This window comes from Aegilops tauschii, chromosome 4 (assembly GCF_002575655.3).
Source record: "Aegilops tauschii subsp. strangulata cultivar AL8/78 chromosome 4, Aet v6.0, whole genome shotgun sequence".
Taxonomy (NCBI): domain Eukaryota; kingdom Viridiplantae; phylum Streptophyta; class Magnoliopsida; order Poales; family Poaceae; genus Aegilops; species Aegilops tauschii.
In genome coordinates this window covers 449,580,731-449,651,802 of record NC_053038.3, presented here as the reverse complement: position 1 = coordinate 449,651,802, position 71,072 = coordinate 449,580,731, and the positions used below count along the sequence as shown (strand labels likewise).

Here is a 71,072-nt window from a genome sequence, read left to right as displayed (position 1 = left end):
ACTAATTGGAGCTGCAACCTTTATAATCTTTATTCACGCTCAATTTACACTCATATTTTTTTCTTAAATACCGAGAGCTGTATTCCTCGCTAAAGATACATTCTGTGATCCATTTGAGTATGTATATGCTTCACGTTTGAGCCAGGGTTTCTTGTACATGAGCCGGACCACGATGCCGCTGTTCACTAGCTTCGATATATGAACCACTGGCATCTCTTCAACGACCGAGACCAAATAACCGGGCCAGCTAACATAGCTATATTTCTGTGCTGGCAACATTGAGCAGACCCGTCATCCAACCGATACAGTCACTATCCCACAACACAACACTGTCCCCTTCACAGGAGGCGAGGCGGACCAGGGATGATGTTGGTGGGAGGCAGAGAAACCCTAGTTTTGGGGTGGCGGCCACTGTAGGGAATCATTTTCTCGTAATTCATCATCAGTAATTATAAATCATTGGTTGTGTGCATCATTCGATGTAGAGGCACAATTATCGCATGGGAAGTTGTTTTGCATAGAAGCACAGTTTCAAACAAAATAGGATTCTTTATTGTGTGCGCGAGTCTTAAAAAAAAGACGGCGTCTGCTGCTGTGGCGGCATAGCAGCGAAGCGGGCACCCTCCTCCTCCTCCTCCTCAAGCCGCAGAGCCTCCTCGTCAGGGCGCAGCATTTACTCACAGCGCATCTGCCGCTCGCCGTCGGCCCCCTCCTTGGCGAGTCAATGCGCCTTCCAGCGCTCATGGTGGGCCGCCTCTTCTTCCGGCGTGGCGTCGAAGTAGCAGGGAGGCGCTCTCACCCACTCGTGGACCTCGCTGTAGGAGATATGCCCTAGAGGCAATAATAAATGATATTATTTATCTCCGAGTTCATATTATGTTTATGTTCCATGCTATAACTGTTGTGGTTCCCGAGCCCGTATATCCATAAAGGCTCTGGGGAGAACCCATATGCACGTGTGGAATAATAAACGATAAATTGTATTCCTAGTCGTGCCTCTAAGACTAGCTCAAGTGTTGCATGATGATTATGTTTTCCCAATCATGGGCATGTCTATGCCAAGCAACTTTGAGGGCACAATGTCAGGAAGGACATTTGTGTTGAATCGACCCGAATTGATGTTATGCTATGAGATACATTCGTCACAAGTTAATGGTTTATAACACAGAGATAGTTAATGTTTGCATAATTCCTTAGACCATGAGAGTATCGAGTTTCTTCATGCTTGCTTCATGAACTTTGGGGTTTGTTAAACGTCATCCGTAACTGGATGGCTATTACGGCGGCTTACGGGTTCATGGGAAAGTGTTAAGTAACTTGATAGCTCGAGATTGGGATTTGCTCCTCCGACGATGGAGAGATATACTCGGGCCCTCTCGGTGTTACGGTATCCATCATCGTCTGGCCAGACACTTTGTGATTTGATCACGGGGATGCCGGAACACAATAACGAGAAAAGAGAACAATACCGGTAACGAGGTAACTAGCATAGTGGACAAGTTGTTGATCCACGGGAATGCCAACATGTCTCACCTCGGGTATTTGTAACATATCGCGAAGCAACAGGAATAGCTCACTGCAATTGGAGGTTCACTCGAATATTCATTCGTGTGGGTATAGGGGTCAATATGGGTGTCCACGGCTCCGATGTTGATCATTGATCGGAAGGGGTTCCGGGTCATGTCTATACTTCACCGAACATATAGGGTCACACGCTTAAGGGTCATCTATCTGCTGAATACTAGACAAGGAGTCTGAGAGAAAATCACCGAAAAAGTTTCGGACAGCGGAAAAGTTCCGCAGAGAGAGGTCACCGGATGAGTTTCAGTGAAACCGAAAAAGTTGTTTCGGGGTATGCCATTAAGTCAAAATGGTTTCGGCACATGCCTGATAATTCTTGGAGGGTGCCAGAATCATTCTGGAAACTTTTTGGAATTTTCAGAAATAAAAACCGAAAATGTTTCGGAGCTGCCGGTACCGCTTTGGCTGTTTTTCGCAGATGAAATTCACTAATCTGAAATTGTTTTAGAACGAATCCAAAATCATTTTAGTGGGCACTGGAATTATTCTAAGACCCACAGAAATATTTCCGGATTTAGTGGACGCGAAAAATTGTCTTCATGAATAGTGAAAACGCATTCTTGTTTGCTTTTCGCAGATGAAAATCACTAAACCGAAATTGTTTCGGAACGCGTTGAAAATTGTTTTAGTGGGTACTGGAAATGTTCTGAGCCCACATAAATATTTTCAGTTCGAACGGACGCTGAAAAATGTCGTCATGAGTAGTGAAAGTGCTTTTTGCTTGGCTTCTTGGAGAAGCCACCTTGAGGGCCTTTTTGGTATTTCCCCCCTTGGCTTCTTGGAGAAGCCACCCCTGGGCTTGGCCTATAAATAGGGGTGGAGGGGGCTGCCTAAAGGATCATCCCTTCTCACATACAAGTGCCATGCATGATCTGGCTTCTCTCTCCCTCCCAGCGAAATAGTTTCGTAGAGCCGAAAGGCTGTCTGGGTTCCGGCGGGAACTAGTTCTAGACGGCGAAGCCCTGCCGGATAGATGACACCGTATGTGTGCAACTCTGTAGAGAGATCGTAGTTTCGGTCTTAGTTCGTGAGTGCCTCCCGAAGGGCTGTCTGTGTGACCGTCCGAGTTTCGAAGGTCCTCCCGAAGGGTTGTCCGAGTGACCGTTCGAGTTTCGAAGGTCCTCCCGAAGGGCTGTCCGCGACACCGTCCGGGGGACTGTTCGACCGCCTCCCGGAGGGCTGTCTGAGGAGCAGATGAGGGTATACATCCTCGCGGTTGGGAGGTTGTAAATCCTAGCTGCGGGGATCTGCACAGCCGATCGTCATCGACTCTACTTCCCGCTGCGCTACGAGTCGGTAACGAAAAAGATCAAACCTTGTATGCAGTCTCCATAGTGGTCCTGGGCTGGTGCGTAGGTCAGAAAATTTTTGTTTTCTGCTGCGTTACCCTACACTCGTCGGTCCACGAGTAGGTCTCCTCCGTCCAAGAGGGGGGCGGTGGTGACCACTCGCACGTGGGAGTTGGATCGCGCTCCGGCTCCGGCTCGGCCTTGAGCTCGACGAAGGGCGGCACCGACGGCTGTGGCAACACGAACAAGGACGCTTGGACGGAGTCCCCCACCGCGGACAAAAGGGCTTGCTCCAGCCCATCCCAATGGGCGTCCTCCTCGAGTCGGCTCGCCTCTAGCGCGTGCTGCAGGGCCTCCTCGAGGGCGGCTTGGTACTCCGCCTCCTCTTCCTCCGGCTCTACCCTAAGGGGCGGCGGTGGAAACTGGGGGGTTGATGTGGACGCCTTGCCACAGTTTCTCCTCGTGTTCGAGGGCAAACCAGGCCTCCCAGTTGGGAGAGTCGGCGGTGTACTCGGGCATCCGCCGCTGCGCCGGCGTGAGCTGCGCCCGGCGCCTGCACACCTCCTCGTTGTGCGCCAGCTGTGACCGCGGAACCGCCGGCATCGGGATCTGCTACAGATCGAGGTGCCAGTGGTGTGACAGCGTCACGTCAGGGTAAGGCAGCGGCTGCCTATACTCCTAGTGCCACCGCGTTTGGTGCACTGGGATGTGCAGACGCGGGAACGCGCCGGCGGTGGAGGAGAAGGAGGGGGAGGAGGAGCACGGGAGGATGAGGCGCCGGGGGCGCCATTGCCCTTGTCGCTGCCGGAGCTGCTGCCGAAGAGGCCCATTGCTAGGGTTTGGGTTGTCGCCGGCGAGGAAGCACGAAGGGGGTGGTGGGGGCCAGATGTGGATGAGGCCGCCCCCCTCCCCCGCACGCGTGGGTTAAAAAACGATGCTTCCACTGGCTGACTAGTGGGCCCGGTGTCGGTGGTCGTCATAAATTAGATGACGGGCGGTAGTTGCGTGGCCGCCAAGTGGGACCGCGACAGACACCGAGGGGACGCGCGGCGCGTCCGCGTCGCGCCCGTGTCGATGCATTTGAGGCGCAATTTTGGGTCGGAAACGAGTCCACGCGGACGCAAAGCGGACGGTTTTTCGGAATGGGTCGGTGCGTTGGGCCGGTGATTTTGTCCGCGACGGCCCAAACGGACGTGGCAGTACAAAATGGTTTGCCCCGTTAGAGTTGCTCTTAGGCCCACAAAAAGTATTATATTAGTATTAAGTAGGAGTACGTATTTCGTTTAGGTATACCGATCTGTGATCGGTTGAAGTGTTCTCGTGCCGTGCGCGACCGCGAGACTATAAGTTGTGCAGCTCTATTTGGATCAACTGCTGCCTTCTAAGAGCATCTCCAACACGCGTCGAACGCGCCGCGCGTAAAAAATTGCTTTGTCGCGCGCCCATCGCCTGGTTTGGCGTGGCGCGCAGCGCTGGCTCCAGCAGCCGCGCAAAAATGCAGCGCGCGCGCCGCTCCAGCAGCGCGCAAAAAATGCAGCGCGCGTGACTCACCGGGGCATTGCATATATGGCATTTTGAACACAAAATGAAGTTGAAACATTCAAAATGCAATGAACATGACATATAAAATTTCACACAAACAAGTTGATGAAGAAAAGTTCATGCCCACAAGTTTAAAATCATGCCCACAAGTTCATCCGACCAAGTTCAAAATGCAAATCAAGTTCAATACACAAATGAAAGACACATCATTCCTCGTCGCCCGCCGGCTCAACGAGTGAGCTCGCCGGCGCTTCGGTAGCCGCCGCGCCCGTGCACGCCCTGCAAGCTTCTTCCTCCTCGCCTTCGAGGTGCCGGAGCCGTCCGCCGCCTTGTTTTTCTTCGCCGATGTCTTGCCCTTCTTTGGCCGCGCCGCATTGGGGAGCTTTGAGGAGGGGGCGGCGGCTCGGGCCGGCGCCGGCGCGACACCACCCGCCGCCAAGGTCATCCGCGGCGGCATGAAGAGGCCGCGCGCGAGGCCGATGGTCGGAGGAGCTCCGGCGGAGGCGAGGCCAACGCCACCCGGGCTAGGGTTTGCAGCGGCGGTGGAGGGGTCGCGGCTATAGGATGGGGTGAGCGGGGTGCCGGCACGTGCGTCCATGGTGTGCAGTTTGCCGGCGCCGGCGCGCGCGGGGCGTAGGAGGCGGAGAAGAGAGAGTGCAGCGCGAGCGCTCGAGTGTGCCGCGCACGGAAGCGAGCGCCCCAAATACACCGCGCGAGATAGCGAATCCGACCGCGCGCCCAACTCCTTATACCGCGCGCGCGGTTATTGCGCGCCCGCTGGAGCCACCCGCCGGGTTGCGCGCGCGCTAAACTGGCTAAATTTGCGGCGCGGCGCTTGTTTGGCGCGCCTGTTGGAGATGCTCTTATGTTGGGGTGGTTAGCGCGCTGCTACCTGCAAGCAAACTTTTTTTTTGAACACAAGAAGGGCCCCGAAGGACCCAGACTTATACAGTACTAGATAATACCCCGCACGTTGTTGCGGGAATATTTTGCAATATGTTTCAAAGATATTTGATTTTATGGAATATGAATACTCGGAGAAATAATATGAGAGCTAAAACTACAAATACATATGCTTTACTGTGTTTGATTATAGTATATTTGTAAAATATTTTTTAAATCTCTCATGTGTGTTTGCATGTGGTGGTGGACCATTTATTATGACTCATTGAATGTTCATGTAGGCCTTTTCTAATGCATGTTGCTTGATGAGGTGGCATGCTTGCATGCTGAGAGAAATAGGTTAGTGGGGGCTAGCTATTTAGATATAGAAGATTAGATAAGCATGCAACATCTTACATAAAGGCCCAACAGAAAGAGAAAATTACAGTCCAAGCCAGACATTTTTGTAGATAGTACCCCAGACAACAAAACTGAAAAGCAATCGAGTCCTCTTCGCCGTCTTCGATCCTGGCCCGATCCCACCACCACCGGGGACGAAACCACTTGGGGCAGAGGAATGGCTACAGCACCACCAGCGCACAACCGGAGGTAGACAGTTGAAGTACCAGACGAAGAACCTAGTAAACTGCCTCCCATATGGCTCGACGGCCAGGAGGAAATAGAGGAGCCAGACGCCGTCGCCGGAACTCCGAGTGGTCGCCTTTCGACCAGAAGGTGCAGCGGCGCAGTGGCGAGAACCTCCTGATGCTCTTTGCACCGAGATCCCCCACCATTTGCTGCAAAACTTAGGCTCCAAGGACACGCAGAAAGGATAGAGCAACTAAATCCCCTTCCTCCCGCTTCTTCCAGTCCACCTCCATGGCAGCTCGAGAAGAAGTGGGGAAGAAGGAGCTTGAGCTCCAGATCTGGGACACCCGCGAGCTTTATTTCCGAGGACTCCGGCTTGATTCCGATCAGCAGCAGCGAACCAATCACCACCACCATGAGGAGCCCCTCCGGAAACCACCGCACGCGGCTCGGGCGCGCCGGCGGCAAGGTCCCCATCGGCATGACGCCAAACTCCGGCACGAGGCCAAACTCCAGTAAGGAAACAGCTAGGCTACATCTACTATCTACAGCGGCGCTCCGAGCTCCTCCCACATCTCCTCTCCGACCTGCGTCGCCGGCGGCGCAGATCCGGGATCGGGCCGGGCCCGAGACGCCTCCTCTGTCGCCTCTCTCGAACAGAACAGAAGGGAGGAGAAGAAACGAGAGAGAGAGGTGCCGCACCTGCAAGCAAACTTGTGCGCGAGGTCCGGTTCGAAACCCCTCTCAGCTTGCTATTTTGTTGTTTTGGTTTATTCTTTCTTTGTGCCACTGACATGCGGGCCCGGTTCCACGTCAGCAACTGTAGAAACACGTTATAACGGCAGGAGATGACGCACCGGCAGAATAGACGGAAATGGACTAAAATGTTCTGTTAGCAAAGTTGTTGTACTACTTTTGTGGGGTTTTTTAGTTCTTGTATGAACTTGTTCCCACCAGGACAAGTTTATGTACTATAAGTGGTATTAACTCATAATATTTCGATACAACAAAAAAGAGCATCTCAAATATTTTCAATCACTGAAACTTATCTACCCAAATATGAATCCTCCAGACTTGAATCAAACAGGGAGCAAACAAGAACTTGTTGCTGAACTTATTTGTCCATGGAGTTGGATCAAACAAGGAGCAAATTGGAAATCAAACTGAAGTTTAGCATCTATAAAAAATTTAATCACTGAAAACAATCTACCCAAATATGAATCTTTCATACCTGACCAAGAAGAACTATACTTTTTATGATTGTAGATGAAAATTTTACAGAATAAATTGGGAAAAGCTATTGCATACATCATGTGCAGCAGGTTCAGATGGCGGATGTAGTTTCGCCTAAGGTGTAGCATGCTCAAATGGCAGATGTTCTTCCGGCGAAATCGACAGAGGCGACATTGGACGGTTCTTCAAAAGTTGGTATGTGAAAGGAGATTTTGGTCAAGGGCTTCTTATGGCAGTGAAGTCTGGGCCGGGCACTCCATGCATTCCTGTTTGAGAAGTTGCCCCGCGCGAACACTTACTCCGCCTTCGGTGCAAATCAAAGACAAACGGCAACAGGAAGTTGGAGGTCGAGGAGGCTAGGGTGGCGCCGAAGAAGATTGGTGACGGATAGGGAGGGGAAGGAGAACAGGGCCGTGACAAGCTGGAGAGGAAGACCGGTCGTGCGTTGCGGTGGCAGTGTCGTACTCATTGAGGAGAGGCGTAGTGAACTACTCGAGTCGGAAGTTGTTCGTGTGTTTCTTTTTTTATAGCGAACTACTCGCCAAAAATGCCAAACAGAGACCGAGCTTCATGGAGGCCTTAATTTAAAAACTTTAAAATTCAAACTTTTTTGTTTCAAAAAGTTCTGAAAAAAATTACGCATATACCTAGATAAATAATGAACATGTGTGCAAATTTCCAGGTCGAAATACATTAAAATGAGATCTACACAAAAAAAAACAAATCTGAGGCTTTTTAGCATATGTGTTGTTAATCCATAAAGACTATGATTTTTTTTGCGCAGCTCGTAAGGTATTTCATCCTGAAATTTTTCACACATACACATTACATCATCCTTGCATACATGTGTATTTATTTTAGAATTTTTTGAAACTAAAAAGTTTAAATTTTGATTTTTTTTTTTCAAAATAAAGATCTTCATGGAGCTCGGCCTCTAAAATGCCCTACTCTCTGTGCGTGTGCGTCTGCATGCTCCTTTCATTTGTGTTTTTTTAACAAAACTGCTCGACCAGGCCTAAACAAAAGCAATGCCCAGGCCCAATATATATACTAGTAGACGCTTGTGCGTTACTACGGGCTATAATGTAATAAAAAAATAAGTAAGGTCGTGTCCATGGTCAGAACTCATTTCTCATTCATATGCCCGGGTGTGTTCGGGTATCAAATGGGCGCCCAGTAGGCTCTCCAAAAATTCAACCATCCGAACAATTATGCCAAATCCAGATCATATATGGGAAAGAAATGTGTGGTTGTCCGCACTATCCGCCTTGTTATATCCAACAATCAGGCCCATGGACGAAGCTAGGGAAATGTGTTTGATGGGGTCATGTACATGGCACTGGGTTCATCCTTCTATAAATGTTTGTGATACTAAATTAGTGAAGGATTTTCAATTTTATAAGGCAGTTTCGTCTTTGATCGGGCCCAACACAAAATCCCCACCACACGATGCACCATTTCTTTTTTCTGTCGAACCCTCCCCTTTCAGCTCGGTTTTGCGTCGTAGCAAGACATATTTTGTTGGAGCCCTCATCTATAAAACCGTGTGAACCCCATCTCACCTTCACCATGCGTCGCAACATTGAAGAAAATTTTCATATTTACAATATAATAGAGTGGGTTAAACTAACACATACTATAACGATAATTTTACAAATAACTATAGAGATCATTCTCAAATGTTCATTCAACTTTACAAATGCACACTGCCATGGGAGTCGAGTGGCGATCTGAGCATTACCTAGTCATTAATAAGCTCCAGCCCATACACCATTCATTTTTAGAAGGGATACTTGTCATTCTTCTCTCCCCCCCTACATCTTCTACTCATAGCCTCTCCACTAACCTGCTTCGTGGGCGCCAACCAACACTACGACAATACCAGTGCGTTCATCAGCACGCCTCATTTCCTTCTTCCTCCTTCTCGCCAGTTTTGGTTCTCTTTCCACTTATTTCCTAGAATACTCTTCCTTTATTTTTTTCGCTTTATTATCTGGAACATTCTTTCCGTCTCCAACAGCATGGACCATTTGGCCGGTTTATTTCTTTTTCCATCTTATTTTTGGAACACTCTTCCTTTCTACTATAGTATGAACCACCTAGCCAGTGTAGCGTCGTGTCGCCCTCGCCCGCGAATGTTTCGACAAACGTCAGCATGTGGACATCTTGCATAGCATGGTCGACATCCATCTTGATGAACACTTAGTTGCCCATGTCGCGGTCACATGGTGGTCGAGCCGCCAACCGTATGACACTTGAATTGACACATCTGGTTTTATAATGCAGTCTGCCCGACTCTTTGTATGACTAACAAGAAATATAATATGATCGCGTTCATGGATGCATGTACGTGACGGTCCGACGACCCGCCTGCCGCTTAGGCCGTCCTCCACCCTATGCTCCACGCCCTAGCATTCTCGAGCATCGTGCCGGCGTCAGGTCCGGCCACGACGCCCTTCATGGTCTCGCATGGTGTCCCGCCACAGGGGCACACATATACGGCCTACCAACTCCCATTTAATAGTAGAGATATATGTGATTTGGTAAGATAAGAAAAGATATGTGCTTTGGTAAGATAAGAAAAAATGTTATATTTATTGTATTAGGAAAGTTATGGTTGTCAATTAATAATAGAGATAATGATAATAATAAATGGCATAGTGTGCGGGATTGGCGATTTTTATTTAGTAATATCTGATTTGGTTTGGAAGGTTATTCATAAAAAATTCTTATGCCTATCTTTTAGGATGGTGATCTCGCATATATGTTGCGATCTCTAAATTCTTAATTTTCTATCACTGGGTAGGTATAGCTATGGATATTTTTCAACTCATAGATTGATAGGCTACAACAGGTGTGCGGTGTGACATGCGAGGCTGCGACAAGTCCAAAAAGATATATGTCGGCAGAGTATTGGCGTGCGGCCGTACGACACCAAGAAACATCAACCTTTGGATCACTTGAGTTTGGGCTTGATAAACAGTGGAGATTCATCCTTTCGAACAAATCAACGACTATCCATTTGCTTCTATACAATATATACAGTGGATGCTAGTCAGTATTCAAAAATTGTTGACCTATATAAGAGAGAAAATTCTTCCCTTTTTCGGCCATAAAAGAATTTTTCTTGATAACTAGAAAATCCTTTTTTTGAGACAAAGAAAACCTTTCTTTTGGGCTGGTGCTCTGGAGGCCCAAAGTTTTCGTCGAGCCCGTGTTGTATTAGGCAATCCAGCCCAGGCCGTAAGTTTCAGAGTCCAACAAGGAGATTTCCCGTGCTCAATTCTACCACCCGAACCGACAAAACACGGGCTGGGGTCCAGTCCACGTCGAGCAGTCAGCAACTCAGCATTGCGAAAATTCTTTCATCCTTCCCGATAGAAAAGCCGAGGGCTGGGGTTTAGCCGCGGCGCCTCTTTTTCTCTCTCCACGAATCTAGGGTTTCCACCTCGTCATCGCCATGGACTTCGACGAGTACGAGTACCTCGAGAAGACGGTCGAGGCCTCCGCCGCGCCTCCGGCCAACGGATCCGACGGGAAGGACCGCAGCTCCCGCCGCCGGAGCAGCGCCGGCGACGGAGAGGACCGCGACGACGGCGAGCGCCGGTCCAAGCGCTCTCGCTCCGAGCACCGCGACCGCGACCTCGAGAGCCGGGAGCGCCACCGCAGCAGCCGGGAGCGCCGGGACCGCGACCGGGACCGGGACGTGAGGGAGAAGGAGAGGCTGGGCAGGGAGAGCGAGCGGGAGAGGGAGAAGGAGAGGGAGCGGAGGAGCCGCGACCGCGACCGCGAGCGGGAGAAGGAGAGGGAGAGGGAGCGGAGGAGCCGCAGCCGGTCGGAGCGTCGCCGTGATGACGACGAGCGAGAGCGAGAGCGCTTCCGTGAGCGCGACTACCGTGACCGTGACGTCAGGTGCCAACTCATGACTCTGAACTTTATCGGACTTGTTTTTTTAATAAGAACCTAGTGATGTGGTACATCTGTGTTTGTGTGTTCTGGCTCGCGCAGATACCGGCCTTAGGATTGGAAGGGATGATGTGTTTGCTGCATATTTGCGCAGTTACAGCATCAAATTTTCACTTAGTACCTTTCCTCTACCAGACCGCAGCCAGTGTTCAGTTGTGTTCCTTAAAATTTCTTATGTCATATATACCTTGGTTTATTCAAAGTAATACAATTAAACATTAGTATTGGAACCTGCAGATTCAATGTGCTAGTGCAGTCTCCAGTTGGTCTTGATATTGAGCCTGACCTTGGATATAAGGTGATTTATTTTGAGTTCCTATATGAAGTTGGCATAGCATAATAGGATAATGAATCTGGAAATCTATACGTGATGATATCATTTTGCGGTTTTGCGCGGTAGCGTGTTTCTGAGAGCAATGACGACATCTGTGATTACAGATTTCCTGCATCCAGAACACAAGGCTGAACTATATTTCTCCTGTTGCAGAATTCCGATGAAGGGGTGTGTTGGGATTTTTCACTGAAGCATTGCCTCTTATTGTAAAGAGGACTCAATGTTTGTCCCCTTGCACAAACAAGCCTTTTAATTTCTGCTCCCTCTTTGCAGGAGATATTAAAGTCAAGTTACCTAAACAATCGCATGTCTTACAATGCAGGGCTTACCCTTTTCTTCCTCCCCGATAGGATGTCGATTTGCTGGGTGTCTGTTTTTTACCTTTCGTGACACTGACTGCAGTGCTTCTTGACCTTTTGACTCTATTTGTATTGATAAATGGGGAGAATGTTAGTATGATGTATAGGTTCTGATTCGTAATTGGTGTTTCTGTTTTCCTACATATCCATTCTTATGAATATTTTTTTCCTGTTTGCAGACGTAGGAAAGAAGATGGTGCCGAACCTGAAGCAGATCCAGAAAGAGATCAAAGAACTGTATTTGCCTTCCAGGTTGCGTTCATTTAACAAGCTAACATATTCAGCCTGTTGGTATATGCAATTTTGAGAACTTTTGTCTCGAAGCTAATGTTTATAAGCATAATGACAGCTATCATTGAAGGCGGATGAAAGAGATGTGTATGAGTTCTTCTCAAGGGCCGGGAAGGCAAGCATCTGCTTTTACACCCTTTTTGTTCTAGTAGTAATCACCCTGTTTATCTTGTTTTGTTCTTTAACTCAAGGGCCGGAAAGGCAAGCCTCCAATTTTTACATCCTTTTTGTTATACTAGTAGTCACCCTGTTTATCTCGTTTTGTTCTTTATTTAGGAAATAGTGGAACATTTGTGATATGTACACTATACACAATGTCAGTTCGCTAAACTTTCTCTTGAATTAAACAGATAATAAGCTGGTTCTGTTAAAGAGGAATATTATTTTCTAATTGGATGAACCGGAACCTAACTGATGAATGCTTTTGGATTGTTCCTTCACCTTGACCTTACACTAACCAGTGATAAGATATTTCTGTTGATATTCATCTATTTGCTATTTAGTGCATTATTGATCTTTTTTTAATCTTTGTCATGTTATTTTTCTAGGTCCGGGATGTCCGCTTAATAATGGATCGAAACTCACGACGTTCTAAAGGAGTCGGGTGAGTATTTAATGTGTATCATATTTGCTGTGCATTGTCTTGCAATTCTTTTGTTACCATTGCACCCTTGCTGTTCCCAATTTTATTTTATTTTGTTGTGATGATGGACAGAAGATAGAACACATACATATTTTGACTATGCAGTGTTTAACATAAAACATGACTGTTTCACATTGCTATTTTTGTGCATTTTCAATTGATTCGTATGAACAGCCAATATTTTAGGGATAACAACGTCTTGCAGCATATTGTTTGGAGCACATGATATTGGCCCTAGAAATAAAGATGGCCTTATTGACAGCTGATAATCTAATTTTAATGTTCTTGCATTGTCAGGTATATTGAATTTTATGATGCTATGTCGGTTCCAATGGCGATTGCTCTTAGAGGTCAACCGCTTCTTGGTCAACCAGTGGACGTTAAGGCATCAGAGGCTGAAAAGAATCTAGTTCAGTCTAATGCTTCGTCAAGTGTAGCAGCTTCAGGTGGGGCAAGGAAGTTGTATGTTGGAAATCTTCACTCCAATATTACAGAGGAGCAGTTGAGACTGGTAATAATCAAGCATATAGTTTATATGTGCAGATTTCTAAAGTTTACATAACTGAAAACTCCTTAACTAGTGGTTGTTGATTTCGTTTTATAGGGTCATGCATGTTACTGCTGCTTATATATCCTTGTTATGTGGTATTTGTGCCATTATTTAAGGGTTCTTTTTTCCAGGTCTTCGAACCATTTGGATTGGTTGAGCTTGTCCAGCTGCCTGTAGACCCACTTACCGGATTATGTAAAGGTTTTGGTTTTGTGCAGGCATGTATTTTGTTATGAAAGCAGTTCATTTTCTGTTTGTGCGTAATTCTCAGTTTCTCACTCTGCTCCATCTCATTACTTAGTTTGCACGTCTGGAAGATGCAAAAGCTGCTCAGAGTTTAAATGGTCAACTTGATATTGCTGGAAAAGTAATCAAGGTGAGTTCTTACCTGCCTCCCTCTTGGTTGTTTTAACTTTTAACTTTGTTACACCACATGCCAATATGCCAATCAAATATCATGACCAGGTTTCAGCTGTGACGGAGCAACCGGGAGTGCAAGCCAGTGGGGCAACCGCAGGCGATTTGGATGATGACGAAGGTGGAGGCTTGGTAGGTGTTATTTCTGCGAGGCATTCTTTATTACTGGGAATTTTCGTACATGTTTTCTGTTTTTTAAGTTGGGTTTCTTGGGACATGATGTATCGTATTCCTTGTAAAGGGTTTTCGTATCATGGTATTAAGGTACTTAACCATTGCATATGTTTAGTATCCACACCTGCATTCTATTTAGCAGCAAATTTGTTTTATTCAACCATGCCGCTGCCTCGGTTCTCAGATTTCTAGTATCTAGAATGGGTGACATGATGAATTGCATTGCTGCAGTCTGTATGTCCTGTCTTTACAAATTATTTAGAAGTTGATGCACAATAGCCATTGCACACATTCCTGTTTGCTTTTTAAAATATGCCAAAGCACCTTTCCGTTGTCATATGTTTTCTGAGAAATCAGTTAGAAGTTACTCCCTCTGATCCAAAATAAGTACCATTTACACCAGCTCAAGAGCAGGGCATCGCATGACTGTTGTCAAATGTTATCTAGATAGTTTAATATCATTGTTTGACTTGTCCGCATGCATGCAGGCACTGAATGCTAGCTCGAGAGCTCTTCTTATGCAGAAACTGGACCGTAGTGGCGCCACCACCAGGTATATTTCTGTCAAGTCGATGACATTTTTTGTCTTTATATTGTCCTTGACAGGATATATTCTTTTCATGACTATGTTACAATCTTATTTGGCATTCATGTCTCTTTTGCTATTTTAGATCAAATATATATTTTAGTTTTCCCTGGTATGCTATTTCTATACATGCAAACTCAAATATTTGTTCATATTAGTTTGAGCTTTTCACATCATCCCACTCATCCTAGATTATGTCATAACCTCAAGATAGTTCTGAACTTCTGACATTTGAAGTGACACATACAACTGTAGATGCTTAATGTATGATTGGATACAAATTCTCCTTAATCTACAAAGCTTATGATAGAGGCTGCATAGCCTGCAGTTGATGGTTCAGTAGTATAGAATGTCCATTATATTACTTGTAAGAGTGCCAATAATTCCTATCCAAATCTTCCGTTATTAATATCAGGATTCATCCACCACTACAACAACACTTGTTACCGTATATATAGTTTGTGAAGGTCATTCTCCATGGACCTCCAATTCTTTGGTGTACTTTTGGTTAAAATATTCTGTTGCACTACAGTTCTAACATTTAACATGCGAATAGTGATCACTTGAGAAATGAGGAAAATACTGCGACCGTAACATCCACTATCAATTGCATTGACTGCGAATTTGAGGAGTCATCACTGTTCACATGTTAAATGAAAACTGTGGTAAAAATAATATTTTGTTGTTATCAAGTGTGAATGATGAATGCTTAACGCATGAAGGAAAAACTTGCTAAAATACCTTTATATTCTTGTGATGTTCGGGCTCTTGCAAATATTAACAAGTTAGCTTGGCAAGAAATTTGTGCCATGATGCTTTTAAGATTTCTTTTCCAAGTTCAAAAAACAGTTGCACATCATGAGTTCTATAATAAACACCTTTTATATATATATATATCTTGGTATCTGCATATCTCTACATAATGCTCCCATCTAACATCACCTTTCTTTTTAATCTGCCAATCTACAGTTTGACTTCTGGGTTGGGTGCTTCTGCCGTGGCATTACCACCTGTTCTTGGTGCTCCTGCAACTGGTACTGTGCTACAGCCTACAGTGCCTGGTCTTGGTTTAATTCCAGGGGCATCTATTCCAGTTATTACCCAGTCCATTGACACGGCTCCACCTAGTGAATGCCTATTGCTCAAGAATATGTTTGATCCAGCTGTGGAGGTATTTAACTACTGAATTATTGTTATTCTTATTGCCGCCAACGGTCAATATTTTCTTGCTATATAGCCTGGAGGAGCTTTGATCTCCCTTTGGTTCAACAAAAACTATCTGTTAACATTCTCACTTATTTTTTGTTGCAGACGGATCCTGATTTTGATTTAGATATTAGAGATGATGTTCGAGAAGAATGTTCTAAGTTTGGGCAAGTAAGACACATTTTTGTAGACAAGTAAGTAAATGATTCTTATTAATGTATTTAAGCAATTGTTGAGCCATGCTGTAAGAATCCTTTTTGGTTGTTTCACTATCGGCATGCTGCTTTATTGAAACATCCTTTAGTTCTCTTGTAGATTATCTTAGACTGAAACATTGCCTGCTCACTTAATTATTTTTTCTTGTTTGCTTGCTCACTAATATTACATTTTTGGATCATAGTACATTTGCTTTAAACCGTGAAGCTTTCTGCTTTTGTTATTTGTTATATGGCCTTATCTCTTGCAGAAAAATACACTTCTGTTGGTTGTGTGACTTATGATCCCAAAGTTCAAACCATATCAGTAACAGAAATTCTTATGGCCTAACCTTTGGTATTGCCATTGATTTGCAGAAATACCGCAGGCTTTGTGTACCTGCGGTTCGATAGCATAACGGCCGCCATGGGTGCACAGAAAGCACTTCAAGGGCGATGGTTTGCGGGAAAGATGATTACTGCAACATTTATGGTAAATGCCACACTTTTCTGTTGACTTGAGATTTTCCCTTGCGCATTTAGTTTGCTAATTAGTTTGTTGATCTTTGTTATGTCAGTCCACTCAGCAGTATGAAATGAAGTTCCCAGAGTGAACCTGGCAGCGGACTCGCTTAGAAGCTGGAAATAGTGTCTTCAGTGTAATGCACTTGCTCCTCATCGCGGGTGTCTTTGGCTAATATTAGTGGAGGAAATGTCTCTTCGTCAGTTGTAACATTACACCATCAAGCATTCAAGCTTGTTGTAGCATCAAACTATTCAGTGATCACCAAAAGTAATTAAAAGATAAGAGTTTGGTTCCTTGTTAAGCTGGATCTGGTGCTAGTGTTTATTTCTGTGGTTGAATTTAATTCTGGTAGTTTGGGCGTGTGTCGTGCCGTAGATTACCTTAGGGTCTGTTTGGTTGTGCTTTTTCAACCAACTTTAGCCAACCAAACGAGTTTGGGGAATGCAGCTGGGCGACCGGCCTAGGGCTTGTGCCGGTCACCTCCAGAGCCGTTCGATCTGTCTTTACTACAGCCGTTGGATGCCCTCTCCCTCTTGAATTGTCTCCTTCCTTTGTTGGCATTGAGACTGGAAGTTTGTGCTCCAGCGAGGTTGGTAGCAGCACTTCTCTCACGTTGCTGCTTGTTACAACACCCGCGTCCTAGCGGCTCATGTTGAAACTGGAAGTCGACCCGACTCCACCATTGCCGCTTTGTAGCTCAGATGGCAGAGCTTGCAGCTTGACGCCTTGTGGTTGCAGCACCAGTTGGGCTGCCCGTCGCACGGGTACGCCGCCGCTCCAACCGTAGTCGTCCTGTCCCAGTCACCATTGCAGCAAAAAAAGTCGTCGTTGTCGTGGCAGCACTCCGTTGGCTGCAGAAAAAAATAATTCTACTACCGGTTGCAGCCTCCTCGATGCCCACCCGTTCATTGTCACAGCGCCATTGTTGCCGGTTGCAGCAAAACAATCAGCCAATCCCAGCACCGTGCCGATCATATCCTTAGAGCATCTCTAGCAGACACCGTCCGATCCGTAAAATGCGTTTACAGTTCGCTGGAAAACGGATTTGTAGGCTGACGCGGGCTGCAGCCGAGTAGACCCCCCGTAGCCGACCCGTAAAAGAGCATATGCGTCATATGCTCTTTTATGGGTCGGCTACGTGGGTCTGCTCGGCCGCAGCCTGCGTTGACCCGCAAACCAAAAAACCCCGATAAGCGAATTTGACAGCGATTCCGACAATTGAGTTCAAATTCGAACAATAAAACATAGTTCACGCGTAAATGAAAGCATAATTTTGTAGGACAAACACAAAAGGACTTCATGCAAAAGCGACGACCACGTCCAACATCATCTTGGCCGCTTTTCACCCGTCGTCATGATCTTCACTCCGCACCACCTCCATCGATGCCATCGCCGCCCCCGAATCCATCGTCGGCACTTGTTCCAACTCTCGCACCGAAAGCATCGCCGGGCACGCTGAATGCATCATTGGCACTTGTTCGAAATCCTGATGAGAAAACATCACCGGCACTGAAACACGAACCGGCCGCCGCTAGCATCCTTCAAGATGTCTCTCCTTGCCATATCATGCCATTCTTTGGTGATGTCGTCCATGTCATCGCGGTTCAGTGTCATGATCATGTTCTCTTCGGCAAGAAGCTTGGACATGGCTTTGTTCTCAGCGGCACGTGCTCTTCTCTCCTCAATGGCCGCCTTGCGCAACCCCTCGTCCTTGAGCAATTATCACTTCTCTTGCTTCTCTCGTGCCTTCTTCTCGGCCAACTCTTTCTTTGTCTCCAATGTCTTCGCTAACATCAACTCATTTGATTGCACCATGGCATCTATCTTGTCCCTCAAGCTCGATGCTTCGTGTTCCCTCTTGATCTTCTCCTTTGTCTTCCTGTCACCATCGGGCTTGTTCAAGTTTCTTGGGCCATCATCATCTTCATCTTCATCCATGTTCGTAAGTGAGCCTCTCTTCGGTGGGGATTCTCTGTCAATCAACTTTCACTTGTCACACCCTTTGAGCAAGTTCCAATAATGCTCTAGTTTAAAAAAATTGCCTTCGGAAGCTTCCATGTCTTTGTATATTTGTTGGGCAATTTTCTCCCACACAATTAAAACAATGTCAAATGATGAAATCACTTCAAATGGTACAAATGATTTGCACAACATGGGATGTGAAAATGAACTCACATAGTCGGATTCCACGGTTCCACTTGGAGGTGCATTGCAAACTTGTTCCAAACAAGCAGCCCAACGGCTACAAATCGGCTTGATCAAGTCCCAACGACCTTGGAGTGACCGAAAGGTGCGTGGAGTCCTATTGGGATGCTTCCCCATCATGCGGGAGTATTGATTTTAGATTCTTTGCCAATACCTCTTGGCGGTTTGAGATGTACCGATGCAAGCATCAAGAGACACCGCGCTCCAAGCCTTGATCAAGATTTGGTCTTCCAACATCGTGTAGTTCTTCGATCTCGCGCTTTTTTTGCTTGCACTTGCTCATACACCCCCTCATCTATCACCTCCACTTCATCTTCACCACCGTGATCATCCACGCCACCCTCCATTTCATTGTAATCGAAATCAGCGAAGGGGGCTTGATCGATGTCGACGGTGTTGGTGTCCAACAAGTTGACGAACTCGGCAGTGACATTGTTTGAACCACCGCTACATTGAGTGAAATCAAGTCACGAGCTACCACAATGGCGAAAAGCAAAGCAAGTATAAGGGATCGAAGATGCATACCTTCCGGCCATTTCATCGAACACCTCGCCTGCGGTGGAAGCAGCGCCGTTGAACGCCATCGTCGGGGAAGCTCTTGCCGGGAACGCCATCGTCGGGGAAGCTCTTGCCGGGGCGAAGGGCATGGATGAAGGCGCCGGCCTCTTCATAGGAACCTTCTTGCGCTTCACGCTCGAAACCTTGCCCACCTTCTCCGGCGGCGGCCAGGCAGATCGCGCAGCGGCGGCGGCGCCCGACGCGCGTCCTTTCCGGCGGGGCCAGCCGGATTTCCGCCCTGTACGACCACGGTGCCCTGCCGCTTGCGGGCAGGCGCGGTGGTGCCTTGAGCGACGACGGGGGCGACATGACCGGCGATGAGATCTGCCGGAGGGGATTGCGCGTGTGGACCTCCACGGTGACGGGGACGGCTGGGAGGCTTCCATGGTGGCGAAGAATGGTCGGGGAAGATGAACCGGAGCGGGCGGTGGCGGGGCAATGGCGGCGAGGGGGGGGGGGGGGCAGAGCGGAAACGGCCACGCGGAAATTTCCCTCACGCCAAATCTCGCTGTGGATAGGGGGCGAGCTCGGGTCGGCCTCCCACCCCATGAATCTAAAGGTGGAGGGCGAACTTTTGCCGCGCCCCGCAAATTTTTTTACAAGTCAGACGCGTTTTCGGGGTCTGATCGGGCAGCATTTTTCGCGTGGACCCGTATTTTGACGGTTATTTTGCGGGTTGCGTCATTATACGGGGTCTGCTAGAGATGTTCAATGGTTCATCAAAATCAATGCAAAACTCTTTCTGATGACCAAAGCACAGAAATATCTGCCTCGGAACAACCTGAATTGCCTGCCTACTGAAGCTCCTTTTAGGGTTGGACCAAAGATAGGACACGAATATTCTTCACTAATTTTTTTTGTGGAGAAAATTTGAACTCAAGTCTCTAAAAGTCCCAATGCATCTTTGTCCCTAATCTCGAAACTCTTTTGAATGCTGGAGCAAGAAGACGGATTCAAGTTGATCTATTACAACGATCCAGATTGTTTGTATTTCAATTTTTTCTTCTTCCAAGCCGACATTCTTCTTAGGCCTCATTCGGTTTGGAGGATTTTCGTAGGAAAAACATAGGAACAAGTATTCCTATATATGCATTCGGTTTGTAGGAAATGCGTACATGAATTTCGTACGAATACTACTCATTTTCTGTGTTTTTGGACGAAACTATACATCCACTCAAAGCTCATTTTACGCGTAAAAACGAGACAAGTCAATTCGTTAGGATGGCAAGTGTCATCCTATCAAATTCTTTTTTTTTCAGATAAAAAAAATTCCTTTTTTTTGAAAAGGAGGTCATCCCCGGGCCTCTGCATCAGAGAGATGCATACGGCCACTTTATTAACACAAGTTCAACAAAAACAAATAGTCTGGTCTGCAAAGTACGGCTCACAGAAGGAGCTAAAACGATAAAACAAGATAAACACAAAGCCACAACTGGCTGGACGAAAAGATACTAGGGACATACCCTATTATGCGACCGTCATCCAAACCGGTTGAATATAACCCGCGCTACCATCTCCCACCGGTTGCACCCAGTAGCCAGCTGCTCCCTGGAGCCCATAGGAGTGAGTAACGACCACGTACGAATCCATGCCGTAGCCCTGAAGATAAACTGCAAGAAATTAACAATAGCACTACTCATAATTCCTATACTACTCATAATTCCTATGGTTTGATTTTCTCCAAACCGAATGAGCCCTTATAAAAGAAAGCACTCACTGAATTACTTACTAACTGAATACTCAAACCAAATACTCCAATGGTTAACCCCTACCATGCTTCAACCTTTAACCCCCCGCCCCCCCAAAAAATTTTTTGGGCTAACATCACCTACCCACCCAAACAACCAAACAAAAATAAGGGCTATCTCTACCAGAGCTTGTTGGGGATACCCATAACCACCCTAGCCTAGTCCTCGAACCAAGCACACCCTAAGTGGATAAGGTATTTAAAGCAAAAGAGCATCGCTCACTTCACGAGTCATTTGGACCATGAAACCAGGTGAAAAAAAGTCGCTCCTGAAACAATGCTCGTGTGTATTCTGGCTGCATTGAGTTGGTGCAAGAGGTGCATCAGACCACAAGAATTGATCACCGAATAAAAAACATATTTACCACTTACAATAATAGCTTGATCAAATGTTTTCTATAGATTTCAATACCTAGACCCTAGTAACAGTATCCAGCTACTCAAGCTAAGTATGAATAGGTACATCATGTGCCAAATGTAAATATGAAAAATGAGAATCATTGTATCTCCTTTAAGAAAGCTGGGTTCGAATTTAGCGCTTTTTTCGCTAGGTTACGGGCGTCGTCTCTTGAAGACTCTTTTGATATGCGAAGGAGCTCCTTAATCCCTCCAGTTATGATGATATCACGGGAGTTTTCCACTGCAAAAGTGAGTGTGGACACTTGATATCACAGGACATACAACATCGACAATCTCCATTAAGGACCCATGGTCATTTTTATTGTCTTTGAATAAGGTAAAAGGCGAGCTCCAGTGCTACGTACCATTTTGAGCTAGATGGCAGAACGCTAGCTCGATATGTCTTCGCGTTGAAGGAGGAAACATGGTTGAATTGGCCATGATCCAACTAAGGACGCCATCTTCAATGAGAAGGGATCTCCCTTTCTTGTGACCTATTTTGAGTAGCATACCACAATATCATTGATTGAATCTTCACAAACAACGTGTTCTAGTACACGAGTTTGATATATTCAAGTCTGCATATATCTTCAGAGAAGACGGCACAGATGTTTTTCCATAATATCCAATGAAGCAGATGTGACATCAGAAGGTTGTGAACTATGAATGGATATAATTGTTAGGTGATAACATATTAGTATATGAGTGCTAACAATTTTCTTTGCTTTGATTTTCCTTTTATTGGTATAGTTCTACACTTAAAAGCTAATAATTAATGCAACCATACTGAGCTCAATATGAACAGATCACAAACCTTGGCTTATTACTCGGGATTCACATTTTGCAAAGTTCGCTAGTCCTCGTGCTATTTGAGCTATGACATCGGTATGTCCAGTTTGAAACATTCCCAGGAGCGCTTTTATTCCACCATCTTGTTTCAACATTGCGTGCCACTTTTCTGGAAAAAAAATACACATAGAATAAGTCACATGTTTTCATTTGTTAGACATGGCCAGGAATGTTACTCTGGTATTTGTTTTAAATCGATCAATTTGGGAGACGATTGTTGTGAATAAAAATTGTGATGGCTCAGGTTCATCTCATGTTAGATTCCAGGTTCAATAGAATAAACTGAATATTATTCAAAACATACTGGATATCGTAACTATATGAATCAGTACCATTTCCACATAAGTTGGCAATTGCACCAGCTACCATCCGCATAGTTTGAGGATCATCAGTTTTGGATGCAATATTTGCTAATAGTCGAGCTCCTCCTTTGTTCATTATAAGTGCCTGGTTTGAAACTGCAAAAACAAAGATTAGAATGGTAATGGAATAAGTTACAATCACTTCAGGCTCTATAAGCAACGATGTATTAATTTTGATTGGAGCATTCTGCTTAATGGAGATAAAATTCAAAGACATAACATTAACTCCTTTTTCTGGGAACATTACATAACTCAGGAGCTAGAAACTACGAGGTAGTTTAGCTGGCTACAAAACAAGACTAAGAAGTTTGGAATAAATTTGTGAGCACATCTGTTTGTGGGTACGGGTGGGGTGGTGGGAATGACACTCCAACAAACAGTTAAACAGACAGGTATTAACAACCATTTGCCATGGTGCTAATATCAGAAGAGCAGTGAGCCAGCAATCTAATCAATAATCTGTTCGGGAAAAAAGAATGATACGCAACGGGAATAGATTAAGTACCATTCATTGCCAAGTTAGCAATGGCACCAGCAGTGGCTCGATGAATTGTGGTATTTTCTGATGTTTCCAGAAGTGACAGAAGTGCATCCAACCCTCCTTCCTCGACGATTTTTTCCTGGTTAATATCTGCAATCACAAATTAAAGGACATGGGAAAAAAAATTCATGATTTCTTGAGGAAAAAATAAAAGCGAGGTAAATATGAGATTCAGATTATGATAGCCTTTCTCGCAAAAGGTAGGGGGACGGGTAGCCCATGCTACTTCAATAAATAACAAAATTCTAAACTATTCCCTCCGTCCCATAATGTAGGACGTTTTTTGACACTAGTGGTGTTAAAAAACGTCCTACATTATGGACGGAGGGAGTAGAAAACTGTGCAAATGCATACAGCAATAGTTATTTATACATAGAGAATGGTAACCGTCAGACCTTCAGCAGCAAGATTAGCAACCACTTTGACAGCATGAATCTGAACCTCTAGCTCTTCAGACTTCAGCAGAGCCAGGACATTTGGAAGACCAACTGAATGCCAATTGGAACAAAAGCAAATCAAGAGATGGTCCCAACAAAGAAAACAGCTGCGCTGGTATTCTTCCATGTAAAAATACCTTCTTCAAATATCTTTGAAATGGTACCTCTCTGACTTGCTAGGGTCTCTTTCAAATTTCCTGATTTATGCATAAATGCCTCACTACCTAATCCAGATCCTGATCTAACCATACCACATAATGTTTTAGACTGTCAAAGAGAAATATACATAAGTATGATTATAAAACAAGAATGAGAGCATCTGAGTTATAATAAAAGAATGGTACCTCTTCAACACAATTATCAGTCTTAGATCGCTTCAACCTTAGAACTTCAGCCTCAAGGCTCTGCCTATGGCTTGCTTCATCTTGCACCTTTGCTTGTGTAGATTTCAATTCTCCATATATCAGTTCCTACAAGAAATTATGGGAAAATAAATACTTGAGATATTTTGCATTTTTGAAACAAACCGCACAGCCATATTTTTAGAAGAAATGGAAAATATTACATAGAGGAACTATCCTGGTTTCCCATACCTTCTCTGATACAAGTTGACTGATTTTTTCTTCTAGTGAGTGTACTTGACTGGTAAATGTTTGAGTGATTTTGGATAGCTCTCTTTTCAACTCACGGGCCATATTTTCCTGGAACTGGAAGATCATGGGATTACTTTTATTCAGATTTTCTCTAGAAAAACAATGCTTTCACTTGCTTCACACCAAGACTTTGCCTTACTGCACATTTCTACTATATTAAAATAATGCTTTGACTTGCTGCAAGGATATATTTGGCACAGCCATTGGAAAAAGTATCAGAGAGAATAAAAGCATATAAGATTGAACTGTTTAAAAAAATGTTAAAAGTCCATGCAAGGACCACTTTGACTCACGGCAAGGAGTCTATTGTTTCTTGTGGTTGTTATTCCAAGCATGCACATTGAGAGAGGTCTCTGGAGTCAATGATGTGGTTTAGTGTGCCATTTTAAATAACTGAAAACATGAGCTTTAAATTGATATTGAAAGCTAACTTGAACTTAGTTGGATCTGAAAAAGGTAGCAGATCTCCTAAAACACTTCGATTCAGGCAGGAAACACAAGTCTTTTACTGGAAGCTCAACAAACTTTTCAAGACTAGTCTAATCTTGTTAGTCATTTGGTAAAACATTAGTTAATCAACAAACATAATTATTAGTTAAGAGATGAGAACTGATCTATACGTGGACCCTAACGTTTTTGTCCTGGGTCCACCCCTAATAGGAAGAGAATTTTAGCACATTGTATCCAAGCAAAGCTGCATGAAACAACAAAAAAGAGTACGAGGTATGACCAGCATACTAGTGACTGTCATGGCTGAATTTCTAAATTCTGAAAATATACCTGGGCAGAACTCCGAGCATCGCTCAGTTGCTGTTCTAGAACATTAAAGTGGCCCTTCATACTAGCAGAACGAGATCTTTCTTCCTCAAGCTCCCTCAGTAATTCTCCCATTTTCTTCTCATAGGTTTTTGTTGTTTCAGCAAGAATTTGTGTGGTTGAAAAGCTCTCAAGCTGTTGTTGCTACTATCAACAAATTTTGGGTTAGATCAGCAAACTTATTGGAAAGGAATTTTGCATCGCAATGTTAGTACATGTTGATAGTATGAACCAAGGTGGCACAGAAGAGCTACCTTCTTTTCATTTAGTGATGTTTCTAAATGAACAATTTTCTCAGATAAAACATTATTTCGGCCTTCCTTCTCTTCTAGCTCCTGCATCAATCTTTTGACTGCATATTCAAATTGATGCTTTTCCTTCTCCAGATTCTGGGTAAGAAATCACTTGTTAGATTTAGCTCTCTAAAACAAGTTGCTTTTGAACTGGAAGGGGCTGTTGTTAAATGCTCACAGCCAACCATTTTCCAGATAGCACAAATAAATGCAGAGCTGTTTTTCTTGCAGGAAACTACAACTAGGCAGAGCCCTATTGTGAATTCATATCTCTCGTAGGTAGTGGGTAGTTAGGAAAAGGCAAATAAGATGGCTGTATAATAATCAATGTAACCTATACTTGATTTCAGGTAGATATTTGCTGTGTAAATACCAGTAAAGAAAAAGAATATATATAATGCAAAGAACATTGTATACCTCTATTTGCACGCTAGAGATCATTTTTAAGTCATTCAAGAATGTCTCCGATTCTTTCAACCTTTTCTCCAACTGCATTTTCTCCCTGTGTCTGAGCTTTTGCTGTCTCTCCATCTCCGATGTGAGATGATCAACCTCATTTTCAACGTTCTTATATAGGGTTTCATAATCAACTTCCTCCTTTAACCTTATTGTGTTCACTACTTTCATAGCCTGAAAATCACAAATGAAGTACTTTGTACAGTTTACAAGTGCAAGCAAAAGGAAACAAGATGAAGCAATACAACAATGATCTCTCTGAACAAGTGCCAAATTCCAGTCTTATAATAGTGCAGGGAGGCTTTTGAAGAGGAGAGAACAAAGAACATGAAGTGGATTAGTCCATCTCATGAACTAAGGCTCCAACATGATGCACTTGGTGCACTGTGTCCAAATTTAACAATGCCTAGTTTCACTATAGCAATCTATATGATTGAAGCAATTGGGATGACATGTCCTGTAATCGTTCCTCTTCGGAGGCTGTAACAAAATCTATCTCTTCAATACAAAGAAACGCAAGTCTTTTGCGTTTTCTCAAAAAAAGTATGTGGCTAAACATTGATGTTCTGTGACGAACTGAAATTTAAATATTAGAAAACCACAATATGTGTAGTGAGGAGGGTAACACTAGGGATGTAAACCAGGTCCCCGTTTAATGGTTACACCAACCTAACCTAACTGTCAAAGATTAACTTCCCTAGAAGAGCAAGGCACATGCCTATGAATTAGAAAGGTGAAAATGAGCAAAACTGAACCTACTCTTTGGCCGAACAAAACTGTGCTTGAAGTTTCTGAGTGATGCCTTGCAGATGGACCTATTGTCACAACAAGGGAAGTCCTAGCAGTTCCTGCAAATAATTGTAGGATTGGGCAGGTAAATTGCACGCTTAATAGCATGGCAAAAAGAAAGTAACAATGATGTCCCCCAAAAAATATTTTAAACGTGACAATCACTTCCAGCACAATTTATTATTCTACTCTATAATGAACCAGCCATTCATACCTTGTAGTACAGTCTCCATATGGTATTGTTTAAAAAAAATACCAAATGCACAAGCACTTATTTAACATTATTAACTTCTCATGCCTTGGAAAACCCTCTATTCTGAACTGCTTGCTTTCTATTCTGACAATTATGGCCTGGTATGTTCTAAGTTGTGACGCTGCTTATGAAGACGTTGAACTACTTGGAAACAATCAATGCTTGGGCTAGAGACTAGGCAGCTGCAGGTACTGCCGATGTTCAGTTTCTACTGCCGGAGTGCTGGCTGAGTGACATGCTGAGTAAGTGTTTGGGTTGTAGTGTGTGGAAGCCTGGGAGGGTTGGCCTGGATCCTAGGCTTATACTATAACTCTCCCTTCTATCATAGCTTTTGCGTCTCCCTGAAGAAAGATAAAGACATTGAATTACATCTAACATGATTTGATTAGCAGATACATTATATTATTTTTATCTATCTCAGGTATAATTTTATCTCTATGTAGTGCTTCTTTGCCAATTATTACTCAACAATGAACATGTTTATCCACATTCTTTTCGGTGCTATTCATTGTTTGATATAACAGGGCCAGGTAAAATGGCACCAACTTCAGATATCTTATAGAAATGTGATATAATTATCTGCTACTTGTTTTGTTCGGCTAGTTAGATACACAAGGCATGTTGTTGGTATTTGCTAGGAGCTGGAGACATGTAAGTGCACACTCCGGAGATTTAGCAAAAATTGTTAGGCATGAAAAGAAACATGTCATGAAAGAGTAAGCAAATAACAGAGATTGGCACCTCCAAATGAATCACGAAGCATCCTTGTAAGCTTCGAATCTCTTGTTGGTATATGAGAACTATTTTCTGCTAGTGCATTAATGCACTTTCCCAGAGAAGATAACGAAAGATTAATGAACTTGGCTTCTTCAATCATGTGCCCTTCACTTCCTGAGAGACGAATCATAACAACGAGTGCAATGTATGAAGACGTTTGCACTATTTAATAATCAACATTTTAACATTAGAAAAGTGAGTTTTACCAGACTTATCAATTCGTTCTGATCCAGCAAGATCCACAATCAAGAGTTTGCTTTTCAGAACAAGTGGTAAGTCACCCGGAAGAGTATGTTCTGTGTCACTAGGGATAGAGACGGTAGTTTCTTCTTTTATTTTTAAACTTCTCTGTAGATGAATCTGAAAACAACATCAAATTTGCATAAAATATACATTTAGTTATAGAACTTAACAAAAAGATCTTACACTAATGAGACAGCGATTCACCACATACAATTAGAATAGCGTGACTGCGAGATGACTCGGTGTTCATCTTCGTATTAGCAGCATGACGATTTGTCTCACCAATTTGCAGAAGTTGACAAACATGTTCAAGATCTTTGATTTCAACTATCGCAGCACCTGGCAATGAAACTTCACCGGTTTTTGGATCCTCGACTATTGGAATATTAGTCTTCTCTGGGGCCAGTAAATCTTGAACAGATTCCAAGTATAGCTAAAAATCAAGCGAACACAGGCATAAGTATGACAGCATAAATAAAAACGATGAAAGTGCTAATGGATCAAGGATCCAAAATATCTGCTAGCAGTTCGCCTACTTTCTGTCACACATCATATAAAAAGATATACAGCCATCAACAATCTACATCAAGTACAAAAAACACACTATACAACGGTTCATCTCAATCAGGTTTTGTAATTCATTCTAGCATAATGTATTAGGTGGAGACAGGAGCCAAACTAGTGAAAATAGTCAAAATCATGTTATTATACATAACCTATTTAATGTAATATATTAAACTCATAAGGTCAGCTTGCAGAACTTATGCTATTGCATTAATTTATTAAAATTGACTATATAAACATGCGAAGGGCGGGCCTGGCGTAGTGGTAGACATGTAGAGTCTCTCCACTTGTGGCCTGGAGGTCCTGGGTTCGAACCAGCCTCCTTGCAAAATTATTATGCAAGGGTAATGCTGTCTTGAAATTCCCTTCCCCAGACCCCACCTTGTGCGGGAGCTTTCAGCACTGGGCACGCCCTTTTGACTATATAAACATGCATCTCAATAGTCACTATTCATGTCAAAGACTCAAGTAATCACATAAATGTTTATTCTTGATCCAAGAGCCACACCTAACTGTAGGATGCCTTTAAAGTCAAAAGGTCAGTTTACAAAACTCATGCTATTATTTATCAATTCAAATTGACTAACTAAACATGTAACTCAATGGTCACAGTTATGTCAATAACTCGATGTATGTGTGGTAATGATCATACAAGTTTTACATGGTCATTCGTTCGAGAACCACACCTACCTAGATTCTAGGTCAATGCAAAAATAAATTATCCGCCAATATGAAATGGTGAAATATGTATAAGAAAAGTAAGGTTGGCGATCGTGAGTTGAACCTGGAGATATGATACAGCCACGCTATCTGTCTCCAAAGACATGCTAGAAAGGATATGCTCCAACGCTCTGACCATTATACCACGTTCAGAAGGGTCTTCTTTTCCAAGCTGACCAACCGTGTATGTCTTGCCAGTACCTGTTTGACCGTAAGCCATCACTGTCCCATTATATCCTTCTAATACACTCTGCAAAGGTTTACGATTCTACATTTTCTCAGGTCAAGGTAGATAGATGACTTCATGTCTAATAATGTCTGAGTGAAATGATTGGTAAAAGTAGATTGTTAAGTGACGAAGGATTTTTTTGTGTGGAAGTTATATACTACTATCTAGCAATCACTTGTTGTGAAATACTTCTAGTTGGCGAAATATATTCAATCAACATTCACTGAAAGATCATGGCAGAAACAAAACTCCAGTTTGGCAGAAAAAACATGTATTTAACTCACAACAAGCAACTAATACAAAGTGGCACATCAAATCGTTGTGACATGAGCAAAATAATTCTTAGCATCAAAGGTAAGCCAAACCAAACTGAAGGAGCAACTAATCTGCTTTGAGCCACAAAAAACTAGTAATAACTATCATAGGGTATCTAAGAGATTTATGTATATCTTTTTTATTTCAAAAAAGGAGCCTGAAAACTTACTAACAGTGCTCCAAATTATACAAAGTTAGTGCAGGTTAAAAAATATTATAAACAATTGCAATATTATGTTGCTCATGATTATAAATAGTGCTAATAATGCTCCAATATTATAAACAGTGCTCCAAAATATTGAAATACATGACTTGCCTCGACTACAGGCTTTGCGACGACCTCGTATATACGCTTTTGTGACGAATTTTCACCAAATATCTCATCAAACTGGTAGGACTCAGAAGCCCAGTTATTTTTCTTGAGCTTCAGCTTCTTACACTGCAGACGACAAGACGAGCAAACGATATGAAAAACTTTGCCCAATGTGATGATGATTGCTAATAATGAAGCGTGCAGAGAAAAATAGGATCTGGAGGGGGCTAACCTCGGGCTGCAACTCAACACAAGTATCGAAGTCGGCGCCCTGAGCTAATTCATCTGTGTTCTTCGGCCGGATCCTTAGCGCAACTCTTACTCTGCACAAGTCTGAGAAACACATCCTTTATCAGTTCTGAAAACAAAGTTAGTCCTGAAAACGCCCTTAAATTTGCAAATGATAATGATGTGCCGCCATCACTGTATCTATCATGATGCAACCGAAGAATATGAGCTGAAAACCTGACGGAAATAAGCACATGTATTCAGGCAACGGCGGTTTATTAGCAATAGCGATGCTGCGGTACGCGTCTCTCCGTTGCAGATACCATCCCCATCCCATTTCAGCTCTAAACAAACACAGTTCGATGTCGCAACGAAAAAATCCCCTCAGAAACCGACAAAAGGAACAGAGGAACCCCTAGCCACGCGCGCGCGCTTACGCCGATGCATTCGCGGGGGAGGGAGCCGAGGCTTACCGGCGGTGGCGTCGTGGTCGGCGGCGGGGCGCGCGCGGGCCGGGGAGGGCGGGCGGCGCGGGGCGACCGACTTGGAGCGCGCGGTGTTGTTGCCGCGGGGCCTGTCGACGGGCCGCACCGACGCCCGGCCGGCGCCGGAGCCGGTCGCCATCGATCGCGGGACCAAGCGATTGGGGCGGCGGCGCGGGGGCGGGGGTTTCGGGAGGCGGCGGGGAGAGGGAGAAAGAGGAAGAGGGGATTGAAGGGGCCTTTGTGGTGTTTGAGTTGAGGCGCGCACGACGATGGAGGGAAAAGGAAAATGGAGATTCGAGAGTGGCCTCCTTCCGGGAGAAGGTGCCTCCCCTCTCCAACCCTCGATTTGAATTTTTATTTACTGATGATGATTGTGGTTACGGAGAGTGGTTTTTCAGCTCTCGGCTGCCCCTACACCGGTACACCCTCTATAAACAGTAAATTTAAGAAAATTAAAAAAAACCGAAACATTACAAGGTCAAATATGATCAAACTTTGTACGAGCTTGCAAGTTTTCATGCCAAAAAAAAAAACATTCGAGTAGCTCTACAGAAGAAAAAGATTTCAATGCTTAAAGTATTGAGCAGTTTTAGCATTGAAATCTGAAACTCGTGATATTCGAGGAGCTCTACATGATATTTTGTTATGAAAACTTGCAAGAACCTACAAAGTTGACCATATTTGATGGCGCAAAGTTTTAGATTTTTTTGAATTTAGTGTTTATAGAGGGCGTAGGGGCACCCGGGAGCTATTAAAACTTTCTCTTGTGGCTAGTTGTCAGATAGAAGATAACTCGTCGGATTAACTAGACAGAATTATACGTTGTTCCAAAAAAAAACTCATTCTACTCCATCTGTGCCCTTTTTTACTTCATGTACCCCCTCCAGTCCATTTTTGTTGACGATGGATCGGAGGAAGTATTAGATTCGTTGGCCTGAATCAAAGTTCGACCAAGTTTATATAGAACAATATGAACATTTATATTGCACAAATATATATTGATGGCTTTAGTCCCACATCGATTATGGAAGGGGGCCGAACATGATTTATTAGGGCGGGAATATCCCCTTCTACCAGGCTAGTCTTTTGATGGGATAGGGCGCAAGCTCTGGTGTAAGTCTATGTTGCTCTTTTGCTTATGACTGATTAAACTTGCTCGAAGTTTACAAGTTTTTTATAAAAGGCTGAGTAAATAAAAATGGAGGGAGTCAAACTTTATACGCTTTTAACAAGTTTGTAGAAAAATATATTAATTATACACCGCAAAATCAATATCATTGGATCATCATTGCATATTTTGCACATCATATTACTATAGTATATTACTCTCTTTAATAATAGATAATCCTAGAAGCTATTATGCATGCCAACAACTATTACACGAAGCTACATGGAGCACCAGTAGCTAGCACGTACTACTACGTGCATATTTATGCAACACACACAGGCGAACCCGCTTCCATTTGCCACCACTAATCCCCCACCATGCTGCACAATGTATGTATAATCAAATAGAGTATAATCAAGGGGCCAATCTCAGTCGCTCGTACTGTATTAATGAACGGAAGAACCAAGCCAAGAAGTTGTCTCTGCCCCCCTCAGATGCACACAGCAATGGAGAGGAAGATGAGCTCCTCCCGCCGCCACCTCCTCCTCCTCTTCTCATTGGCGCCCGCCCTCCTCCTCTACCACTTCGCCCTCCGCTCCACCCGGCCATTCCTCCACCTCTCCTTAGCCACCGACGATGTGCAGCCCCCACTACCGGCGGTGGATTCGGCGGCCACACGAGTCGCTGGAGACGGAGCTAATGATTTGATTTTGGTGCAAGGTGGAGGTGTGAGCCTTGGCAAAGAACAGGCCGCATCGCAGTGGAATGCTGCCGCTTCCCAGGTGTTGAGTATATATTTTGTACTGCACCTATATTGGAGTTGTGGCTCACCTTCTACTCTTGTATAGTTGAGGTAGAGGCCTTCCTTTGTATTATATATACGTGCACCAGCACCCCAATCAATCATCGTATTGCAAATCATCTGTCTACATGGTATCAGACTTTTCGATCTAACCCTAAGGTAGCCGCCGCCGCCGCCGCGCCCCACCTCCCCTCGCTTCCGCCTCCCGCTGCAGCCGCGCTCGCGTTGCAATCCGCCGCATCCCACTGTTTCGCTCGCTAGCCGCGTCCGCGTTGCCACCCATCGCTAGCTAGCCCGTTGACCCATTGCTAGCTTAACCCATTGCTAGCCAGCTCGTTGACTCATCGCTAGCCAGCCCGCGCGCCTCGTGTAGCTGCTATTCCATCCCGCGCAGCCGCTCCGTCAGCCGCAGCGCCGTCTCCCGCTGCAGCCGCGCAGCGCCTTCTCGCGCGCGTCGCTGCCGCCACTGCTTCTCACCGCCGCCGTCGCGCAGCGCTTCCTCGCGCGCCGCTGCCGTCGCCGCTCCCCACCGCCGCCGTCGCGCAGCGCTTCCTCGCGCGCCGCCGCCGCCGCGCAGCGCTTCCTCGCGCGCGCCGCCACCGCCGCTCCCCATCGCCGCCACCGCCGGCGCGTAGTGCCTCCCCGCGCGCGCCGCCGCTCCCCGTCGTCGCCGCCGCCGCGCCGCGCCTCCCCGCGCGCGCCGCCGCCGCCGCCCCCTTCCTCTTCCCGCCGCTTCTGACGCCTTCCATGGACTCTCCGGGCTACTTCACCATCTGCGGTGGAACCGCTCTACCGACCGCGCCGATCGAGTCGCGTCCTCCCGCACCCGTCGGGTGTTACCCGTTGTCGCCACAAGCGCCTCCCCCGCAGCACCCGCAAGGGGGAGGGGGCCGACGCAACCGGCGTGGCGGCGGTCGCCGCCGCCTGCAGCAGCAGCGGGCCCAGGACGCCGGGGGGCGCCGCACTATCAGCAGGCTCTCCCCGCTGGCCACCAGGCGTTCATCGGCGCGCCCTTCCAGCTGACTGGCGCCGGCTACGGCGCCCTCCTTGCGCCGCCGCCCCTCGGTGGTTATGGCCCGCCCGCCGCCGGTACCTGTGCCATGGGACCCCACCCTCCTCGCCGCCCAGCACTCCGCGCCGTCGCCGAGTAGCTCTGTCAGTGGAGGCGACTGGTACATGGACTCAGGTGCTACTGCGCACATGGCAGCTCATCTCGGTAACCTAATCTCCTCCACTCCCGTTCACACACCCACTCGTATCACTGTCGGCAACGGCTCCTCCTTGCCTATTACTCACATCGGTAGCACTAACTTTCCCTCCACTTCCACACCCATCACTATGTCTAATGTTCTTGTTTCACCAGATTTAGTCACGAACCTAGTTTCAGTTCGTCGTCTTACTCGTGAGAACCCACTTACTGTTGAATTTGACAGTGTTGGCTTTTCTGTGAAAGACGCCCATACCCGGATGGTCCTTCACCGATGTGACAGTCCCGATGAGCTCTACCCCGTGCACGCCGGCGCCTCCACCTCCACATCCGTCGCCCTTGCCGCTGGCATTGACCTTTGGCACGCTCGCTTGGGTCACCCCAAGCACACCGTCTTACGTCAAATTCTTAGGAGTTTCTCTTTCTCATGTGATAAGCTCGACGAGCACTCTTGTGAGGCTTGTCGCTTAGGCAAGCACGTTCGTCTTCCCTTTAGTGCGTCTTCCTCAGTTTCCACTTTTCCGTTTCAATTACTTCATAGTGATGTTTGGACATCTCCCGTTGCGAGTAACACGGGCTATCTTTACTACTTGGTGATTTTAGATGATTACTCTCATTATGTGTGGACTTTTCCCCTTCGTCGTAAATCCGATGCTTTAGCCACACTCACCGCCTTTTACTCCTATGTCACCACCCAGTTCGGTCGCTCCATACTCGCACTCCAAACTGATAACGGAAAAGAGTTTGACAACGTCGCTCTTCGCACACTTCTCGCCTCTCACGGCACCACCTTCCGTCTGACTTGCCCCTACACTTCCCAGCAGAACGACCGCGCCGAGCGCATTCTCCGCACTCTTAATGACTGCGTTCGCACGTTACTCTTTCACTCTAACGTGCCCGCTCGGTTTTGGCCCGATGCCCTCGCTACCGCCACTCTTTTAGTTAACATTCGTCCGTGTCGCCCTCGGTGGAACTACACCCCTCACCAACTTCTTCGGCACACCACCGTCCTATGATGGTCTTCGCATCTTCGGGTGTCTCTGTTATCCTAGCACCGCGTCCACCACGCCACACAAGCTCGCACCACGATCCGTCCCCAGCGTCTTCCTTGGCTACGCTCCTAACACCAAAGGTTACCGGTGCTATGATCCCGTTACTCATCGTGTGTACACCTCGAGGCATGTGTACTTTGTCGAGACGGTGTTCCCTTTTTTTCAGGTTCCTCCGGCTTCGGCCCCTTCGGCGCCGGCCCCCGCGTCCCCTTCGTGGAGCGATGCGCGGCGGCCGCCCCCGGCACGGCGCCTTCTGCCGCCACCACCTGGCTTCGTGACTCCCTTCCCCGAGGTCGAGTCCGAGCGGGCTCCCGGGTCCCCGTCTCCCTCATACGAGGATGAGCCCGGCACCCCGCCCGGCACCCCTGCGACGGGCTCGACGTCAACCTCGCCCGTCGCCTCTTCCACCGCCGCTGCGGCCTCCGCCGCCGCCGCCCCCGCCGCCGCACCGGGTGCCCCCGCTGCCCTGGCCCCCGCCGCTGCCCCGACCCCCGCCACCGCCCCGGCCCCTGCCGCCGCGGCACCCGCCGGCCCTGCTGCCCCGTCACTTGGCGTGACTACCCGTGCCCGAGCAGGAGTGCTTCGGCCCAGCACACGCTACTCCGCCGACGAGTATCTGTGTGCCGCCTCGACGTCGACGCCCTCACCCGTCCCCACCTCCGCTCGTGCTGCCCTTCAGGATCCCCACTGGCTAGCTGTGATGCAAGAGGAGTTCGACGCCTTACAGCGCAACCGCACGTGGCAGCTTGTCCCGCGACCCCCTCGTGCCAACATCATCTCTGGCAAGTGGGTGTTTCGACACAAGACTTGCCCGGACGGTTCTCTCGAGCGATACAAGGCTCGGTGGGTGGTTCGTGGTTTTCGGCAGCGCGCGGGCGTGGACTTCACCGACACCTTCGCCCCGGTTGTCAAACCGGGCACGATTCGCGTCGTTCTTCAGCTGGCGGTCTCGCGCGCCTGGCCTGTGCACCAGTTGGATGTCTCCAACGCCTTCTTGCACGACCATCTCGCTGAGCAGGTGTTCTGTGAGCAGCCCACTGGTTTCATCGACGCCGAGCACCCTGACTTCGTGTGCTTGCTCTCCCGTTCTCTTTACGGGTTGAAGCACGCGCCTCGGGCTTGGTACCAGCGTATCACAGCCTTCTTGCAGTCTCTCGGATTTCGGTCCACTCGCTCCGATGCTTCACTCTTCGTGTATCATCAGGGAGTTGACACTGCATATCTGCTGCTCTACGTCGACGACATCATCCTCACGGCGTCCGCCCCCGACCTCCTTCAGCGGCTGACTGCTCGTCTTCGTGATGAGTTCGCCCTCAAGGACTTGGGGCCCCTGCACTACTTCCTCGGGCATCGAGGTGGTCCGACGGACTGAAGGCTTCTTTCTGCATCAGCAGAAGTACGCCCACGAGCTCCTGGAGCGTGCCGGTATGCTTAACTGCAAGCCGGCGCCCACCCCCGTCGACACGAAGGCGAAGGTCTCTGCTCTCGAGGGGTCTCTTGCGTCCGATGGAGCGTTTTATCGTTCTATTGTCGGTGCTTTACAGTACTTGACGCTGACTCGCCCCGACCTGCAGTACGCTGTCCAGCAGGTGTGCCTCCATATGCACGCCCCGCGTGACTCTCACTGGACTCTGGTGAAGCGTATTCTCTGTTACATACGCGGCACCATGTCTTTGGGACTCACCCTGACGGCCTCCGCCTCCACCGACCTCGTGGCCTACTCGGATGCCGACTGGGCTGGCTGCCCCGACACGCGACGCTCTACGTCAGGCTACTGCGTCTACCTTGGGCCCTCGTTGATCTCTTAGTCTTCGAAGCGGCAGCCCACGGTCTCCCGCTACAGTGTCGAGGCAGAGTATCGCGCCGTGGCTAATGTCGTGGCCGAGTGCTCTTGGATACGCCAGCTGCTCCAGGAGTTGCTTTGTGATGTTCACAAGGCCACTCTTGTCTACTGCGATAACGTCAGCGCGGTCTACCTCTCCGCCAACCCGGTGCATCATCGACGGACAAAGCATATTGAGCTCGATATTCACTTCGTACGCGAGCAGGTTGCCCTTGGCCGTGTCCGAGTTCTCCACGTGCCGACGACGCAACAGTTTGCTGATGTGATGACTAAGGGATTGCCTACTACCGTCTTCGAGGAGTTTCGGTCCAGTCTCTGTGTCTCCGGTGACGCTGCGGGGAGGTGTTGAGTATGTATTTTGTACTGCACGTATATTGAAGTTGTGGCCCACCTCCTAATCTTGTATAGTTAAGGTAGAGGCTTTCCTTTGTATTATATATACGTGCACCAGCACCCCAATCAATCATCGTATTGCAAATCATCTGTCTACCCCAGGCGCCACTAATGGAGAAAGTGGAAGCGGAGAGATCCACCTGGCCTGCCAATTTCTCCATGCAAGAAGCAGCAGCGACGGCAGTTCCTGCCCGTTCATCGAAGCTGCCAGGCGAACGGGAGGGCGGACCAGAGCTACACCAAGTGGAGGTGGCAGCCAACGCACTGCAGTGTCCCAAGGTGCAGTGCATGCATTACGAGTTTACCAGAGATTTCAGCACTTATGTTTTGTACGGATATCGTTAACTTTTTTATTTTATATAATAATAATGTATCATATTTTTCTTAGGGTGTGACCATATAACATCTAAATCTCTTTTTTTTAAGCTTTTTGTTTGTTTGTTTGTTTGTTTTACTGGAGAGCGACAAAAAAAAAATCAGTAACAACTGTGCGCTACCTAGGAATTGATCTTGTGACCTCACATTGGGAAATGACAGCTGCTACCGCTCCCACCAACAGCTATTAATGACAATGAGCAAACTGAAAACATTTAAGAACAGAGCACAGCGTGCAGATTAGAAAACATGTTTCAATTTTTTTGAAACTTTTCTTTTACAGATTGTGATTTATTTTTTAAAATGTCCGCTATTTTTAAAACACAAAATATTTTGAAAAAATTGAAATGTATTTTTCAAATGTGAATAAACTTTATAATTCCATTTTTTCTTAAAATAAGCACAAAATTTGGTATTCCAAACAATTTCTTCTCAAACAAAATTTGAAAACATGCATAACTTTTGAAAATCCCTAAACAATGTTTAGAGTGTGGGCATTTTTTGAAAAACATGAATAAATGTATTCTATTTTCATTTAATAAATTTTCAATAAAAAATTGTCAGCATAATTTATAAAATGTTGAAATTCTGAAATGTCCATGCATTTCAAAATAATGTTTGTGGTGTTTAAGAAATGTATTAGACAATGGGAAAAATTGTAACATTCAAAGAATTGTTCATGAATTTTTTAAAAAGAAACTTCACGCATTTCACAAAAATCATGACATTTTCTAGAATTTGTTTTATGCAACGTAAAAAAATGTTCGCATAATTATTTTAAACAATTTCATTCCATTTAGAAAAATGATCAGTATCAATTTGAAAAATGATTACCATGTATTCTAAAAAATGCTTGGGCATGTATTTGAAAAATTATTCATCATGCATTTCAAAAACAATCATTGTGTGTTAAAAAATGTTCACGTGTATATAGAAAAAATATAAAATGTTTATTACAAAAGTGGACATGTATTTGTAAAAAAAATACAACTATATAGGGTACTAGGTTGGAACTAGTTGCGTGTCGAGAGTGGACGTACAACTATGTCACGCATGAGTTGCATGTTTCGCTTGGAAATGGAACTGGGTCGGGTGGGTTTAAATATTGAGGTTGGACATGGAACTAGATAGGTGTCGGGGCAAGTTGCGTGTTAAAAAACAAAGCACACGCCTAGTTGCGAGTCAAAGGGTAAGCTTGCAACTGGGAGAACTATGAGCTGAGTTGCAAATTGAGGATGGACTTACAACTGGAACAACTACAAACTATGAGAACAGTTGCGAGTCAAGGATCGACTTGCAACTGGGATAAAGCAAACTACGGTTCCAGTTGTGAGTCAAAGGATGGATTTGCAACTAGGATGAAAGACAAAAACACAGGCACAATTGCGAGTCAAGGGTTGGCTTGCAATTAGGATAAAACAAATTACATGCCTAGTTGTGAGTCGAGGGTGGACTTGTATATAAAACAAGTATATAAAACAATGATACGAGTTGCAGGTTGAGGATGGACTTGCAACTGAGATAAAAACAAAGCACATCCTAGTTGCGAGTCGAGAGTGGACTTGCAACTGGGACAACAACATATTTTGGGCTCCAGTTGCGAGTCGAGGGTTGACTCGCAACTGGGACAACAGTTGCGAGTCGAGGATGGACTTGCAATTAAGACAACTACGAAACAATGAGCCTAGTTGCGAGTCAAGGGTCGGCTTGCAATTGGGATGAAAGAACATATGGTCCCTAGTTGCGAGTCAAGGGTGGGCTTGCAACTGCGAGAACTACGAGCTCAGTTGCGAGTTGAAGGTGGACTTGCAACTAGGACAACTACGCAACTACAAGCCCAGTTACGAGTCAAGAGTCGACTTGCAACTAGGATGAAACAAACTATAGTCCTAGTTACAATTCAACGGTGGACTTGCAACTAGGACGAAAGACAAAACACATGCCTAGTTGCGAGTCAAGTGGTGGGCTTGCAACTGGGAGAATTATGAGCCTAGTTGCGAGTCGAAGGTGAACTTGCAATTGGGACACCTATGAAACTACAAACCCAGTTGCGAGTCAAGGGTCGACTTGCAACTAGAATGAAGGAAACTATAGTCTGAGTCACGAGTCAATGGTGGACTTGCAACTGGTTTGAAAGACAAAGCACATGGCTAGTTGCGAGCTAAGACTGGGCTTGCAACTTTGATGAAAAAACTATAGCTCTACTTGCGAGTCAAGAGTGAACTTGCAACTGGAACAACTACACAAAACTACGATACTAGTTGCGAGTAGAGGATGGACTTGCAACTAGGAGAACTACAAACTACGAGCCGACTTATGAGTCGAGGGTGAACTTGGAACTCGGATGAAAAATAAGCTATGGCCCAGTTATGAGTCGAGGATACACTTTTAACCCGGACAAGCAACATAACCTGCCATTCGACTTGTACAACACACGCCAGATAAAATGGGCACACAAGAGCGCAAGCAGAAAAATGCTCGACAAAAAAACATACATACAACACGAACGAGCTGACAAATGAACAAAAAGAAACAAGGTGACACAGGAATACATTGGTTGACGACACAAGACCAAGATTTTGCACTAAAATTACAGGAGCAAGATCCAACTGATAAAAACCTTAGATGACTCATTGCTAAATCTCGTCTTGATAAAGTTTAAAAGAAATGGGAGACAGTGTCAAAATGAACCGATAAGGTAACGGTCGCGATAGAGCCTCTCTTTCCTTGTCTCTTCCAATTCTATGTCACGGCCTAGAAACAACACGGCGAAACGAGTTGCCAACATGCCGCGATAATAGGCCAAAAAAGTGAAGTCAATCGGGCTAAGAAACTAATGTGCGACAAACAAAACATCAACCAACGAGGGGATCGAGCACTTGCACAAAAGTTAAAGAAACTAAATCAAGTGATGACAAACTTAGATGAGACATCCTCAAAAATCATCTAGATGTGATTCAGAAATTCCATATAAAAATATCCACGAATTTGAAGGTTTCTACAATTTTTTTTAAAAATATATAAAAGAATGCACGAATTTGACAAGAAAAGAAAAAAATGAAAATAAAGAAAAAAACCATCATGGAACCTCTCAAACTTAACAAAACTGTGAAAACATGAGAACATAGACATTGTTCCATAATTAAAAGGTGTTCATGATTTTTTTTTCAAATTTTATAAAAAAAATATTCACAAAAAACCTTATTTATGAATTTGAAAAAAAAAGTAAAAATACAAGTGAAAAAGAAAATAAAATTAAATATGACAAAAAGAAAAAACGAAAGAAAGCCCGGATAGAGAACATAAAATAGAAAGAAAAAAAGAGAAAAAACAAGGTGGCTCACACGTGTTTTTTATATAGAGAAAATATGGCTTATAAGTAAAAAAATTGAGAGAAAGAAGTAATTTCCTCCGCAGAACTCTCCTCAAATTCATGAACAGACAAAACAAATAGGCCATGGATAAATACATGGTGAGGATAGAGAAATCTCAACAACTGCCAATCTCCACACACACAAAAAGAAACACAGTCAATGTTTAAAAAAACACAGTCGAAGAAAACACAAGTTATCAATGGTCCGCACAAACATTTGATCGTGCAGCCATAAAGACGTTGAAAAGAGCCCACGGCCCAATATACAAAAAAAAGGAAAACCAAAAGACACACAAAGCCCGAGGATTTGCTAAAAAAACAGAGCTCGTGGCTCACAACAACACAAAAAGATAAAAAACAAGCCAGCTGGGTCAACAAGGTCAGGTCACGTGAAACAAGAACACGTCAGTCTAGGGATAATAGCACGAATCTGAAAACTTCTATCCAATGGTTGGACATTTAGATGTGAGATAGTATATTGCATCTAGATGTGAAATAGCATTCCTGTTTTTCTTAACACGGTACAAACGCAGACGCTCATACGTATGCATAACACTCCTTCCTATGAACGCATACACGCACACCCTATTCTTATGAGCACCTCCGAGAGACTGAGTCGGCTCATAATCTTGAGGTTGACGAAGTCACCACAGATGCCTTCTTAGTCGATGGGAAAGTCTCCTCCCACTAAACGCACATCGCCGAAAGACCTGCAATAAATTCAGAAAAATGAGAGCACCAGTATCAAGTCTACGACTTGAACTCTAGTGGGCTACGGATACCACTGTGCTCCTAACCATCCAATCATAGGTTGATTCACTAATGTACCATGTTGGAATTATCTAGCCGTGACTACACTTAGATATTGTCTTTAGGCGTTTCTGTTTTCCATGTCTATTTTCCCTGCCATAACAGTGGAAACGCGGTGAAAACCGCTGCCATGGTAGCACTTTCGGTCTGTTTTTGCGCTTAGGTTAGAGCCAACAACGTGGTTAGTGTGGTCCCTAGCTAGAAAGATTGTAGCTTGATGTGCGCTCGCATCGTGGGTTGGTACGATCAGTCGTTGGGGCGAGCTCGATGACACGACTTCCCTTTCATCAGTGAATACGAGAAGAGAAAAACAAAAGTAAGTGTGTTGCACAAAACATCGTTTTCTACCTCTAGACATTGGTCATTAGAGAGAGAGGGTAGGGAAGAAGCTCATGCTTAGTTGGCATCAAAGCGAACCTAGGAGATGGTCGGAACAACCATCAATGGCAGGACGACACCGTCATGGTAACACCACGACGACATCGAGCCGAAGCAAATAATACACACATGAATGGTGCGCGACATCAACGAAGGCGCATTGTGGGCCATGCTCACCCGTACAAAGTATGGGCATTGGCCCCTACTCATGCAAGTCATGCTCGAGGGGGCGCCACCTCTGGGACGCCATTGAGAAGGAAACCATTGCCCGCAACGTCGACCGGTTAGTGCTCGAGGCAATCCTCCGGGGCATGCCACAAGAGATGATGGCCACCCTTCCTGCAAAGGAGGTGGACAAGGACGCGTGGAATGCACTCAAAACCATGTGGCTCGGGGTGACATGTGTCTGCGAGGCCATGGCGACGACCCTCGGTAAGTAGTACACCGCCATCCGGTTCAACAGTGGCGAGACAATCGACGATTTTGCCGTGCACATGATAGGTATGGTGAATTAGCCCAGCCTTTGTGAGCCGGTACTGGAGTAGAAGGTCGTCCGCAAGTTCCTCCTTGTAGCATCACACAAGTACTCTCAGGTTCCAAGCCCATCGAGACGTTGGTCGACCTGGACACATTCTCCATAGAGGAGCTCACCGGTGGACTGAAGCCAGTTGAGGAACGTTATGGCCTTGAGTCTAACGACTCTGATGGTAGCAAACTCCTACTCATGTAGGAGGAGTGGTGAGTGCACCAGAAGCACCACAATTCAGATGGACCGTGAGGCAGGAACTCGGGGAAGATTGATCGACGCTATGGTAGAGGACGCGGTCGCAGAAGGAACGCCGACCGCGTGAACTACAACGGCAATAGCCAGTGCGAGTGCTGCTACTGCGTTAAACTGGGCCATTGGGCCCGTGAATGTCACATGAAGGCGAGAGAGGAGGCTTACCTCATTCAGGCTGATGGTGAGGATCGAACACTACTCATGGCGGCGGTGGTGCCGAACTCCGCCACGACAGGTGAATCCGCTGCCGTGGCATCGTTTACGAAGGATCGACAACCATAGCATCCACTGCGGAGAATTATGGCTGTCATGGCAGGATTTCCCAATGCGGCACCGACGCTCGGGACTCGTGTGTACCTCAACAAGGAGCAAACACTCATGGAGTTCCGCCGTTCTGCTGCTGACACCAACGAGGTATGTTTCCTAGACACCGGTGCATCAGACTGTGTGACAGGGATTCCTCGGTTTTAATGGATCTTGATGAGAAGGTCTCAGGCACCGTCAAATCTGGCGACAACTCCCTCGTCGACATCCACGGCAGGAGCACAGTCTTCTTTGTTGTCTCTGGAGGCCAACATCGTGCACTCACCGATGTGTATTGGATCACTTGGCTCCGGAGCAACACAGTGAGCATTGGGCAGCTCGACGAGAACAGAAGCCCCACACATGTTGAGGACATCTTCATGATCGTGCATGACTATCAAAAGAGGATCATCACCAAGGCACCTCGAGCCCGCAACAAGTACATTGTTCCTTCACTGATTGTGAAACCGGTGGGCCTTCTAGGTCATGCCGACGATAACGTGTGGCTCTGGCACATGAGATTCAGGCATCGACATTTCTAGGGCTTGAATGCCTCGCCCAACAGACAATGGTGTGTGTGCCATGCCACACATCGAGCACCCCGAGCAACTCGGCGACGCATGCCTTGCCGAAAAGCAAAAATAAGCATCTTTCCCACAAGCCACGAGCTATTGTGCGCCGGATGTGCTCGAGCTCGTGCACGGTGACCTTTGCGGACCAGTCTTGTTACCGACGCTGGGAGGAAAGTGCTACTACCTCCTCTTCGTTGATGACCACAACCACTTCACGTGGATCATCCTCCTCCTCACCAATGACAAGGCGGTGACCGCAATCACACGTTTCAAGGCGTGTGCTGAGGTGGAGTCAGGACGCCCTCTCTGCACCTTCCAAATGGATCAAGACGGCGAGTTCACCTCCCCGGAGTTCACCACATACCGCCTGGACAACAATGTTCAACACCACCTCAATGCACCCTACTCCCCACAACGGAGCAGGGGTGTAGAGCGGTGAAACCTAACGGTGGTTGGCATGGCGCAAAGCATTCTCACCGCGATGAGCATGCTGACTGAATTTTGGGGAAAAGTCGTGTCGATGAACGTCTTCATCCTCATCATGTTTTACGCCTGGAGCGTGGAAGAGTAAGAACTCCCTTCGAGGCATGGTACAACTACAAACCAGACGTACATTTTACGCGAGTGTATGGTTGCAGGGCTCACGCGATGGTCACGAGGCCAAACTTGAAGAAGCTTGAGGGCCGTAGCATGTTGGTGGTCATGCTCGGAGACGAGCTAGCCTGACGGAGATGCTTACGGCCTCTATGACCCGGTGGCAAAGCGCGTGCTCATCTCGACGTGGTCTTCGAGGAAGGTCACACATGGACCTGGGACCACAACGCGATCAACGAAAATTATAGCGACTTCACCGAGAAGTACATGGTGCAGATGGGAGCGAGCAGCGAAACCGCTGCCATGGCAAGTGAAACCGCTGCCACGACAACAACTTCAGGCAGAAGCTCTACCATGGCAAACGAAAACACTACCATGACAACAACTCCAACTGGGATGACAATGCCACGCAGTTTCCGCTGCCATGGCAGGAAAATCGCTTGCCACAGTTGCAATATTTGTTGCCATGGCAGCATGCAACCACAGCTACATACGTCCAATTTGTGGCACCGTTGTCAAGGTACACTGACACCTTGGACACTGCCAACAGCCCCACCAATGCTCACCAATTCTCTCGCATCACCGGTCTTCTTGAGGATGCAGAGGAATAGCATGGCTGCGCCGAGCCGCTGGTTCTCTCTGAGGAACCAACCTCCTTCGCCGAGGCCAACCCTCATGAGTAGTTGCGTCGCACCATGCTCAATGATATGGCATGCATCGAGGAGAATAGCACATGGTCCCTAACCGATCTCCGTGCAGGGCACTATTTGATAGGACTCAATTGGGTGTTCAAGGTAAAAAAGATACGTTGCTGGCATCGTGATGAAGCATAGGCATGACTCATCGCAAAAGGGATATGCCCAATGCGAGGACGCCAACTTCGACGGGATCTTTGCGCCCATGTCGAAGCTGGACTCAGTGCGTCTTCTTGTCACCATTGCTACAAAAATTGAGTGGAACACCTCTACATCAAATTCACTTTCCTCAATGGAGAGCTCATAGAGGAGGTGTACGTCGCATAGCCTCATGGTTTCACGTGTGAAGGGGATGGAGCACAAGGTGTTGCGCCTAAACAAGGGGTTGTATTGGCTCTGTCAAGCTCCTGTGCATGGAGCCTGAAGCTCGACACCACGCTCGCGTCGCTTGGCTTCTACTGCAACCTGTTAGAGCATCTTGTATACATGCATGGTACGAACGACAAGCGACTCTTACTTGGGGTCTATGTCGATGATTTAATCTTCACCAGTGTAGACACCAACGAGGTGGAGCGCTTCAAGTAGGAGAAGAAGAAGAAGTTCTAGATGAGTGACCCAAGCCTTATTAGCTACTACCTCACATTGAGGTGAAGCAAACATGGTCTCGTATCATCTTGTACCAAAGCTCGTACACCGGCAGGCTTCTCGCTAAGGCCAACATGGAGGGGTCCAATCACGTCTTGATGGATCCTCCCATGAAATTGAGCAAGGCAAGCTCGAACCCATGATAGATGCCACATTCTACTGCCTCATCATCTGAAGTCTGTGTTACCTCGTTCACATCCAACCGAACATAGCGTTCACCGCCGGGCATGTCAATCGCTTCATGGAGGTGCCAAGGACCGAGAACCTCGCCTCCGTCAAGCATCACTTCCACCACATAGCAAGAATGAGGAACATTGGGTGTAGATACGCCGCGGGAGAAGATTTGCACCTGCTCGGGTATAGCGAATCAGACATGGCTAGCTAGCGACATTGACGGTGGGAAACGAAGCACTTGCGCTTTGTTCGCACTCGGCGGCAGCCCAATCACCTGGCAATCTCGGAACCAGCAGGTGGTGGCCTTGTCATTGTGCAAGGCGGAGTACATATCACTGCGATGTCTGCGACGTTCCACGGAGTGTGGCTGAATCACCTGCTACACAATCTTCTCGAGAGCAGAGACGACACTGCCACCATTGTTGTGGACAACAAGTCTGCAATTTAGCTTAGCAAGAACCTGATTTTCCACGACCAGAGCAAGCACATTGAGGTGTGTTTCCACTTCATCCGTGAATGCATCAACGCTGACAAGATCAATGTCGAGCACATCAACATCGACAAGCAGCCCACGAACATCTTCACCAGGCCTCTCAACCCCACCAACACCAAGCACCAAGAGCTACGCTGCATCTACATATGGTTGAGGTCGAGTAGAAGGTCACAACTAGCTTGGGAGAGTATTTTGGAATAATCTAGCATTGACTAGACGTAGATAGCGTATTTAGGTGTTTTCTATTTTCCCTGCCAATGGAAGTAGAAACGGGGTGGAAACGATTGCCCTGGCACATGGCAGTACTTTCAGTCTATTTTCCATTTTAGGCTTCAGTTAGAGCGAGAGGACGAGGTCTGTGCGGTCCCTAGAGAGACTGTAGGCAGCCTGGTGCACACACGGATCATGGGGTGGCACGACCAGTCATTGGCAAGCTCCACGACATGATTTCCCTTTCTTCGATGAATAAAAGGAGAAGAGCAATGCGCAAAAACATTGTTTTCTACCTCTCGCCATTGGTCTTTAGCTCAAGTGTGTGTGTGTGTCTGTGTGTGAGAGAGCGAGAGAGAGAGGGAGAGAGAGAAGCTTGTGCTAACAAACTCTGGCTTGGAAGTCTTGTTCAGGTTCGATGCTAGAAAAGCACTGGAGATGTTGCGTGGGAAGCGCCTGGTGTTGGTGGGGGACTCCATTGGAAGGAACCAATGGGAATCCATCATGTGCTTGCTGAGAAGGGCGGTCTTGGATCCAACGAGGATTCGTCAAGCAGGTGGCCGCAGGTTTAACAAGAAGAGAGGATATTACAATTTCAGGTTTTTGGTTCGTATCATATGTCCCTCTATTTCTTACAAGGGATGTGCTTTAGTACATTTCATTTTACAAAAAACATTAGGACTTCCCATGCAGATTAGTGTCCAAGATTAAGGGGGTGTTTGGTTCAGGGACTTTTTAGTCCCAGAGACTAGAAAAAGTCTCTAAAAAGTCCCTGGAACCAAACGGGAGGGACTTTTTCTACAGGGACTAGAAAAAGACTCTACTAGAGAGTCTTTTTTGATTAGTCCCTGGGACTAGAAAAAGTCCTAGGACTTCTGAACCAAACACCCCCTAAGATTTATTCTCTTATCGCAAAGGGTATTATAGTCTAGTTTTTACGCGGGCCTCCTCAATTCACTCTTTATTACTCATTCATTTCAATGTAAGATGAAATTATTTGATTTATGCATGTAGGACTACAACTCCAGCGTGGAGTACCATATGGCTCATTTCCTGGTGAGCGAAGGCAACAAGAGAGGTGACAACACAGAGACGTTGCGGATTGACACCATTGCTCGGAGCTCAACGAAATGGATAGGTGCGGATGTGCTTGTGTTCAACACTGGTCATTGGTGGTCTCATCGCAAAACCAAAGCTGGGTGAGATAATGTTTTTAACAAATGTTTGATAAGATATTGAAATTGCCAAGATGTATATACATACTGGAACGAACTTTATGCACCCGGGGTTCGCGTGATAAATAATGTTTAATAAAGAAACTAAACTTACAAGTATATGTTTCCAAACTACCAAGATTAGAGATGTTTGATTATTTTTCATGTCGTGGAGGGCGTTTTAGAATGCTGCAAATGCGTAAATTCTGCACACATTGATGTTATGTTGTGATGATCCTAGCTTTCTGTGTGTATTTGAAGGGGATGGTTTTCTCATGCTACAGATGTGTTTTCGTGTTGCTGTGTATGCCTTTTTCAAACCCCGCTTACTACGCAACAACCTTTTTTAATCGGTTGATGCAATGGTTGATTTTTTTTGCATGTCTTGATTTTGTTGCTTCATGGACATGTTCAAATGTTGCAACATCATTAATTACATGTTTTCTATGGATCGTCTGAGCAAGTGTTGCGGCGATGTTGCTTGGATAAAATGTAAATGTTGAGCACGGGTATGTTAGTGTTGGAATGGTTGGATGTTCCAAATCTCATATTGTAGTTAGATTTTCTTTCGTCCCGCCCACTCATGTGCAGGTGCCTTTTCTTTGCTTGCAGGGTGAATTATTACCAAGAAGGGGATGCCGTCCATCCCAACCTAGAAGCGAACACGGCTTATCACAGGGCTCTAACCACATGGGCGTCGTGGATTGACCACCACATTGATCCGCTGCGAACGCAAGTTTTCTTCCGGACCTCGGCCCCAGCGCATTACAGGTTAGCGAGATCGCCACCTCGGATCACAATCTATCTATCACGGCATGCGTGAGAGCAAAACTAACACAATATGTCGCTGGTTCTAGAGGCGGAGAGTGGAATTCAGGGGGGCACTGCAGGGAGAGCAGGATGCCCATCGATGGTGTCGCTCATGCGAGGCGGCATCCGCCGGTGCCCGAGAAGAATGCCATCTTGGAGCAAGTGGTGAAGCAGATGAAGACCCCCGTGACGATCATGGACATCGTGTTTCTCTCTGGGCTTAGGGTAGACGGCCATCCGTCTGTATACGGGAGGAAGGGGAAGAAGATGGGAGGAGTTGAGTCGAGCATCCAGGATTGCAGCCACTGGTGCCTTCCCGGAGTGCCGGATACGTGGAATGAGCTATTGTTCTACCATCTAGCAACACCCTCGCAAAAGCACTGACGACGTATACATTTTTACGTGAATAATATAATTTGTGCACGAAAGAGCTTGCGCGAGGCTCATTTTCGTGTACCCCTCTTTTTTTTCTTGTGACACAAAATGCATGATGGAGCTTGTATCCAAGGATATATGAAGACCTAATAATCATCATATGGAACGTTCTCTTTGTTGTCTCAACAAATAGGTGAAACACCTGGTAGGCATCGGCGATAATCATGATTGAGCTTCATCACCAAGCAATAGAACAGCAAGGTGGTTCGGTTTCCAAGAAAAAAAATCACAAGGAGAGAAAAAACCAAAACAATAATCCTACATCACCTTCTTAATCTACTCCCCACCCCCACCCTCACCCCCCCCCCCCCCCCCCCCCAAACAAATTGCGGGGTGGGGCCCGGGCCGTTTTTTCATCGAATCATAACATGCCAAACTAGCTTTCACGAAAGATTACATTTGACTATTACGTAGATGTAACAAAGCCCAACCCAAACGGTCGAGAGTAGTGCATTCGATGACTATTTTTTTTTCTGCACGAACACCGCGTGTGTTTATCAGGGGCCCACCATGTGATGTTTCACAAATCGATGGACGCGGATTGAGGGTGACCTGTGTGAGGCCAGGTTTTGCCCTTTTTAGACAATGGGACGGGGAATAACCTGACATTTTATTTCTATTTCAGGAAAGGGGGCACTCTGTGGCCAAAATAGTGCGGCGCGCACTAGCTAGGCACGTCCTTGCAGTATTAGATTAGTTTTTGTTGCACGAGCACCGCATGTGTGTTGCTACAGCCAACCATTATAGTAATATTATACAGTTGTAGGTAAAAGACCATCCCTTTATGCAAAGGCCAGTACTCGCGCCGGCCCGAATTTGGGCCGGTCACCCGCGAGCCATCGGATCCCCACGCCCCTGACCGTCAGATGCGTTCCCCCATCGTCTCTTTCATCCCCCGTTCGCATCTCAAAAAACACAAAGCGCAGAAAAACATGGCGGCCCACCCTCCTTTCCCCGCGCAGTGCCCGTTCCTCGACCTCATGCTAGGTGGCCGGACCGGCCGCCGTCGCCGCCCTCGCCCCGGTTGCTCGCCGTTGACGCTCATCATCATCAAGTTGCAAAAAAAAGGTTGTATTTTAACTTTTTTGTCGCGTTCCTGTTGCAAATATGGTGGCTCCTCAGCGCCGACCACGATGCCATTCCTCGCCGGAGCTGCCCCACCCCAAGTTGCAACATCAATGGGGTTGATAGTGTTTTTCGCAGCCGAAAAGTCGGGGTATAAAAACAAAAATGCTGGTTCCAGCAAAAGTAGAAGACTGTGGTAGCAAAAAAAAATGTTGGTTCCAGCAAAAAATAAATACGGTGGTAGCAAAATTCTGGCTGGTTCCAGCAAAATCAAAAGAAGGTAGTAGCAAAAATTCGGGGCTGGTTCCAGCAAAATCAAAATGAAGGTAGTAGCAAAAATCAGTGCTGGTTTCAGCAAAAAGGAAATATGGTTGTAGCAAAATTCTGACTGGTTCCAGCAAAATCTAAAGAAGGTAGTAGGAGCCTGGTTCCAGCAAAAACCAAATACGGTGGTAGCAACAATCGGGGCTGGTTCCAGCAAAACACAACCACGGTAGTAGCAAAGTGGTACACAGGTTCCAGCAAAAATAAACTATGGTTCACCAGCATCTTGGCGTGGGATCACCAGCCAAAAACAATCTTTGCCTGTGCGCAACAAAACTTCCTACCAGTTCCAGCAAAATTTATTGCTGGTCCCAGCAGTTCTCGACGGCGTCTGGTTCCAGCATCGGTCGAAACTCGCCGGCGTGCTAGTTCCAGCACCGGACATAACCGATAGCAGCACCGGAGATCGCTGGTTCCAGCACTTGGCGGAGCAGGTGGTAGCATCAAAACTTGCTGGTTCCAGCACCCGGCGGAGCCGGTGGTAGCACTGAAACTCGCTGGTTCCGGAACTGGACGCAGACGGGCGGCGCACTCGCAGCTTGACCCCTCCACCACCGTGGACGCAACATCCCGGTCGCCGCTCGCCCGTCTCCCGTAGCAACACCCCGGTGCCCTCCCTTCACAACTCTATCTGCAACCGCCAGAGCAGTCGATTCGATGCCTTCGGAATCAACACATGAGCGGGATGAGACGGGCAGTGCAGCAGCAGAGGAATCCATGGCGATGTGCTCTGTGCTATTCGCTTTTGGAAGGAGGGATGAGGTTCTGGTAGAGGGGAAGAATGAGTGGTGGAGCTCAGCTCACACAAGGGGATAAGGTAAAGGCGCAGGGCGGTGTGTGGGGCCTAGCTACGTGTCCACTTGCGCGGGGCTGTGAGGCGCACGATTAAAAAATGATCGCACGAAGCGCGTGCGACCGGCCGAATCTTTAGCCGGTCTGCCGTAGCTAAACGTTTTCCTTACGCAAAAGGCATATATATAATTGCCAATAATGCACTACTGCAACCACCATCTGCTGCAACCACTATCTGGGTGATCTACAATTATTCATCACAGTGGAGGTGGGTGGAGTCCAGCAGGGTTAAGAGGCAGAGGATGTGAATATGTGACACAAAATTTCGCGCCAAGAACAGATCAGACAGGCCGTTGCTCCACGCCTCCCCGTGACTTCTTGCCGATCAGCATGGATACGGCCTGCGGCAGCGACCCGCCGCAGTCGAAGAAGGTGTGCGTCATCGGGGCCGGCATGGCCGGGCTGGCCGCGGCGCGCGAGCTGCGCCGGGAGGGCCACGACGTGACGGTGCTGGAGCAGAGCGGCGACGTCGGCGGGCAGTGGCTGTACGATCCGAGGACTGACGCCGCCGACCCGCTCGGCGTGGCGGCGCCGGTCAAGGTGCACAGCAGCATGTACGCCTCGCTCCGGCTCATCAGCCCCAGGCAGAGCACGGGCTTCACCGACTTCCCCTTCTGCCCCAAGAGCGGCCGCGACGACCGCCGCTTCCCGGGCCACCGCGAGGTGGACCTGTACCTCAAGGACTTCTGCGACGCGTTCGGGCTCATGGACGCCGTGAGGCTCAACACCAGGGTCCTGCGCGCCGCCATGACGCCGGCGCGTCGGTGGGCGGTGAGATCCGTGGACCTCGGCGTCGGGGAGTGCGATGGTGCCGACGAGAAGAAGTTGGACGCGTACGTGGACGAGGTGTTCGACGCCGTCGTCGTCGCCACCGGCCACTACTCGCAGCCAAGATTGCCAAGCATCAAAGGTAAGTAAACCAAAGCTCCATCCATAGTCGTCACGGCCGGACTTCATAATCAGTCAACCCAACAGCCAACACTACCGAGTATGTAAGGAAGTACAAAATTATAAAGAAGAACATGTGCAGGCATGGAGACGTGGAGGGGGAGGCAGATGCACAGCCACTCGTACAGGGTGCCGGAGCCGTTCCGCGGCGAGGTGGTGGTGGTGGTCGGGTGCGGGGAGAGCGGCAAAGACATCGCCATGGAGATCCGCGGCGTGGCCAAGGAGGTGTACCTCGTCGCCGGGTCCATGGAGGCGGTCACCCCAGGCCTGTCCAAGGTGCTGGCCAAGCACAGCGCCAACCTCCATCTCCGACTTGAGGTACGTACACATTCGACACAACGGAGGGAACCGGTCGATTAACCAATATAATGAAATGCGCCGTTCATCCCGGCCGGCCCGGCAGGTGGAGCGTCTGTGCGAGGACGGGCGGGTGGCGTTCAAGGACGGCGGCGGCTCCAGCTCCAGCGTCGCCGCCGACACGGTCATCTACTGCACGGGGTACAGCTACTCGTTCCCGTTCCTCGAGACGGGCGGGGCGGTGACCGTGGACGACAACCGCGTGGGCCCGCTGTTCGAGCACGTGTTCCCGCCGTCGCTGGCGCCGTCGCTCTCCTTCGTCGGCGTGCCGAGGAAGATCTTCGCGCCCCGGTTCTTCGAGATCCAGGCCCGGTGGGTGGCGCAGGTGCTGTCCGGCAGGCGGGCGCTCCCGGCGGAGGAGGAGATGCGTCGGTCCGTGGAGGAGTTCTACCGCGCCAGGGACGCCGCCGGCGTGCCCCGCAAGTACACCCACGAGATCGGCAGGCGGGAGCCCACGGTACGTACTCTACTACGTGACCACGCCACCAAGCTGCTCATCGATTCGCTGATCGTCGTTGCTTTGATTGGCGGCGTGCGTGCGTGCAGTACATGGACGATTTCGGGGAGAAGTACTGCGACTTCCCTCGCGTGGAGGGGTGGAGGCACGAGCTGCTGGGGTCGTTCGTGCGCGGCATGATGGAGAACCTCGAGACCTTCCGCGACGACTACCAGGACAGCGACTCCATCCACAGGGCTATGCAGGAGTGGCATCTCTCTTGTGTGCAAAGCTCGCCACCTAGTTGCTGCAGCTACGCAGAGTCACAGGCAGCCGTCCCTGCCCAGCTCGTCTCCGTCAACCAGCACAATGATTAAAAAGGAAAACTAGGCATAGGCGAAGTGGCTGGGAATTTATCGCCCTACGATAAGTCCCGAACGTTTGAGATTTGCGTCTTTTTTGTAATTTACATACGCAAGGGATAGTAAGTTTAGTTGGTAAGCACGACAATTCCATCCTCAGTTTATTTTTATATGGCAACTTATCATACGTCGATAAATACCATGCTTATCATTTCCATATTTTAATTGAAGAAAGGTACAATAATGTATTTAAATGCCTCTGAAATAATCATCTAAAATAACTAAGGCAAAATTAATTATTTTAAATGAAAAAAATGCATTGTTCACATGTCTCGGGCAATCCTGGCCCAGAAACCGGTCTGGCCTCGGTATGACTAGCACTTGTAGTACTCAGCCACGGTTCATGTTTTTCTAATGAAAGAAAGCAACACTGTTTTTTATTTATTTCATTAAGAGGTGTAGAGAAAACATTGTACAAGGAATATCATTAGGAATCACAACGAAAAGAAGAGGGCTGCGTCGAGATGCAACCGGGCAATCGCTGAAAGAAGATAGACAACAAAGGGCCATCCTCCTCCATAGTTTACACCAATGGGATGCTACGCGTGAACACCACCACCACCACCGTAGACGAAGAGTTCCAATCCGCCGTGACCAAAGCATGATGCCTCAAAGTTGTTGGCACAAACGGAGGGTAGTGAGTGACCGAGTCCACACCCAGATGAAGATCCAAGCACATGTGGGGCTACAACACAACAGATGCGGCGCCAATAAAATTGACCGAAATCAAGGAGTCAAGTCCACATTATATTTGAATCGCTTCACCATGCACACCCACCATCATGTTCGCATAACGAAAACTCCGACACCTCCTGGGTCTGGCCTCTTGGTTGGGCCTTATGTCATCATGGGCCTGCCAAGTGGGGAATTACCTCTTCATTGGCCCCCAAGTTTATTATGGTTTCGATACAGAAACTGACTGATCCCTCCTTTGAAGTAGATTCCAGCTGGCCTTAAGACTTGAGATCCGCAAAGTTGCTCGTGAAGAGATCTTGACGGACTCTAAAGAGCAAACCTGTTAAAATTTTAGTTAAAAAGGTTAAGGAAAAGGTTCGGTGATACTCGATCATCTCTCGGAAGAGGGTGACTAGCGACCCAACTGAGGGTGTATCATGAAATTCGGGTGAAGATGCTGACACCTGTGTAACTCTTGAGGAAAGATGCCAACCATTTTCCCAAAGGAACGTCCTTTAATCGTCGAAATCAGATCCGAACCCGCGAACTTCAGCATTTGGCTCTTTATTTAGAGTCCAATCCATGCCATAGAGGATACTGAATTCGCACCTTGTTACGGGTGTCGTCGTGTAATCTGACAACTGTTGGGGGACGCAGTAATTTCAAAAAAATTCCTACGCACATGCAAGATCCATCTAGGTGATGCATAGCAACGAGAGGGGAGAGTGTTGTCTACGTACCCTCATAGACCGAAAGCGGAAGCGTTATGACAACGCGGTTGATGTAGTCGTACGTCGAAGGTACAGCACCTCCGCGATCTGCACACGTTCAGCTCGGTGACGTCCCACGAACTCTAGATCCAGCTGAGGTCGAGGGAGAGTTTCGTCAGCACGACGGCGTGGTGACGGCGATGATGAAGTTACCGGCGCAGGGCTTCGCCTAAGCACTGCAACGATATGACCGAGGTGGAAATCTATGGAGGGGGGCACCGCACACGGCTAAGACAATTGTCAACTTGTGTGTTCTAGGGTGCCCCCTGCCCCTGTATATAAAGGAGCAAGGGGGAGGCCGGCCGGCCCTATAGGCGCGCCAAGGAGGGGAGGAATCCTCCTCCTGGTAGGAGTAGGATTCCTCCTTTCCTAGTCCTACTAGGAGGGGGAAGGAAGGAGAGGGAAAGAGGGGCCACGCCCCCCCTCCCCTAGTCCAATTCGGACTCCCTTGGGGAGGGGGGCACCACCTCCTGGCTGCTGCCCTCTCTCTCCCCCAAAGCCCACTAAGGGCCCAATAACTTCCCGGGGGGTTCCGCTAACCCTCCGGCACTCCGGTTTTATGAACACTTCCGATGTCCGAATATAGTCGTCCAATATATCAATCTTCATGTCTCGACCATTTTGGGACTCCTCGTCATGTCCGTGATCACATCCGGAACTCCGAACTACCTTCGGTACATCAAAACACATAAACTCATAATACTGATCGTCATCGAACGTTAAGCGTGCGGACCCTATGGGTTCGAGAACTATGTAGACATGACCGAGACACATCTCCGGTCAATAACCAATAGCGGAACCTGGATGCTCATATTGGCTCCTACATATTCTACGAAGATCTTTATCGGTCAAACCGCATAACAACATGCGTTGTTCCCTTTGTCATCGGTATGTTACTTGCCCGAGATTCGATTGTCGGTATCTCAATACCTAGTTCAATCTCGTTACCGGCAAGTCTCTTTACTCGTTCCGTAATGCATCATCCCGCAACTAACTCATTACTCACATTGCTTGCAAGGCTTATAGTGATGTGCATTACCGAGAGGGCCCAGAGATACCTCTCCGACAATCGGAGTGACAAATCCTAATCTCGGTCTATGCCAACTCAACAAACACCATCGGAGACACCTGTAGAGCATCTTTATAATCACCCAGCTATGTTGTGACGTTTGATAGCACACTAAGTGTTCCTCCAGTATTCGGGAGTTGCATAATCTCATAGTTATAGGAACATGTATAAGTCATGAATAAAGCAATAGCAACAAACTAAACGATCATCGTGCTAAGCTAATGGATGGGTCAAGTCAATCACATCATTCTCTAATGATGTGATCTCATTAATCAAATGACAACTCATGTCTATGGCTAGGAAACTTAACCATCTTTGATTCAACGAGCTAGTTAAGTAGAGGCATACTAGTGACACTCTGTTTGTCTATGTATTCACACATGTACTAAGTTTCCGGTTAATACAATTCTAGCATGAATAATAAACATTTATCATGATATAAGGAAATATAAATAACAACTTTATTATTGCCTCTAGGGCATATTTCCTTCAGCCTCCCACTTGCACTAGAGTCAATAATCTAGATTACATTGTAATGATTCTAACACCCATGGAGTCTTGGTGCTGATCATGTTTTGCTCGTGAGAGAGGCTTAGTCAACGGGTTTGCAACATTCAGATCCGTATGTATCTTGCAAATCTCTATGTCCCCTTTCGACACTTGATGACGGATGGAATCGAAGCGTCTCTTGATGTGCTTGGTTCTCTTGTGAAATCTGGATTTCTTCGCCAAGGCAATTGCTTTAGTACTGTCACAAAAGATTTTCATTGGACCCGATGCACTAGGTATGACACCTAGATCGGATATGAACTCTTTCATCCAGACTCCTTCATTTGCTGCATCCGAAGCAGCTATGTATTCTGCTTCACACGTAGATCCCGCCACGACACTCTGCTTAGAACTACACCAACTGACAGCTCCACCGTTTAATATAAACACGTATCCAGTTTGCGACTTGGAGTCATCCGGATCAGTGTCAAAGCTTGCATCGACGTAACCATTTACGACGAGCTCTTTGTCACCTCCATAAACGAGAAACATATCCTTAGTCCTTTTCAGGTATTTCAGGATGTTTTTGACCGCTGTCCAGTGATCCACTCCTGGATTACTTTGGTACCTCCCTACTATACTTATAGAAAGGCACACATCAGGTCTGGTACACAGCATTGCATACATGATAGAACCTATGGCTGAAGCATAGGGAATGACTTTCATTTTCTCTCTATCTTCTGCAGTGATCGGGCATTGAGTCTCACTCAACTTCACACCTTGTAACACAGGCAAGAACCCTTTCTTTGACTGGTCCATTTTGAACTTCTTCAAAATCTTATCAAGGTATGTGCTTTGTGAAAGTATAATTAAGCGTCTTGATCTATCTCTATAGATCTTGATGCCCAATATATAAGCAGCTTCACCAAGGTCTTTCATTGGAAAACTTTTATTCAAGTATCCTTTTATGCTTTCCAGAAATTCTATATTATTTCCAATCAACAATATCTCATCCACATATAATATCAGAAATGCTACAGAGCTCCCACTCACTTTCTTGTAAATACAGGCTTCTCCAAAAGTCTGTATAAAACCATATGCTTTGATCACACTATCAAACTCCGAGAGGCTTGCACCAGTCCATAAATGGATCGCTGGAGCTTGCACACTTTGTTAGCATCCTTTGGATCGACAAAACCTCCTGGTTGCATCATATACAACTCTTCTTCAAGAAATCCATTTAGGAATGCAGTTTTGACATCCATTTGCCAAATTTCATAATCATAAAATGCAGCAATTGCTATCATGATTCGGACAGACTTAAGCATCGCTACGGGCGAGAAAGTCTCGTCGTAGTCAACTCCTTGAACTTGTCGAAAACCTTTCGCAACAAGTCGAGCTTTGTAAACAGTAACATTACCGTCAGCGCCAGTCTTCTTCTTGAAGATCCATTTATTCTCGATGGCTTGCCGATCAACGGGAAAGTCAACCAAATTCCACACTTTGTTCTCATACATGGATCCCATCTCAGATTTCATGGCCTCAAGCCATTTCGTGGAATCTGGGCTCATCATCGCTTCCTCATAGTTCGTAGGTTCGTTATGGTCTGGTGCAGATCTTACTCTGGTAGACCGACGAGGTTCAGCAGTAACTTGATCTGAAGTTTCATGATCACTATCATTAGCTTCCTCACTAACTGGTGTAGGAATCACTGGAACTGATTTCTATGATGAACTACTTTCCAATTCGGGAGCAGGTACAATTACCTCATCAAGTTCTACTTTCCTCCCACTCACTTCTTTCGAGAGAAACTCCTTCTCTAGAAAGGATCCATTCTTACCAACGAATATCTTGCCTTCGGATCTGTGATAGAAGGTGTACCCAACAGTCTCCTTTGGGTATCCTATGAAGACACATTTCTTCGATTTGGGTTCGAGCTTATCAGGTTGAAGCTTTTTAACATAAGCATCACAGCCCCAAACTTTCAGAAACGACAACATGGGTTTCTTGCCAAACCACAGTTCATAAGGTGTCATCTCAACGGATTTAGATGGTGCCCTATTTAACGTGAATGCAGCCGTCTCTAAAGCATAAACCCAAAATGATAGTGGTAAATCAGTAAGAGACATCATAGATCGCACCATATCTAATAAAGTGCGGTTATGACGTTCGGACACACCATTACGATGTGGTGTTCCAGGTGGCGTGAGTTGTGAAACTATTCCACATTGTTTCAAATGAAGACCAAACTCGTAACTCAAATATTCTCCTCCACGATCAGATCGTAGAAACTTTATTTTCTTGTTACGATGATTTTCCACTTCACTCTGAAATTCTTTGAACTTTTCAAATGTTTCAGACTTATGTTTCATCAAGTAGATATACCCATATCTGCTCAAATCATCTGTGAAGGTTAGAAAATAACGATACCCGCCGCGAGCATCAACACTCATTTGACCGCATACATCAGTATGCATTATTTCCAACAAGTCTGTTGCTCGCTCCATAGTTCTGGAGAACGGAGTCTTAGTCATCTTGCCCATGAGGCATGGTTCACAAGTATCAAGTGATTCATAATCAAGTGATTCCAAAACCCATCAGCATGGAGTTTCTTCATGTGCTTTACACCAATATGACCTAAACGGCAGTGCCACAAATAAGTTGCACTATCATTATTGAACTTATATCTTTTGGCTTCAATACTATGAATATGTGTATCACTACTTGATGACCCACAAGTATAGGGGATCTATCGTAGTCCTTTCGATAAGTAAGAGTGTCGAACCCAACGAGGAGCAGAAGGAAATGATAAGCGGTTTTCAGCAAGGTATTCTCTGCAAGCACTGAAATTATAGGTAACAGATAGTTTTGTGATAAGATAAATTGTAACGAGCAACAAGTAACAAAAGTAAATAAAGTGCAGCAAGGTGGCCCAATCCCTTTTGTAGCAAAGGACAAGCCTGGGCAAACTCTTATATAAGGACAAGCGCTCCCAAGGACACGTGGGAATTATCGTCAAGCTAGTTTTCATCACGTTCATACGATTTGCGTTCGGTACTTCGATAATTTGATATGTGGGTGGACCGGTGCTTGGGTGTTGCCCTTACTTGGACAAGCATCCCACTTATGATTAACCCCTATTGCAAGCATCCGCAACTACAAAAGAAGTATTAAGGTAAACCTAACCATAGCATTAAACAAGTGGATCCAAATCAGCCCCTTACGAAGCAACGCATAAACTAGGGTTTAAGCTTTTGTCACTCTAGCAACCCATCATCTACTTATTACTTCCCAATGCCTTCCTCTAGGCCCAAAAAATGGTGAAGTGTCATGTAGTCGACGTTCACATAACACCACTAGAGGAGAGACAACATACATCTCATCAAAATATCGAACGAATACCAAATTCACATGACTACTAATAGCAAGACTTCTCCCATGTCCTCAGGAACAAACGTAACTACTCACAAAGCATATTCATGTTCATAATCAGAGGAGTATTAATATGCATATAGGATCTGAACATATGATCTTCCACCAAATAAACCAACTAGCATCAACTACATGAAGGAAATATGCCCTAGAGGCAATAATAAAGTATTATTTATTTCCTTGTATCATGATAAATGTTTATTATTCATGCTAGAATTGTATTAACCGGAAACATAATACATGTGTGAATATATAGACAAACAGAGTGTCACTAGTATGCCTCTACTTGACTAGCTCGTTAATCAAAGATGGTTATGTTTCCTAGCCATAGACATGAGTTGTCATTTGATTAACGAGATCACCTCATTAGGAGAATGACGTGATTGACTTGACCCATTCCGTTAGCTTAGCACTCGATCGTTTAGTATGTTGCTATTGCTTTCTTCATGACTTATACATGTTCCTATGACTATGAGATTATGCAACTCCTGTTTACCGGAGGAACACTTTGTGTGCTACCAAATGTCACAACGTAAAAGGGTGATTATAAAGGTGCTCTACAGGTGTCTCCAAAGGTACTTGTTGGGTTGGCGTATTTCGAGATTAGGATTTGTCACTCCAATTGTCGGAGAGGTATCTCTGGGCCCACTCGGTAATGCACATCACTATAAGCCTTGCAAGCATTGTGACTAATGAGTTAGTTGCGGGATGATGTGTTACGGAACGAGTAAAGAGACTTGCCTGTAACGAGATTGAACTAGGTATCGAGATACCGGCGATCGAATCTCGGGCAAGTAACATACCGGTGACAAAGGGAACAACGTATGTTGTTATGCGGTCTGACCGATAAAGATCTTCGTAGAATATGTGGGAGCCAATATGGGCATCCAGGTCCTGCTATTGGTTATTGACCGGAGACATGTCTCGGTCATGTCTACATAGTTCTCGAACCCGTAGGGTCTGCACGCTTAACGTTAAGATGACAGTTTTATTGAGTTTTGATGTACCGAAGGAGTTCGGAGTCCCAGATGAGATCGGGGACATGACGAGGAGTCTCGAAATGGCCGAGACGTAAAGATCGATATATTGGACGACTATATTCGGACTTCGGAAAGGTTCCGAGTGATTCGGGTATTTTTCGGAGTACCGGAGAGTTACGGGAATACGTATTGGGCCTTATTGGGCCATACGGGAAAGAAGAAAAAGGGCCTCAAGGGTGGCCGCACCCCTCCCCTTTCTTGTCCGAATTGGACTAGGGAAGGGGGGCGCCCCCTTCCTTCCTTCTCTTTTTCCCTTCCTCTTTTCCTATTCCATATGGGAGGTGGAATCCTAATAGGACTAGGGAGTCCTAGTAGGACTCCACACTTGGTGCGCCCCCTCCTAGGGCCGGCCTCCTCCTCCCTTGCTCCTTTATATACGGGGGCAAGGGGGCACCCCAGAGACACAACAATTGATCCTTGAGATCTCTTAGCCGTGTGCGGTGCCCCCCTCCACCATATTACACCTCGATAATACCGTTGCGGAGCTTAGGCGAAGCCCTGCGTCGGTGGAACATCATCATCGTCACCACGCCGTCGTGCTGACGAAACTCTCCCTCAACACTCGGCTGGATCGGAGTTCGAGGGACGTCATCGAGCTGAACGTGTGTAGAACTCGGAGGTGCCGTGCGTTCGGTACCTGATCGGTCGGATCGTGAAGACGTACGACTACATCAACCGCGTTGTGTTAACGCTTCCGCTATCGGTCTACGAGGGTACGTGGACAACACTCTCCCCTCTCGTTGCTATGCATCACCATGATCTTGCGTGTGCGTAGGATTTTTTTTGAAATTACTACGTTTCCCAACACTACAAGGAGTAATCAACACTACTAGCAACCTACAGGTACCAATCCCAGACTTGGAGACAAGAATTGGATACAAGAGATGAACTAGGGTTTGGGAGGAGATGGTGCTGGTGAAGATGTTGACGGAGATTGGCCCTCTCCTGATGAGAGGAGCGTTGGTGATGACGATGGCGATGATTTCCCCCTCCCGGAGGGAAGTGTCCCCGGCAGAACAGCTCTGCTGGAGCCCTAGATTGGTTCCGCCAAGGTTCCGCCTCGTGGCGGCGGAGTCTCGTCCCGAAAGCTTGCTTATGATTTTTCTTCGGACGAAAGACTTCATATAGCAGAAGATGGCCACCGGAGGGCCAACAGGGGGCCCACGAGGCAGGGGGGCGCGCCCCCCACCCTCGTGGACAGGTGGAGGCCCCCCTGACGTGGATTCTTTTTCTAGTATTTTTTATTATTTCCAAAAATAACTTTCTTGGAGTTTCAGGACTTTTGGAGTTGTGCAGAATAGGTCTCTAATATTTGCTCCTTTTCCAGCCCAGAATTCCAGCTGCCGGCATTCTCCCTCCTTATGTAAACCTTGTAAAATAAGAGAGAATAGGCATAAGTATTGTGACATAATGTGTAATAACATCCCATAATGCAATAAATATCGATATAAAAGCATGATGCAAAATGGACGTATCAACTCCCCCAAGCTTAGACCTCGCTTGTCCTCAAGCGGAAGCTGATAACGATAAATATGTCCACATGTTTAGAGGTAGAGGTGTCGATAAAATAAAATACGGACATGAGGGCATCATGATCATTCTCATAACAGCAACATATATGGATATTGTCATATGATTTCTTATGCTCAAGTAATAATCTATTCACAATGCAAAGTATGAATCAGAAACTTTATTGAGAACCAACAAACTATAATCTCAGTCATTGAAGCAATTGCAATTTATCATAACATCAGAAAGAGTCTATGTCAGAGCTTTTTAGCAAGTCCACATACTCAACTATCATTTAGTCTTTCATAATTGCTAACACTCACGCAATACTTGTGGTTAAGGAGTTTTAATCGAACACAGAGAAAGATAGGGGCTTATAGTTTCGCCTCCCAACCTTTTACCTCAAGGGTAATGTCAACAATAATAGTTCATGCCAACTTACATCCAATTAGATATATATATATATATATATATATCAGGATCTTTCCAACATATTGTGCTTGCCAAAGGATAAAATGTAAAAAGGAAAGGTGAAGATCACCATGACTCTTGCATAAGGTAGAAGGTAAACATAAAAGATAGGCCCTTCGCAGAGGGAAGCAGAGGTTGCCATGCGCTTTTAGGGTGGGATGCACAAAATCTTAATGCGAAAGAACGTCACTTTATATTGCCACTTGTGATATGAACCTTTATTATGTAGTCCGTCGCTTTTATTGCTTCCACATCACAAGATCGTATAAAGCTTATTTCCTCCACACCAATCAATCATACATATTTAGAGAGCAATTTTTATTGCTTGCACCGATGACAACTTACTTGAAGGATCTTACTCAATCCATAGGTAGATATGGTGGACTCTCATGGCAAAACTGGTTTAAGGGTTTTTGGAAGCACAAGTAGTATCTCTACTTGGTGCAAGGAATTTGGCTAGCATGAGGGGGAAAGGCAAGCTCAACATGTTGGATGATCCATGACAATATACTTTATCTCAGATATAAGAAAACATAACCCATTACGTTGTCTTCCTTGTCCAACATCAACTCTTTAGCATGTCATATTTTAATGAGTGCTCCCAATCATAAAAGATGTCCAAGATAGTATATTTATATGTGAAACCTCTCTTTCTTTATTACTTCCTATTAATTGCAATGATGACCAAAGCTTTGTTTGTCAACTCTCAACAACTTTTAATCATCATACTCTTTCTATGTGAAGTCATTACTCTCCATAAGATCAATATGATCTCTTTGTTTCTTTTTATTCTCTTCTCTTTTCTTTTATTCACTTAAGATCATGGCAAAATAATCAAGCCCTTGATTCAACACTAATATTTATTATATAGCTCACGGACTCGATTACATAAAGAGATCAAAAAGCAAAACTCAAGACTAGATCCTACTAAAAACTTTATTCTACTAAATCAAGATACTACTAATAGGATCGAACTAAGAAAAACGATAAAGATAGGAGATGTGATGGTGATACGATACCGGGGCATCTCCCCCAAGCTTAGCAGTTGCCAAGGGGAGTGCACATACCCATATGATTATATCTCCTTCTTCGATGGAGGTGATGATGGAGTTGTTAATGATGACAGTTGTGTCTTCAACTTCTTCATACCGTAATTGAGAAGAGCAATTTCCTCCTTTAAATCATCGACCTCTGATTCCAGCTTCAAGATCTTATCACATAAATCTCCTTTGCTTTTCTGCCGAAAACGAGAAGGAATAGATCGGTTGTTAGATAGTTTAGCCCTCTTAGGGAGACTAGATTTCTTGAACTTCACGTGCATATCCCCAGGTTGAGGTAGAGGGACATCCTCCTCCTCCGAACTTGAATCATCGATCCTCATCAAATGAGCATCCTCCTCCTCATCCGTAGTTCGACCACAAGGAGATAGATCCCCATAGGTCTTTGGGTCAGCAATGAGGTGCGAGACATAGCTCTCTCTGTCGGAGTCCTGAGATGACATCTTGCTCCAAATCTGCTACAGAAACAGCTCGAAACAAAAATAGAGGATATTTGCGTGATACAGGAGTCAAAACCTTCGGGAGAATATATAATGATTTTTTATCGACCAAAATACGTATCGTGCAAGAAAATGGAGTCCGGAGGGCGCACGAGGTGCCCATGAGGCAGGGGGCGCGCCCAGGGGGTAGGGCGCGCCCTCCACCCTCGTGGAGCCCTCGTGTCCTTCCCGGACTGCTTCTTATTTTTCTATTTTTCTAAATATTCCAAAACAGAGAAAAATTGCCTTTAGAGCTGTTTTGGAGTCGGTTTACTTACCGTACCACATACCTATTCCTTTTCGGAGTCTGAAACATTCCGGAAAGTGTCCCTTATGTATTCCTCCGGGGTTATGGTTTCAATAACATTGGTTTCAACATTTATAGGATTACCTGAGATATAATGTTTGATTCTTTGACCGTTCACCACCTTCAGAGTTGTGCCTTCGAAGTTGTTGATTTTTATGGCACCGGAACGATAGACCTCCTCGATAACGTAAGGGCCTTCCCATTTAGAGAGAAGTTTTCCTGCAAAAAATCTTAAACAAGAGTTGTATAGCAATACATAATCACCTACATTAAACTCACGCTTTTGTATCCTTTTGTCATGCCATCTTTTAACTTTTTCTTTAAACAACTTGGCATTCTCATAGGCTTGGGTTCTCCATTCATCAAGTGAGCTAATGTCAAATAACCTCTTCTCACCGGCAAGTTTGAAATCATAGTTGAGCTCTTTAATGGCCCAATATGCCTTATGTTCTAGTTCGAGAGGTAAGTGACATGCTTTTCCATAAACCATTTTATACGGAGACATACCCATAGGATTTTTATATGCAGTTCTATAAGCCCATAATGCATCATCAAGTTTCTTAGACCAATTCTTTCTAGATCTATTAACAGTCTTTTGCAAATTAATTTGAGCTCTCTATTACTCAATTCTACTTGACCACTAGACTGCGGGTGATAAGGGGATGCAATTCTATGATTAACATCATACTTGGCAAGCATTTTTCGGAAAGCACCATGAATAAAATGTGAACCACCATCAGTCATAAATATCTAGGGACTCCAAACCTCGGAAAAATTAACTTCTTTAAGCATTTTAATAGATGTGTTATGATCAGCACTACTAGTTGGAATGGCTTCTACCCACTTAGTAACGTAATCGACAACAACTAAAATGTGTGTGTATCCATTAGAGGCAGGAAAAGGTCCCATATAATCAAATCCCCAAACATCAAATGGTTCAATAACAAGTGAATAATTCATAGGCATTTCTTGACGTCTACTAATATTACCAATTCTTTGACATTCATCACAAGATAAGACAAACTTACGGGCATCCTTGAAGAGAGTAGGCCAATAAAAACCAGATTGCAATACCTTATGTGCAGTTCTGTCTCCAGCGTGGTGTCCTCCATAAGCCTCGGAGTGACACTTTCGTAGGATCTGTTCCTGTTCATGCTCAGGTACACAACGTCTAATAACACCATCTACTCCTTCTTTATAAAGATGTGGGTCATCCCAAAAGTAATGTCTCAAATCATAGAAAAACTTTTTCTTTTGCTAGTATGTGAAACTAGGTGGTATAAATTTAGCAACAATGTAATTAGCATAATCCGCATACCATGGAGTAGTACGAGAAGCATTTATGACATTTAATTGTTCATCGGGAAAGCTATCATCAATAGGAAGTGGGTCATCAAGAACATTTTCTAACCTAGACAAGTTGTCTGCAACGGGGTTCTCAGCTCCCATTCTATCAATAATATGCAAATCAAATTCTTGTAGCAAGAGAACCCATCTAATAAGTCTAGGTTTAGCATCTTTCTTTTCCATAAGATATTTAATAGCAGCATGATCAGTGTGAATAGTTACTTTAGAATCAACAATATAAGGTCTGAACTTATCACAAGCAAATACAACTGCTAAGAATTCTTTTGCAGTAGTAGCATAATTTTTCTGAGCATTGTCTAGAGTTTTACTAGCGTATTGAATAACATTTAATTTCTTATCAACTCTTTGCCCTAGAACAGCACCTACAGCATAATCACTAGCATCACACATAATTTCAAAGGGTAAATTCCAATCAGGTGGCTGAACAATAGGTGCAGAAATTAATGCTTTCTTAAGTATTTCAAATGCTTCTACACAATCATCATCAAAGACAAATGGTATATATTTTTGCAATAAATTAGTCAGAGGCCAAGAAATTTTTGAGAAGTCCTTAATGAACCTCCTATAAAAACCGGCGTGACCAAGGAAACTTCTTATACCTTTGATGTCGTTGGGACATGGCATCTTTTCAATAGCATCAACCTTGGCTTTATCAACTTCAATACCTCTTTCAGAAACTTTATGCCCCAAGACAATACCTTCATTAACCATAAAGTGGCACTTTTCCCAGTTCAAGACAAGGTTAGTGTCTTCACATCTCTGCAAAACTCGATCAAGGTTGCTCAAGAAATCATCAAAAGAGGATTCATAGACGGAGAAATCGTCCATGAAAACCTCACAAATCTTTTCACAAAAGTCAGAGAATATAGCCATCATGCATCTTTGAAAGGTAGCAGGTGCATTACATAAACCAAAAGGCATACGTCTATAAGCAAAAGTACCGAAAGGGCAAGTAAAAGTGGTATTAGATTGATCATCAGCTGACACAGGTATTTGAGAGAAACCAGAATAACCATCTAGAAAGCAAAAATGTGTATGTTTGGATAATCTTTCTAGCATTTGATTGATAAAAGGTAAGGGGTAATGATCTTTTTTAGTAGCCTTATTTAATTTGCGGAAATCAATTACCATCCTATAACCTGTAATAATTCTTTGCGGGATCAATTCATCTTTATCATTAGGAACGACAGTAATACCTCCCTTCTTAGGAACACAATGGACAGGACTTACCCACTGACTATCAGCAACGGGATAAATTATACCTGCCTCAAGGAGCTTTAGTATTTCCTTTCTTACCACTTCTTTCATCTTAGGATTCAGCCGTCGTTGGTGATCACGAACTGGTTTGGCATCTTTCTCCAAATTTATTTTGTGTTGACATAGAGTGGGACTGATGCCCTTAAGATCATCAAGAGTATAACCAATAGCAGCACGGTGCTTCTTCAGAGTTTACAATAATCTCTCTTCTTCATGCTCTGAAAGGTTAGCACTAATAATAACAGGATATATCTTTTTCTCATCAAGATAAGCATATTTAAGAGTATCAGGCAACGGTTTAAGCTCAAACACGGGATCACCCTTGGGTGGAGGAGGATCCCCTAGGATTTCAACAGGCAAATTTTGTTTCAGGATAGGTTCCTGTTTAAAGAATACTTCATCTATTTCCCTTCTTTCATTCATAAACATATCATTTTCATGGTCTAGCAAATATTGTTCTAAAGGATCACTAGGAGGTACGGCAATAGAAGCAAGACCAATAATTTCATCCTTACTAGGCAATTCCTCTTCACGGTGTTGTCTACGAAATTTAGAGAAATTAAACTCATGAGACATATCACCCAAACCAATAGTAACAACATCCTTTTCGCAGTCTATCCTAGCATTAACAGTGTTTAAGAAGGGTCTACCAAATATAATGGGACAAAAGCTATCCTATGGGGAACCAAGAATAAGAAAATCAGCAGGATATTTAGTTTTCCCACACAAGACTTCAACATCTCTAACAATTCCAATGGGTGATATGGTATCTCTATTGGCAAGCTTGATGGTAACATCAATATCTTCTATCTCAACAGGTGCATATCATGCATAATTTCTTTGTATAAGTCATGAGGTATAGTACTAGCACTAGCACCCATATCACATAAGCCATGATAACAATGATCTCCTATTTTAACAAAAATAACAGGCGTGCCTACCACAAGTCTATGTTTATCTTTAGCACAAGGTTTGGCAATTCTAGCGGTTTCATCATGGAAATGAATAACATGCCCATCAATATTATCGGACAAGAGATCTTTAACAATAGCAATATTTGGTTCAACTTTAACTTGCTCAGGAGGTGTATAATTTCTAATATTGCTTTTACGAACCACAGTTGAAGCTTTAGCATGATCCTTTATTCTGACAGGGAAAGGTGGTTTCTCAACATAAGTAGTAGGAATAATAGGATCATTATAAGTGATAGTCTTTTCTTCAACTTTAATAGGTGCAACTACTTTTACTTCTATGGGAGGATGATATTTAAACCACTTCTCCTTAGGGAGATCAACATGAGTAGCAAAAGATTCACAGAAAGAAGCTACTATCTCAGAATCAAGTCCATATTTAGTGCTAAATTTACGGAAAACATCAGTATCCATAAAAGATTTAACACAATCAAACTTAGGTGTCATACCTGACTCCTTACCTTTGTCGAGATCCCAATCTTCAGAGTTGCGTTTAATTCTTTCCAGTAACTCCCATTTGAATTCAATAGTTTTCATCATAAAAGAGCCAGCACAAGAAGTATCGAGCATGGTGCGATTGTTATCAGAAAGCCGAGCATAAATTTTTTGAATAATTATTTCTCCTGGGAGCTCATGATTGGGGCATGAATATAACATTGATTTAAGCCTCCCCCAAGCTTGAGCGATGCTTTCTCCTTCGCGAGGCCAGAAATTATATATATAATTACGATCACGATGAACAAGATGCATAGGATAAAACTTCTGATGAAATTCCAATTTCAATCGTTTGTAGTTCCATGATCCCATATCATCACATAGCCTATACCATGTCAATGCATCTCCCTTCAAAGATAAAGGGAAGACCTTCTTCTTAATAACATCATCGGGTATACCTGCAAGCTTAAATAATCCACAAACTTCATCCACATATATTAGGTGCTCATCAGGATGCATTGTTCCATCTCCAGAAAAAGGATTAGCTAGCAGTTTTTCTAACATACCCGAAGGAATTTCAAAGTAAACATTTTCATTTTCAGTAGGTTCAGTAGGTTGAGGAGCAACTCTTTGCTCTACTGGTCGGGGTGAAGATACCCCGAACAAGCCCCTCAGAGGATTACTTTCCATAGTGACAAGTGACAGTAAATTTCAGCACACTATATAAATTTTTCCTTACCAAATTCCACCTAACAAAGGCGCTTCACTCCCCGGCAACGGCGCCAGAAAAGAGTCTTGATGACCCACAAGTATAGGGGATCTATCGTAGTCCTTTCGATAAGTAAGAGTGTCGAACCCAACGAGGAGCAGAAGGAAATGATAAGCGGTTTTCAGCAAGGTATTCTCTGCAAGCACTGAAATTATAGGTAACAGATAGTTTTGTGATAAGATAAATTGTAACGAGCAACAAGTAACAAAAGTAAATAAAGTGCAGCAAGGTGGCCCAATCCTTTTTGTAGCAAAGGACAAGCCTGGACAAACTCTTATATAAGGAAAAGCGCTCCCGAGGACACGTGGGAATTATCGTCAAGCTAGTTTTCATCATGTTCATATGATTTGCGTTCGGTACTTCGATAATTTGATATGTGGGTGGACCGGTGCTTGGGTGCTGCCCTTACTTGGACAAGCATCCCACTTATGATTAACCCCTATTGCAAGCATCCGCAACTACAAAAGAAGTATTAAGGTAAACCTAACCATAGCATGAAACAAGTGGATCCAAATTAGCCCCTTACGAAGCAACGCATAAACTAGGGTTTAAGCTTTTGTCACTCTAGCAACCCATCATCTACTTATTACTTCCCAATGCCTTCCTCTAGGCCCAAATAATGGTGAAGTGTCATGTAGTCGACGTTCACATAACACCACTAGAGGAGAGACAACATACATCTCATCAAAATATCGAACGAATACCAAATTCACATGACTACTAATAGCAAGACTTCTCCCATGTCCTCAGGAACAAACGTAACTACTCACAAAGCATATTCATGTTCATAATCAGAGGAGTATTAATATTCATATAGGATCTGAACATATGATCTTCCACCAAATAAACCAATTAGCATCAACTACAAGGAGTAATCAACACTACTAGCAACCTACAGGTACCGATCCCAGACTTGGAGACAAGAATTGGATACAAGAGATGAACTAGGGTTTGGGAGGACATGGTGCTGGTGAAGATGTGGATGGAGATTGGCCCTCTCCTGATGAGAGGAGCGTTGGTGATGACGATGGCGATGATTTCCCCCTCCCGGAGGGAAGTGTCGCCGGCAGAACAGCTCTGCCGGAGCCCTAGATTGGTTCCGCCAAGGTTCCACCTCGTGGCAGCGGAGTCTCGTCCCGAAAGCTTGCTTATGATTTTTCTTCGGACGAAAGACTTCATATAGCAGAAGATGGCCACCGGAGGGCCAACAGGGGGCCCACGAGGCAGGGGGCGCCCAGGGGGGTAGGGCGCGCCCCCACCCTCGTGGACAGGTGGAGGCCCCCCTGACGTGGATTCTTCTTCCAGTATTTTTTATTATTTCCAAAAATAACTTTCGTGGAGTTTCAGGACTTTTAGAGTTGCGCAGAATAGGTCTCTAATATTTGCTCCTTTTCCAGCCCAGAATTCCAGCTGCCGGCATTCTCCCTCCTTATGTAAACCTTGTAAAATAAGAGAGAATAGGCATAAGTATTGTGAAATAATGTGTAATAACAGCCCATAATGCAATAAATATCCATATAAAAGCATGATGCAAAATGGACATATCACTACTATCGAGATTCAACAAGAATAGACCACTCATCAAGGGTGCATGACCATAAAAGATATTACTCATATAAACAGAACAACCATTATTCTCTGATTTAAATGAATAATTGTCTCGCATCAAACAAGATCCAGATATAATGTTCATGCTCAACGTTGGCACC

The 71,072-nt window shown here is 45.7% G+C and overlaps 3 protein-coding genes and 1 pseudogene across 6 annotated transcripts; 3 read left to right on the top strand and 1 right to left on the bottom strand.

Moving 5' to 3' along the window:
• The first annotated feature begins 10,451 nt into the window (after positions 1-10,451).
• On the top strand, positions 10,452-16,662 carry LOC109754521 (uncharacterized). 3 transcript variants are annotated; one of them, XM_040387432.3, is made up of 16 exons: positions 11,150-11,233; positions 11,319-11,379; positions 11,569-11,637; positions 11,738-11,864; positions 11,954-12,026; positions 12,124-12,180; positions 12,614-12,669; positions 13,006-13,219; positions 13,390-13,476; positions 13,560-13,634; positions 13,724-13,807; positions 14,338-14,402; positions 15,405-15,606; positions 15,747-15,835; positions 16,214-16,328; positions 16,414-16,662. In XM_040387432.3, exons 4-16 carry the CDS (start codon positions 11,854-11,856, stop codon positions 16,447-16,449), a joined length of 1,164 nt encoding a protein of 387 aa, XP_040243366.1. In that variant the 5' UTR covers positions 11,150-11,233; positions 11,319-11,379; positions 11,569-11,637; positions 11,738-11,853; the 3' UTR covers positions 16,450-16,662. The 3 variants fall into 3 exon arrangements, with proteins under 3 accessions (XP_020169015.1, XP_040243366.1, XP_073352991.1); XM_020313426.4 differs by lacking the exons at positions 11,150-11,233; positions 11,319-11,379; positions 11,569-11,637; positions 11,738-11,864 and adding an exon at positions 10,452-11,027; XM_073496890.1 differs by lacking the exons at positions 11,150-11,233; positions 11,319-11,379 and having other exon boundaries at positions 11,574-11,864.
• A 4,479-nt stretch (positions 16,663-21,141) lies between these two features.
• Positions 21,142-30,817, bottom strand: LOC109754545 (kinesin-like protein KIN-UA). 2 transcript variants are annotated; one of them, XM_040387430.3, is made up of 20 exons: positions 30,582-30,817; positions 30,113-30,213; positions 29,884-30,006; positions 29,088-29,273; positions 27,951-28,172; positions 27,703-27,856; positions 27,461-27,610; positions 26,437-26,525; positions 25,639-25,851; positions 25,183-25,317; positions 24,893-25,072; positions 24,053-24,166; positions 23,804-23,929; positions 23,624-23,726; positions 23,418-23,510; positions 22,987-23,112; positions 22,452-22,577; positions 22,085-22,228; positions 21,636-21,764; positions 21,142-21,511 (listed from the first exon to the last, which is right to left on the bottom strand). In XM_040387430.3, the coding sequence occupies exons 1-20, from the start codon at positions 30,730-30,732 to the stop codon at positions 21,369-21,371; spliced, it is 2,808 nt and encodes a 935-aa protein (XP_040243364.1). In that variant the 5' UTR covers positions 30,733-30,817; the 3' UTR covers positions 21,142-21,368. The 2 variants fall into 2 exon arrangements, with proteins under 2 accessions (XP_040243364.1, XP_020169041.1); XM_020313452.4 differs by having other exon boundaries at positions 23,597-23,726; positions 30,582-30,813.
• A 5,372-nt stretch (positions 30,818-36,189) lies between these two features.
• Positions 36,190-48,809, top strand: LOC109754550 (protein trichome birefringence-like 6; annotated as a pseudogene).
• A 2,353-nt stretch (positions 48,810-51,162) lies between these two features.
• Positions 51,163-53,401, top strand: LOC109754538 (flavin-containing monooxygenase FMO GS-OX-like 8). The gene is made up of 4 exons (XM_020313445.4): positions 51,163-52,011; positions 52,132-52,367; positions 52,453-52,863; positions 52,953-53,401. The coding sequence occupies exons 1-4, from the start codon at positions 51,432-51,434 to the stop codon at positions 53,217-53,219; spliced, it is 1,494 nt and encodes a 497-aa protein (XP_020169034.1). The 5' UTR covers positions 51,163-51,431; the 3' UTR covers positions 53,220-53,401.
• Positions 53,402-71,072: the final 17,671 nt, after the last annotated feature.

What these genes read in the sequence shown, in the direction of transcription:
- LOC109754521 (XM_020313426.4), top strand. Translation starts at nt 10,576, where the DNA reads ATGGACTTCGACGAGTACGAGTACCTCGAGAAGACGGTCGAGGCCTCC. An exon ending in TTGCTGGAAAAGTAATCAAG is followed by an intron (nt 13,635 to 13,723) that starts GTGAGTTCTTAC and finishes TATCATGACCAG; the next exon opens with GTTTCAGCTGTGACGGAGCA. An exon ending in AGACACATTTTTGTAGACAA is followed by an intron (nt 15,836 to 16,213) that starts GTAAGTAAATGA and finishes ATTGATTTGCAG; the next exon opens with AAATACCGCAGGCTTTGTGT.
- LOC109754545 (XM_020313452.4), bottom strand. Translation starts at nt 30,732, where the DNA reads ATGGCGACCGGCTCCGGCGCCGGCCGGGCGTCGGTGCGGCCCGTCGAC. An exon ending in GCTTCGTGATTCATTTGGAG is followed by an intron (nt 26,526 to 27,460) that starts GTGCCAATCTCT and finishes AATTATTTGCAG; the next exon opens with GAACTGCTAGGACTTCCCTT. An exon ending in ATGCTCGGAGTTCTGCCCAG is followed by an intron (nt 24,167 to 24,892) that starts GTATATTTTCAG and finishes ATGATCTTCCAG; the next exon opens with TTCCAGGAAAATATGGCCCG.
- LOC109754538 (XM_020313445.4), top strand. Translation starts at nt 51,432, where the DNA reads ATGGATACGGCCTGCGGCAGCGACCCGCCGCAGTCGAAGAAGGTGTGC. An exon ending in AAGATTGCCAAGCATCAAAG is followed by an intron (nt 52,012 to 52,131) that starts GTAAGTAAACCA and finishes GAACATGTGCAG; the next exon opens with GCATGGAGACGTGGAGGGGG. An exon ending in TCGGCAGGCGGGAGCCCACG is followed by an intron (nt 52,864 to 52,952) that starts GTACGTACTCTA and finishes GCGTGCGTGCAG; the next exon opens with TACATGGACGATTTCGGGGA.